At 31.6% G+C, this 72,089-nt stretch overlaps 4 protein-coding genes across 6 annotated transcripts; 1 reads left to right on the forward strand and 3 right to left on the reverse strand.

Annotated features, from left to right (window-relative positions):
* Positions 1-730: 730 nt before the first annotated feature.
* Positions 731-5,095, forward strand: LOC134690727 (uncharacterized). The gene is made up of 3 exons (XM_063550762.1): positions 731-992; positions 3,034-3,195; positions 4,701-5,095. The coding sequence occupies exons 1-3, from the start codon at positions 800-802 to the stop codon at positions 4,868-4,870; spliced, it is 525 nt and encodes a 174-aa protein (XP_063406832.1). The 5' UTR covers positions 731-799; the 3' UTR covers positions 4,871-5,095.
* Positions 5,096-24,291: 19,196 nt separating this feature from the next.
* LOC134690730 (epithelial membrane protein 3-like) lies at positions 24,292-29,283 on the reverse strand. 3 transcript variants are annotated; one of them, XM_063550764.1, is made up of 4 exons: positions 29,146-29,283; positions 28,526-28,748; positions 26,453-26,614; positions 24,292-25,223 (listed from the first exon to the last, which is right to left on the reverse strand). In XM_063550764.1, exons 2-4 carry the CDS (start codon positions 28,704-28,706, stop codon positions 25,054-25,056), a joined length of 513 nt encoding a protein of 170 aa, XP_063406834.1. In that variant the 5' UTR covers positions 28,707-28,748; positions 29,146-29,283; the 3' UTR covers positions 24,292-25,053. The 3 variants fall into 3 exon arrangements, with proteins under 3 accessions (XP_063406834.1, XP_063406835.1, XP_063406836.1); XM_063550765.1 differs by lacking the exon at positions 29,146-29,283 and adding an exon at positions 28,991-29,094; XM_063550766.1 differs by lacking the exon at positions 29,146-29,283 and having other exon boundaries at positions 24,292-25,763; positions 28,526-28,899.
* A 17,149-nt stretch (positions 29,284-46,432) lies between these two features.
* Positions 46,433-50,318, reverse strand: LOC134691703 (uncharacterized). Its single transcript, XM_063552262.1, has 3 exons — positions 49,987-50,318; positions 47,932-48,093; positions 46,433-46,651 (listed from the first exon to the last, which is right to left on the reverse strand). Exons 1-3 carry the CDS (start codon positions 50,165-50,167, stop codon positions 46,482-46,484), a joined length of 513 nt encoding a protein of 170 aa, XP_063408332.1. The 5' UTR covers positions 50,168-50,318; the 3' UTR covers positions 46,433-46,481.
* An 8,769-nt stretch (positions 50,319-59,087) lies between these two features.
* LOC134691704 (uncharacterized) lies at positions 59,088-65,653 on the reverse strand. Its single transcript, XM_063552264.1, has 3 exons — positions 65,299-65,653; positions 61,676-61,837; positions 59,088-60,094 (listed from the first exon to the last, which is right to left on the reverse strand). Exons 1-3 carry the CDS (start codon positions 65,498-65,500, stop codon positions 59,925-59,927), a joined length of 534 nt encoding a protein of 177 aa, XP_063408334.1. The 5' UTR covers positions 65,501-65,653; the 3' UTR covers positions 59,088-59,924.
* Positions 65,654-72,089: the final 6,436 nt, after the last annotated feature.

Below are 72,089 nucleotides of genomic sequence, written 5' to 3' on the forward strand. Positions count from 1 at the left end.
ACAAATACAAATACAAATATCAATTTCTTTCTTCTGCATCTACATATTTTTCATTAACTTTTATATCTCAATTTTGTTTTGCTAAAATTGCTATCTCGTTAAAAGCGGAAGTCCTGTTACACCTAAAACTTAACCCTTCCCATTTTTTACCCTATTCATTTCCACAAATGTTAAACAATTAGTTTCTTGTAAACATACAAAACCCACATTTCTTTTCTAACATCTTAACATCAATGCATTCCTTTTTGACATATCTCTGTTTACGTTTATTCAAAGTAAGATAATAGATATACTATATAAATAGATTTATGTATCAAAGTTGATTCAGGCAAAATTGCATTTTAGTAGACATACGCAGTTTGTGGTTTTCTTATACATAAGAAAGAAAGATCTAGAAAATTTAGACTTCGTTGAACATTTCTCAATTCGTAGTTCACCTTAACCTATGAAATTTACAAAAATCGGTTTTTCCACTAAGACTAATATATCCACAGTAAATACGTATTGAATAATAAAAAAAAACTTAAGTTTTAACTAAAAAATCGCAAAAACACAAAAACAAAATTTGACGTAATTTATAATTTTACAAAGCACTCAGTGCCTTTTTAGGAAGGTTTCACTTGTATCCGTGTGCGTATCCAAACCACTACTAGTCATACGTCAAATACTTACTATAAAAGAATAGATTTAAAATTAGAAAATTCATTTATACATTTGCGAACCGAATTCTATTAAACCACATACTACGTGTTAACTTTAGACATTATCGAGTTTAAGCACTACAGACGACTAGTATTTTATGATGGCGGATACCTTAGCTACTATTCCACCGATGATTATTGGGGGAAGTATTATTACCACTGTATCATTCATTTTGCATATAATAGGATTTTCAACAACATATTGGTATAAAATTGGAGATGTTGTTCATATGGGATTATGGAAATCATGTATTCAATTAAATGGAGTAGAAGTGTGTAAATACTTTACAGGTATTTCTTTATGTTCCTGACAGAATTCATCTTTCCCTAAATCACAGATACATAGACTTCAAAATTTCAATTTTGAATTCTTTGCTGAGAAAAAGCAAGTAAAAATGACAGTGTGATGAACATTATTATTTAATATTTAATTTCAATATTGTAGTAAACTATTCTTTTAGATAGACTTAACCTATACAAATATGCTCTTATGAACCTAAAACGCAGGGTTCAATAAACCGTTAAGTATGTTGTTGTTTTTTATAAAAAAAAGGTAATGTGCGGTTATACGTGATATCACAACAGGTAAATATGTCATGTATTATATGCATCTTATTGCACAATGATATTGTCAGTAATTTAAATCATTAATCATTCGCTTGATGACAAAGGGCACTTTCAAATAATGTATCGAACTAATTGTTCTCATTTTGCTTATCATAATCATTAATAACCTAGTGTTATCTTCATAAAAATTGAAAGCAAACCAGATGAATATTATTCAAGGCATATAAGGGGTATATTTTTAACGAATTATCGATTATTTCATAGATGAAATTTTTTTATTTGAAAGTTTGCCTGTTCCCGTATTAATCTTCCAACACCAATATCACATCCTGTTTTCTTCAGTGATATTGTTTAAAAATTCAGTAGATTTATATAGATCCCTGTAAACTTATTGTGTATGCAAAGCATTTTATTCTGAAGGTTATACATTGAACGCGGTAGTAAGATAATAAAATGTGATTTTCATTTGTAACAATGTCTTCATTTTATTCATTTAAGGAATGACATTTTATATTGAATGAAGAAATAACATCAAAAATTTGGTGCACACTGACGAAACCACGTAGTGCGTTATTTAAAAGAGCGCACTGCATTTTTGAGGTTGTTTCGAATAGACAGAAAAACATATTTCAGTCGTTCCTTATAATTTATTCTAAATTCCATTTTTTTAAGGAGCAGATCGTGAAAAAACATTACTGACGTCACAGTCACATGACAACATTATGTCTATGAGCTGAAAGACAAAAAAACAGAAGTCGTGTTTCGTCCAAAATTAAATTATTAAAATATAATGTATTGTCGAGGACCGTACAGTGCCTTATAGTTGTTTACAATGTCCTGCAGTCTCTAGTAGATGGTTGGCTCCATGGCAACATACCAATTATCTTTATTCTGGACTATCGGACTGATTTCAGTATTTACCGATAAAATGTACATTTCCCATTTGCGTACGCTTTATTATGTGGAGAAGGTGTGATGTTGGATCTTGAATTGGTATTTCATTGTTTTGAATGATTAACAGAATTGAAAATTGAATTCATGTGCTTCAATAAATCAATTCTAATTTAGTTTGAATAATTCATCGCGTATATATCAGCAGAGTGTCATCTATTTCTTTTAATGAAATAAAATGCTTAACGAGTTGATTGGCACAAAACGACACGTGTTATTTAATAACATAAAAATGACAAGCTTTGAAATTGTCAGTGAAGTAGATGTTTTTGAATATTAACACAGCTACAAATGTTTTAATAAATGTCGTCCTTTCAGTGACCGATATTTTATCAAACAAAATAAAATGCATTACATCATACGATCATGCTAACCTTATTATTGTAATTTAATGTAGTTGGGATGATGTAATCACTACAATAACATTAAGCGTGTTAATAGCCAAAACAGCCTTACTAGGTTCAGTGATGACATAAAATTGTTTGCCTTTATTTCGACGGATCATTGTATATTTGAGGTTGTTGAATATTAAGGAGAATAAGACTATCAGACGATTGGATTTTAGACAAGGATACAAGTAATGCTTGTGCATAGGGTTTATTTACCGTCCAACTTGTAAATGCCTCAGTATGCGTATTCAAGTTTAATTTGGCTCTTTCATGTAGAAAATTAACAAAATTGCAAATTATCGTCATATATAAAGGTACAAACGAAGTATACTAAGAAAAACTGTCTGCCTACATTCCCGTGTTTTTTATCGGAAGATATCCTAACACACATATTTTTTTACCTGATTTTTATAATATTATTGCAGATGCACCAGTACGGGACGCCCAACTCGCAGCTGCAGGAGTTCTGGAATGTTTTGCACTGGTAGCCTTTTTTGCAGCTTTGGTATGTGCTTTCCTAAAGATGTTTGTACTCAAGGAAAAAGGAATAATGTTTGTTGTTATTGGCTTACTTAATTTTATTGCAGGTAAATATTAATAACTTAATTGACAATAATATCAATGTGAAATTCATTATGAAAAAAGTTCAATAACAAAAGTATCAAAGGAAAATCAAAACAGAAAGTCCCTTGTCAAATGGCAAAATTAAAAACTCAAACACGTCAAACGAATGGAAAACAACTGCCTAATTTATGACTTGCTACAGGCATTTTCCTATGTAGAAAATGTTGGATTAAAAGAGGGACGAAAGATACCAAAGGGATAGTCAAACTCATAAATCTAAAACAAACTGACAACGCCGTGGCTAAAAATGAAAAAGACAAACAGAAAAACAACAGTACACATGACACAACATAGAAAACTAAAGAATAAACAACACAAACCCCACCAAAAACTGGGGGTGATCTCAGGTGCTCCGGAAGGGTAAGCAGATCCTGCTCCACATGTGGCACCCGTCGATTAAACCTGGTTTCCTGTGGCACCCGTGGATTAAACCTGGTTTTATAGCTAGCTTAACCGCTAAAATGTATGAGAATCGCATAGAATTTCATGATATTGACAATGATGTGAGAGCAAAACAAACAGACATGTTTAATCCCGCCACGTTCTGTGTGTGCCTGTCCCAAGTCGGGAGCCTCTGGTTCAGTGGTTGTCGTTGGTTGTTGTCCGTCATATTCATATAAATCTTAGATTTTTTTCTTATAAATTAAGCCGTTGGTTTTCTCAATTGAAAGTTTCATATTTTTCATGTCGGGGCTTTTTATAGCGGACTATGCGGTATGGGTTTTTCTCATGGTTGAAGGCCGTACGTTTGCCTATAATTGTATTCATCCAAGTTTTGTTAACTTTGGTATACCTACTTGTTTCGTACATACTATATACTTGTTTAACATACTCGAAACGACGTGCCAAAATTACAATTGAACTTCAAATTCTTTACGTTTGGATTAATGACAGAATGGTAAACAATGATGATTCGATTCTTGTTTTGAATTAAGTATTTGTTAATACATCTTGAGTGTAATATTATTGAAAATATTTATAATGGTTGAGGAATTAACGCTTGAATAATTGTCTTATACTGTTGATGTTAGTTGATAACCAGAAAAATAGAGAGTTTGTTATGCCGTGACACAATAAAGCTTAGGATATCGCATGCCTCTCACAATGTATGTTGTGAAATACTTCCAAAAAAGGACCGTGGTCGCCTGCAAGTTGCGATTATTATGAAGTAGATGTCTTTTTCGTAAGGTATTCCTGCTTTTTGAAAGCACTCACAAACCTCTAAATTTGACCCTGTAGCATGTGCTTCATATTAGTTTCTTTCAAATTAAATCAAAATTTATATGACTGACACTAATTGAGAAGTAAGCCATATATTGAAGTTGAGAACAACAGGAGGTCGCCCATTATATAAACATTTACAACTTGGTATTTGCATTTTCAGTCATAATAAATACAGCCTGAGGGTAATTATAACTTGGAAATCAGTGTAATTAGTCCGTTTAACAAATATGTTATTTTCATTCAGGAGGACTTGCCTTGATCGGAACAATAGTATTTGCAACAGAGTCTAATGGAAGCATAACGCTGGATTCTTCAAAGTTCCACTACTCATTTGGACTGTGTATTGTAGGTGGAATCGGAGGATTTTTTTCGGGCATTGTATTCATCCTAGCTTGGCGATGGGTGAGAAACTAATGGAAACGCTTAGATCAAAGATATATTTGTATAAACGTCATTTCTATGAAATAAGTCAACGAATGAAACTACATTTAGCCCGATTCTCTTTAGCAATACTAATGTATTCGAAGGATTTAAACAATGTCATGATATGCTATGTTTTGTAATGTAAAACTGTATGAACAATGACAAGAAATAACGTATCTCATGTTTTGTAAATAGAACAGCGTGATTGTTTTTTTTTCCCTTGTGTTGTAAAAGAGTTATATTCATCCGCCTTAAGCCTCAACCTTCAGGTTTATGTTAAATTAAAAAAAAGAAAAAAAGTAGAAATATAAAATTGCAAAGCTTGGTTAAGTCATATCCTGATATGAAAGTCGAGACAATTCCATATCACTGTATGAAAGGCGAGGTAATGTCATATCATTGTATGAAAGGCGAAATAATGCTATAAAAGGCGAGATAATTCCATATCATTGTATAAAAAGCTAGATAATGCCATACCATTGTATAAAAGGCGAGATAATGTCATATCATTGTATGAAAGGCGAGATAATGTCATCTCATTGTATAAAAGGCGAGATAATGTCATATCATTGTATAAAAGGCGAGATAATTCCATATCATTGTATAAAAGGCTAGATAATATCATAGCATTGTATAAAAAACTAGATAGTTCCATATCATTGTATAAAAGGCTAGATAATGTCATATCATTGTATAAAAGGCGAGGTAATGTCATATCATTGTATGAAAGGCGAGATAATGTCATCTCATTGTATAAAAGGCGAGATAATGTCATCTCATTGTATAAAAGGCAAGATAATGTCATAGCATTGTATAAAAGGCGAGATAATGCCATAGCATTGTATAAAAGGCTAGATAATATCATATCATTGTATAAAAAGCTAGATAATTCCATATCATTGTATAAAAGGCGAGATAATGTCATATTATGGTATAAAAGGAGAGATAATGTCATATCATTGTATAAAAGGCGAGATAATGTCATATCATTGTATAAAAGGCGAGATAATGTCATATCATTGTATAAAAGGCTAGATAATGTCATATCATTGTATAAAAGGCGAGATAATGTCATATTATTGTATAAAAGGCGAGATAATGTCATATCATTGTATAAAAGGCGAGATAATGTCATATTATTGTATAAAAGGCGAGGTAATGTCATATCATTGTATAAAAGGCTAGGTAATATCATATCATTGTATAAAAGGCGAGATAATGTCATATTATTGTATAAAAGGCGAGGTAATGTCATATCATTGTATAAAAGGCGAGGTAATGTCATATCATTGTATAAAAGGCGAGATAATGTCATATTATTGTATAAAAGGCTAGATAATGCCATATCATTGTATAAAAGGCGAGATTATACAAATATAGCCTTTGTGTGAGGTCGATACTATCAGATTATTACATGGCATTTTTCATATCGCATGTATTATCAGCCCTAGGTTCAATATCAGCACAATAGCCGCATGACTCGATATTGAACGAGGGCTGATAATACATGCGATATGAAAAATGACATGTTATGATCTTTTTATCATATGCTTCAACAATGGAGAAAAATAACTGATTCGTATATTGATCCTTTTACGTGGTTCTGTAATAGAAGTTCATTGATTGAAAAGTTCACGGACGTCGGACCCCACATTTAGTACATTCGATATGAAAATCATTTGCCTCAACAGAGAAGAAACACATTTTAATATGGACGAATCGACAAAAACAAACAAAAATTATCAATACATATAATGAAGACTGTTTGACAACTTTTTAAAGTAACTTTCTTAATTATGTTAAACTTTTAAACAATGCATTTATTTAATAATTTGTTTGGGTTTTTTTGGGGTTTTTTTTGGTGTTTTTTTTATATTATTTCACAAAATATACTTTCCAGTATCACAAATTATTGTTTTGTACACTGCTTTGTAATGGTTTTCACTGAAAACGTAGCATTGAGGTGTATTTTCCGGAATTTGCCGAGTATCACCGGAATGACATGTGATAACGTTACGGAAAGGCATGTGATAACAATCGAAGCATGTGATAAACTTTTCATATCAGCCCGCTAAGGACCAATTCGAAAAATATAGAATTTACGTTAATTTAATGGTATTATCATACAGTAAAAATTATATGTTATTTAGTCTAAGTATATGATAAAAGGATGAGGATTTATCATATACTTGTATAAAATATTACTAAAATTTTACAGTTCAATAACATGTGAAAATATCAAAAGGCTATGAAAGAATTACTAGGTTTATTAACCAGACTCCTAAGAATTTCCACAGCGGGCTGATAAAGGTACCTTTATTAACTACTTCCGGAATTTTATCACATGCCTTTCCGTTAATTTCCGTGACGTTTATCACATGCAACTTCGTGCAATTCCGGAAATTTGATTTAAAACGACAACAGAACGCGGAAAACGGCAAGTGATAAGACTTTTCCCAAAATAGTTGACAAACAAAAATGAATTAAGTTGAACCTGTTTTGAAAGACATATTAAAATGAGGTGACAATATTATTGAAAAACATGACAAAACAAATAAAATTCTTGATATATCAATAAAACAATTAAAGTAAAGAATTTGTTTTGGTTGTCTGTAAATATTTTATGAAAGTGCAAAGACAAACAAAAGTAAATTTTAATATATAGTTCTTGTCTGAATATCTTCTGCTGAAGTATATGATAAAAAGATAATTACATGTCATTTTTCATATCAGACCCTTTATCGGCCCTCGTTCATGATATCAGCCCTCGAGCCTGCGGCTCTTGGGCTGATATCACAACCTTGGGCCGATAAAGGGTTTGATATGAAAAATGCCATGTAATAATCTATACATATTGACCTGAAAGAAGTATATTGACTGAGGACGAAGTCCGAGGTCGATATACTTCTTTGGGTCGATATATCCTGTATTGACCTCATACAAAAGCTATATTTGTTATATTATTAATTTCCGACCATATTTGTATCCAAATCGTCATTTAGGTTTGTTGGAATTTTATAGATATTACATTGTCTCGTAGAAAATAAAAACTTATTAGTTGTTATTTCATTTACTTTTTTTTTTATGTATTTGAAGATTTATTTTTTCAAATATCGTGTGTTTCAAAACGTTTTAAAACAATATCCTGAAATTCATTACATGACGTCACAAAGTATATCGGTTTTAAGATATTCTAAAAATAACCGTGCGATATGCTTTTTGCCGGTCAATATGCTTTTTGCTATCCGCCGTTTTCTCTCTACCTTCGAAAATATAGTTTAACATGTGACTATCACTAAACGAATCAAATTTGTTAAAATATACGAATTAATAATATGATGTCATATTGTATGCACGGCGAGAGGATGTCATATCATTGTATGCAAGGCAATATAATGCAATTTTGAAAATTGTATGCAAGGCGATATATATAGATTATAACATGGCATTTTTTCTATCAGATCCCTTACCAACCCTAGTTCAGGATATCAGCCCGAGAACCAACAGGCACGAGGGATGATTTTGATTATTGGCTGATAACATGGATAAGGTGTCTGATATAAAAAAAAAAAAGTCATGTTATGTTGTTTTTTATCATATACTCCGGCAGGAGACATGCAGACAAAAAATATTTTTAAAACTTTGAAAAAAATGCATTTTTGGTAATATTTGTTTTACATTTTTTAATAATATATTTTTCTGCTTCCCAATATTTTTTTTATTCAACTTTGTTTTGTTTTACACAAAAACCATTGAGGTGTATTTTTCCGGAATTTACGGACTAACGTCAAAATGTCATACGTTACAGAAATGCATGCGACAATAACCGGAAGCATCTGATATAAAACGGAAGCAGTTGAAATAAACCGGAAGCAGTTGATAACAAAAGTCATATCACACGGCTAAAGCAATTCTTCAAATTTAATGAATAAACATATGTACAAATTAGTTGTATCAAGGGGTACACGTATACCACTATTTTCTATAAGTATATGATAAAACGTCATTTTATTGTATGCAAACTATGATTAAGTCCTAGAACGGCATATAAGTCTTGATATTGGAATTTTTAACGTGTGTAAGGTGTTAATATGCTGAGTTATTCATTATATGCTGTACATTTCGTTAATGATTTAGACATTTGTATTTTATTATTTATAATAAAGAATGTTGTTAAAGGTAAAACAGATATTAAAATGTGCGCATTTGTTATATGCATTCATTAATTATTTTACTTTATATCTCAAGATTTTTCATTATGGTGTGCATTTTTCGTATTAATGAATTCAAACTCAATAGTCGATAGTGAACAAACAAAGCCAAATGTGGCTTTAAAAAAGTCGAAACAAGAGTACAACGAACACAAAATAGAAAACCAATGACTGAGTAACACAAACCCCAATAAAACTTGGTAGTTATCTCAGGTGCTTCGGAAGGGTAAGCGAAATTTGTTCAACATGTGGCATCCGTCATATTGTTCATATTAGTACACCCCCCGTGATAAGTCTGATTGCGTAGGTCAAATTTGGAGAAAGGAAACGGGTTTTAGTGACGACAATTGTAACAGATCCGTTTTCATTTATGAAACGAATACCCAACACGGTGAACCAACTCGGAATGGCATTCGTAAAACATTCACACCTATCTTTAATAGGATGTAGGATTTTTATAAAATGTGCAAAAAAGTTGCGGCTACGTCGCTTGAAATTCCATGTCCATCCAATCTTTAAATATTTTATTAACATGTTTCTTTCGTATAGAACCGAATTATTACATTGGTATAGAAGTCATAATACTAAACTTAATAGACCAATGCAATAATATCCTTAGCAGTCCAGTATTTTGAATTACCAATACATTCGTTCTCAATTTTCAGGGAAAGATGATTTTATTTAACCCAAAAGAAACAACGTTTAAAAGAGGGACGAAAATACCAGAGTGACAGTCAAACTCATTTACAGAAAATAAACTGACAACGCCATGACTAAAAAAGACAAACAGACAAACAAAAGTACACATGACACAATATAGAAAACTAAAGAATAAGTAATACGAACCCCACCAAAAACTAAAAAAACAGGTCTCCGGAAGGGTAAGCAGATCCTGTTCCACATGTGGAACCCCCTCGTGTTATTCATGTTATAACAAATCTGGTAAATAGTCTAATTCGGTAGGTCACATTCATAAAAGGGAAGGGGGTTGTTGTTACGACGTAAGGAACATATCCGATATCATTTGTGAAACGGTTATTCCATAACGGTGAACCAAATTGTGAAGGCGTCCGTAAAATTTACGAAGGGATGATTTCAATTTCATCATTTGGAACTCTTTGTTTAATAGCTTCCTTGTGAGCAGCAACCCTCTATTAAGAAAATCATGATAAGAAATGCAAGCACGGGAATATCGTATCAATTGAGAGATGTTTACCCCGTATGCATGTGCTGCTAAAATGTTGCTACTAAGAAATGGAAAGTTCACAATTAGAAAGCTGAAATCATCTTTTTTGTCGAAAAGTTTTGTTTTCAAAACATAATGTTCATAATCTTTATAATTGTTAAGTATGACAAGTATTCAAGGTAAGATAAATGCAGATTCCTCTTCAAAAAACATTACGTGTCATACAAGATAATAATTGAAGACACATTTGAAAACTGGATGAACTCAATGGAGAATATAATAGAAATCATGTCGGAAGCTTAAATTGTAAAATAACAAAAGACCCGAACTCCGAGGAAATTTCAAAACAAAAAGTCTCAAAAGGCTCAAAACTTCACACGAATGAATAACAACTGTCACATTCCTGACTTGGTCCATGCATTTTTTCATGAGGAAATGGTGTATTAAACCTGGTTTTGTTGTTATGAATATAGTGAAAATATTTATCTTTATGTTTCTGGTATTAACGTCTTATGTTTATGACGTTATTGTGTACCTTTGTATTGGGCATGAGATATAGCATTGCGAATAAAGTAACACAACGCAAAGTATAGAGAATTATTATTTTTTTCAATACATTTGTAGCCAGTTAAACCTCCCACTCGCATAAAAATCGCATACAATTCCATTATGTTGACGACAATGTGCGAATAAATAAGAATACATAAAAGATAAAACTGTAAAAAAAAATTCGCGTGTTTCAATTACCAATAACAGTAGAATACCGATGTTAAAAACTCATAAATCCATGGACAAGAAACAAACTAAAACATAAATATAAGAGGAGAACAACGAAACAACACTAAAATGTAACACACACAAAAACGAACCAAGCATCAGGCAAAATCTCACGAGAATAACAAATATAACATCAAAACCAAATGCATGAATTTGGAATAGACAAGTACCGTGACACGACTTATCGCAATGTGAATTTACACTAAAACATAAGAGAAAACAAACGACGCAACGTTAAAATGTAACACACACAGAAGCGAACAACAGCATAAGAATATCCATATTCCTGACTTGGTACATGACATTTTGAAAGGAAACAAATGGTGGGTTGAACCTGGTGTTGTGGCATGCCAAACCTCGCATTTAAAGGCAATGTTAAATATAAAATTGAAATGACAACATTATATTACAGGACTACAAAACAAATAAAAAGAAAAATGTATTAGACAAGGAAAAACATGATTAATAGATAACAAAAAGCATCAGGTTTAAAATTCAATACGCCAAAAAACGCACCTCGACCACACAAGACTCACAAGTCAGATATAAAAGATCGACAGTGAAAAAAAGTGCAAAGTTGCACAGCACTGAAGATCAAAAGTTAAAAAAGGTTGTGTGAATACGGCTATGTTTAATGCTTGGGATAAGAACATCCTTATTATTAAGAACAATTAGTGCATTGTAAACAGTAAATTTATCAAATGAATATAAAGGATACACATAATGAAACTGAAGTGTCAACTAATTACAGAAAACAAAATTCCAATACATAATACAAAGACCAACACAGAATAGACACAACCGACTCATTCCAGGCCTCAACGCAATAAATCATAAAAATTACGTCACATACGAAGTGGTGAAAAGGCACAAAAATGACGTCACATTTGAATTTCTGAATTTTCTGAAACAGCACAAAAATGACGTCACATATGAAAAACTATATCTCAAAAGTAGGATAGAATTAGGATTGATTTAAGTTTATAATACTAAATAAACTAAATACTGATATTAAATGTAAACACAATGCATATTGCAATACTTATTAATAGCAGTTAACTATAATATATATGTCCAGTTTGTTATGAATCCAACTTCAAACGTACATTATCGTACAGATTACGTTGAACAAAATCAAAACTAATAAATGAAGGCGGTGATTATTTGTCCTTCCATAACACATAAATAAAATAGCAAAGACGTTAACACATTTGATAAAATTCGATGAGAATTACAAGATATAACAATAAACATTTAAACTATATACATGAATTTGGGATAGACAAGTACCGTAACACGTCTTATAGTAATGCGAATTCACACTCAGCAAAACAGTCACAATCGGGAATAAGTCACGTTTGCTAATTAAAAGATTAGTCGACATAATGACGGCATGTGGTAAATATTCCTTAGCTAGTTTGGTCAAAGACAGATCGTATGGATCCACCAACTCGTGATGGTATCCATAAAATTTACGGAGTTTCAATTTTAATCTGTCCTCCTCATAACTTTGTCGGATCAGTTTCTGCGTAAGAAGCACACTCCTGTATATGAAGTCCGTATAGTGTGAACAAGCACGTGAAAACACTCGTCAGTCCGCTCGTATAAAAAAAAGTAAAAAACGCCAAATAAAGTACAACATTGAAGAGCATTATATTATAACATCGGTTTTCCTCTGTCTGTATTTTTCAAAACTTGATCAGAACTTTTTGTTGCAATGTATAGTACATGTATCGGTTGTATATATATGTATTGGTGAAACTATTTCTGGAACTAAATACACATTCAGCTATATGCAGCTTATTTTAGCGTTTTACCAATTGCAATTTCATGTATTGCCTCATCCAAATCCAGAAATATACATGAGCTCTGATCATTGTGGTTTGAATTCTAGTTTCTCAGATCAACCTTCTGTAATAGACGAGAGTTTGGTTCCATCATCGACGTGTTGCTTAACGTCCATAGCAACTTGACCGTGCGAGTGCACCTTAGATATCGCGGCCTTTAGAGCTACCTTTGAATATGTAGTGCGATGTAAAACTGGTGATAATTTAATGAGGATGTTTTTATCGTAAGAATCAAAGTTCAAAGTACTCGAACCCGAAGTCTGAATTTTTCTTGAACTAAAAGTGAAATGATGTTTACGTTATCATTGTTTACATGACCATTTACACTATAATGAAAAACTGGTTGGTTTCAAAGACAATTAAAATAATCTTTTCGGGGCTTATTGATATCTTTGCGATGTTTTGATCAAATACTTTTTTCCATGTGGTCGAAGTATGTGACTCTCTGGAAAAAATACATGGTTGTTGCTTATGTACGCCCACCTATAATAATAATACTAATAACAACATCTGTATTTAGAGAGAGTAATTAATTTGGATTACACCAATTTGCAATAAGGCTCTCTTAATACAATTATAATTTAAAAAATAAACAATACAAATTAAATAATAATTAAAAACCAATTGTTCAGAGAACAATTGAAGGTCTTTCCGACCTATACAATATATTTTGATGTGAAAAATTATAAACTCGGTGAGAGATATAAGTATCAGTACCAAATGATTGTACGCTGAATTAAAAATACATGGTTACTCTTTGTTTGAAATGAGGAAGATAATTTGTTTCTTCGGGTTTTCTCATTTGATAATTTACTTGACACTGATTCCAAAAATTTAAGGTTATATGTACTTTTGCATTAAATAAGTACATAAAAGCTACTTCCGGTTTACCCTTTCAACTTCAATTTACCACATGCCGCAGCTAACAATTTTGTTAAAATGTTTAGTCGATATCATGTAAGAGATCTAAAAATAAGTGATAACAAGGCAAAATAAAAATTTAGAACATGACCTTGACCTTTGACATTGACCTGATTTTCCTTTTTTGGACCAATTACCTCAAATTAAAATACCCTAGGTCTCTTTCGCTTATGATTTATCAGTTATAAACGCATATCAATTCTATCAAATGCATAATGTGGATTAACTCTCATCCGGAGTGTCCGGAATGCTTCCGTCAAAATTAAACAAAACATCCAGAGGACATGACAGGCAATTAGGAAAAATAAATTTGTCGGTTATTATACAGTTGCAAAGTATTTGAAAAACTCGAAAACAGTGTTGGGTAATATAACTCTTCATTGGAGAAGTATTTCGATAACCGTTGTAAGTTTCAAAAGAGTAAAAACTGTTCGATATCATATAACAAAGCGACATCTTGCAAAAAAACAAAAAGGGCGGAAGAAACAAATTAGACGTAAGAAAAAAAATTTAATAAACAGAACAAAACCAAAAGGTATGCAATACAATTTAAATACTATAAACAATTATAGCTATATGACATTACAGAACAAATATCTTGGTAATGTTAAAAGTACACATATTTGTAGTTATGTTTACACTGTAATACTGTGTTTGATTATTTAATTGTATTGCTTTTTGTCTACTGTACAAGAAAGTAGACTTATACAGCTCTGTATTTGGTTTTGGAATTGTAAAATTATCTGAGGACGACAACCTCGTATTATATTTTTGGTTTGCAGAAGCTGATAAAATAAGACTGGAAATATATTCTGGATCTAAGCCAAGTTTAGCCTATACATTAGTAATGTTCAATTAGTAATGATTTATGATTATATATTCTTTGTGTAATCAGTACAATGATACATTTGAGAAATATATCGCTCGAAGGTAAGGTGTAATCATGTTCGTCTCAAATTATTCGTGCTGCCCTCTTTGTGATTTTAGTATTTTTTTATCCTTTTTATTAAGGCTAAGAAAGAGTTTACTTTTTTTTATTATATAAGTCAATATAAGAAGACCAAGATAGAGATAAATCAACAAAAATACCTAGAATGTTTTCACATGTACCTTCTTAATTTGTTGTCAATTTATGGCAAAACTAATGTTTTCATTTGATGTAACTGAAAGGTTCTGTTTAGAGCCAATTACATATAGCTTTCGTTTTAGATACTTTTACAGCCATTTTATTATCATCACACCAGCGAAAAATATCTTGCCAAACCGTATAAAGTTTTCGGCAGATGCATACCTCAATTCTATGTGGCTATTTGTTGTTGTCGTTTCGTGTGTGTTTTTTAAGAAAGACATACCGTCCTATAAAACAATGTAAAATGTTCTATTTAATACTCATTCTCTGTAACCACTTAAACTTTTTCGGCACACATAGTCACCGATCTTTCTGAAAATTGGCTGATATGTAGATCCCATTGGACTAGTCAGAAAAATAATGCCAACCGATATATATTTTGGTTGGTTACCATGGTAACGGCAGAGAAAGTTGAGATTTTTGAGAAAAGTGCAATATTTGGTGTAGTGTTGTAAAATTATGCAGCTACATCTACTACAATGAAACACAAAAGTAATTAAATTCAGTCTTGTTTTACTCAAAAATCGAAAAAAAGTTATGGGTATTCTACCTAGAAACATGCAAAATTAATTTCTAAAAAGTGATCATTGATCAATATTCCTCATAATACGAATTATCTCCCTTTGATTGGTGACGCTAATGACCGGACTAAAATTAAAACGCTAATAACTTTTTTTATTTCTCAAAGGGTGTTTGTCAAATTTAAATTGTTATAAATTTAGACCATTCAATCAGGAACTTTGATACTAACTTAGTATAATAGTCCCAGATTCAAAGCATAAATATAAGAAACAAATATAGAAAACTGTTTTAAACCTGAACAAATGAAAGAACTTATAACTTTTTTAATTTATAAACGGATTTATTTTAAATTTGAAATATAATAAAATTTGATCATTTAATATATAAATTATAAATTATAATGAAAAAAAAGAGAAAAAATATTAAAAAATTCAGAACAAATCAGAAAACGTGACCTTTTCTAACGTTGTCAATGATCTGACCGATGAAATTTATAAATATAGGAAAAAATTTGTTTTGGGGTAAAAACTTGACCTGACCAAAATTGACTGTGTCTTGGTAGTTGTACTACCAAAAGTCCATTAGTATTGGACTTCTGGTACTATCTAAATACTTATTTATATCTTAAAGGATTTGCTTAAAATCTATAAGAACATTTTTTTTTTATAATTCCATTTTTAAACAGTTTAGAGTAATTTGACGAGCACTGGATTATTAAAATTTTGTATGGTATTGAGTAGTATATTGTATTTAACTGTGTTGTAACTTATGTTGTATATAACCGGTTATAATTTGACACGTTTGATCACAAATATAAAGTAACAGACAAAAGGTGTGATTGAAGTAGGCCAAAAAATACATGCAAGTTGTAGTCCCCGAGGGTATCACCAGCCCAGTAGCTGGTACTTCGGTACTGGCATGAAAATACAGATTTTTTGTGTTATTAAAATTTGCTGTTACAAAATATTAGAAATTATTATAAATTAAAGAATGTTTCTCCCTCATACATTAAGCTCTGATTCCTTTCACGGATTTGACTATACTTTTTGGACCTTTTGGATTATAGCTCTTAATCTTTTGTTAAAGCTTTGGATTTCAAATATTTTGGCCACGAGCATCACTGAAGAGACATGTATTGTCGAAATGCGCTTCTGGTGCAAGAAAATTGGTACCGTTAATTTTATTGCATATAGTTTGTTTTTTAACATTTTCTTACAGTAAATAACGTTTTCCACGTACATATACTTAAGGCATGGCCGAGCCTTGTGCAGGAAATCTTTGTAGTTTTGTGGACCACTTGAGGTATACCCGAGCCCTTGCATGCATGATATTTTATCAGTTTAATAAAAAAAATCATAGAATATCAGTAAACATATTCGCGGACTTTACTTAAGGGTTGACAGAAACTTGTCTTAGTTTTAAATGTTCCCGAATGTCAATCATTTGTCATTTATCATTTGCAAATATGTTTGTCAGGAATTTAATTTTTCTTATTTTATAAAATTAATGGTCCAATCTAAGCGTTTCCATAAATTTGATGCAAAGCCTAATACATATAAATAGGTATAAAGTCCTTTTCCCTGGTCATGATAATGGTCAGTATGTAGGACAGAAAGTCACAGACAAAAAGTCGCTGACAAAAAGTATCATGTATTTTATGTCATTAACATTGACTCCTGTTTCAAAGTAAAATCCTTTTTTTTTTTTACAAAAAGACAAAAAACATTTTTTTGAGGAATATCCCCCTGTAATAGGCTTTTAGTGAAAATCAAAGTATATGTACAAGTATATAAAATTCTTTTCAAGTTACTCTGTGTAAAGAGTTATCAAATAGTCAATATTTTTTTTATTTTGCTGTTAAAAATCAATGAAGATAATTGTTATTTTCTCAAATTTCAATAATTCAATGCCTATTTCTAATGTTATTATAGTGCTATCATAGGCGGATCCAGGGAGCCCCGAGGGCCCGCCTCCTCCTTTCATTGGAAACATTTGGTTGATTACATATGGAATCACTAAGCATGAATGTAGCAGGCCATCTCTTAAGGCAGTCAGTGGGACCCCGTATATGAAAATTGTATAGATTGTATATATTCCCCCTGTTGCCCGTTGTAAGACCCGCAGATTTTCAACAGTTGGGAAATGGAACTTTTTGGAAACGAAAAATTCTCCCCTACCAAAAAGAAATGTGTCAGATGTACATGTGACCATAGCCGCCCTTGCATGTTACGCCCTTTGTTTGCTAAAAAACCATTTTATAAATTCTTTTATGGGTTGGTTCTATTATTTATTGTGTTGAATTGTATCAAATTATTGACTTTAATTATTTTTTGGTCAGTAGACTATGTTTGACACTGGACATAAGGCAAACCGCAACTAATCGATCTTTTTAATTTTACAAAATCTTACTCACCCCCACCCCAACGGTATTGCATATTTCATTTGTATTTATTTCTGTGTCTCACACAAACAATTTTAAGCTTGGCCTTTCTTGAACTGTAGATTTCTGATTACATCTTCTGAATATTATGTATAATTAGAGCTATAGCTAGTAGTTATAATTCCAAACTGTCAACACCAAGTGACACTATGATCTTTAATCTTCACTACAGCATTTGAAAAACAGTTGATGGAACGACTTGTAAAACCCATCATTCTTTGACACAGAATTAAATTGAAAATTTACAGAAGAGCTTTTTTGTATGAACATTTAGTCTATTTCTAAGCATTTAATCATATGAATGGAAGTTCATTAAACGAATTTGTAAAAATTAGCACTGATCAGTATTTTTGCAAATGGACAGCTTGTTTCAATGGCACTACATTAAATGGCAAATATTGCAGAATTGAACATATAATTTTTTAAATGATTTTCTTTTTTCTTTCTATTTTTTTGTGTATATTTTTCATGATCCTTTTATCCAGATCAGCAAAATTGTATTTGTTTCCCTCAAGTGTTAACACCATTATTGATATGCTATACAAGCAAAATTATGTATATATACACATGTGTGTATACAGTGAAACTTAATAAGTGTTTTAGTTTTCCTACTTTTGTGCAAATTTAAGAAACTAACTGAAACTTTTTCATAATTGCTTTAAACTTGTGTATCATTATAAAATTGTTTCCATAGCAACACAGTTAAAACTTTACTACCATTATATATGATTATGTTTAAAATTTTAATGATTACAATAATTTCTACAAATTTTTCATCTATTTATTATTTCTGAATGCAGAAAAAGGTTTTGAAACATTATTTTTCAAAAATTAAAAAAAAAAAAAAAATCTGAAAAATGAAAACTAGGCATTTTGTATCCATGGTAACAAAAAAATGAGACATACTTCCCCATGACTTTTTCGCATAATTGATAAAATAAGACTATGATTTTTATGAATTCATTGATTTTAACTCAGGTGTCCGCAAAAAATTATTATGAGCATTCAAAAATGACCTCAAAAGGGTATTTTTTACCAAATGCAAACCACATAAAAAAGGGGGGTGTATGTGATTATAATCGAAAATGAATTTGAAAATATCAGTTATTAAATTACATTAATAAAATGCATATATTTAATAAAATCATAAAAAAATATTCTTTCTCTTAGTCATTTTTTATGAAAAATTATGTTGAAAATAGCCCTTTTAAGCTTAAATTCATAGATATCCAGAACAGGTAAAACTTGGTATCGGTTGCTATGGCAACAGATGTGCTTAGCAACCAAAATTTAGCATTTTTTTGTTTGTTTCACCAAGACTAGTAAATATGTAAAGTTTAAAGAAAATCCATGACCATGCGTGCCACACTCCCTATGTAAGAGTTTAAATAGTTACAGAGAACCAGTATTAATTCTATATTAAATTTTGTCCCGACTCTAGTATACTTGCCTCATCTGTAAATGCTGAAATAATTACCAGGTCTTTATTTCTGCGAATAATGCGACTTGGTGAGAATTGCAGTTATAAGAACCCACATTCTGATATTTGAAAAATATATCTGTATGCCTCTTTTCCCGAAAGCAGAATATAAATCTCCGATATTCGATCATTTTTTTTTCTTAAAAAATTGCAATAATCATGATAATAATAAGTCACATTCTGATATTTGAAATATATATCTGTATGTGGCAAAGTCTAAAATAAAATTGAGAATGGAAACAGGGAATGTCTCAACCCGATAATAGAGCAGAAAACAGCCGAAGACTGCCAATTGGTTTTCAATGGGTAGTTAATGTAGCGACAACTCCCGCACCCGTAGACGGCCTTCAGCTGGCCCCTTTATCTAAATCAACACACATTTCTAAAGAATATTTGGTCCCCCTGTACCCACGAAATCCACAAAACATTGGTATCCAACGAATATTAATAAATCATCAGATTAATCTAGACAGCTATAACTTTAAACAAATGTACGAGGAAAGGGAAGGTCAGATTGTACTCAAGTCCAACCAAAACATTCAAAATTAAACCCATAACCAGCAAACTAAACTAATGTATGCTTATGCTACCATGTATGATCAGGAACAATTGTATTTAAGTGACGATTTGAAAACATTCTTAGCATTGTCTCTTAATTATACTGGTTTAATTGCTCAACCGTACAAGCTAGCTACAAGAATAAACTTTTAGATGCTTCTCATATTTGTGGGTCGAACTTGGTTTTATGGCTAGCCAAAGATCCCGCCTATACCGTTAAAATGACAACAATATGTGACAGGAATACAACACAAATAAACGCAAACACTCACAACAGAGAGCTACATGCATATGTAATATAAAAGTACATTACAACATGTTAACCATAGAATAGTAAAAAAAAGTACCTTCCATTAATTTGCAATCTGGATTACGGACAAGTAGAACGTGGAATCTGACTTTTCAAAAAACTTGTCAACACCCAATGAAAATAATCGTTACAATCGAATTGCATTTGATTTAACACTTCCGTTTAAACAGATTAATGAGACACAAAATCAGAATATATGTTCTTCTTACTGCGATTCCTGTCTACATATTTCATTATTATGATTAATGATCTATTTCTTGTATCGTATTTTTATCCTGCCGCTTTCTATGGTTTAAGTAAAGGCTCTTAAATCTTCTAGTAATTGCCTTTAAAAGGTCCAATACACCGTAGTCTACGAATATAGTCCCTAATATGGACATTGTATTACATTTTTTTCATACATCTGTCAATTTATTTCTTTATATTTAAGCATTATTTAGTAAAATGGAGTTGAAATTACATGTATAAACAGTTTATATTATTTTTACGTGTAGGTGAAGGTGTAAGTCCGGTAAGGGACGATATTGGCCTCAAATTTCAGGTTCATCTAACGAAAGATTTTGGACACTTTTTAAACACTTAAGTGTCTATTCCATTTGATTCCATTAGTGTATTTGAAATATTTTAAAAGATTTAGTCATTAAAAACGCTCCGATTCAAGCCTAAACATTAAATAATCTATCACATATTATGCAAAATAACGTCACTTTTCATATGGTTTTTGTCAAAAATGAAAGTGGCCGCATCCGTGTACATCCTCAACCTTTATATATGGTATGTATTATCATCAAATACAACTTACATTTCATTATAATGATGAACACGAATGCGGCCACTTTCATTTAAGCCTAAAACCGTCTAAAATTTAACTAAAATGCTAAAATTTTGAATATTTCAGTAATTTAGCATGACTTAGTTATGCTAGTACCCGATCTACGGCATTGTATTGTCAAACACAGCCCAATTTGCAAATAGCAGAAGCATTCTACTTTCCAACAAATAGATAAAGGATTACATTTTCACTATTTTGTGAAACTGCTATATTTTGGGGCCTAAAAGGGGTCTTACTAACTCCTTTGTGATATGGTCCAGTTTGAAAAGGTAAAAAACTAGCATATCTAGATCTGAATGTTTAAGACTATATATCCTTAAAAAATGTATTTGAATGACAGTTCCTTTTTTTTTCTAAATATACATGTAATGTGTCTACAAAATAATATACTACACTGTATACATGTTGGATGGAAAGAGCAGGTGCTAACCTTTGTTAAAATATTTTTGTTTTTTTCTGTTTAAGATAAAATCACTCGGCATAACTTCAGACCAATGTTTGTTATGTCTGTTGTGTTTTTCTGGCGTCATTTTGTCGGGATGTTCAATGTAGTTTTTTTCAAATTATTGGACTGTTTTATAAATTGTTTATGTATTCCTTTATTGAAACTCTTATCAAACTTTTGGCCTCACTTAATCTTCTCATTACCCGTTAATTAATCATGAATGTACGAAATCGATAGAAAACAGTATACACCAATCCTTCAAGGTTATTCATGAGGTCACGAAAGCTCATTTCAAATATTAATTAAACCACCGTCTATTGAAATTCCCAATCGAAACTTACCACTTTTTATATTTATATCAAAGGTGGCAATGCTGCTGCGGCCAAAATTATTCAATAAATGAAAACGTGTATCAACAAATATTTCCGTGTAATGTCAGAAAAAGAAAAAAACCTGATTTAGATTATCTTCTTTTAATACTGTAAAGTCAACAGTGAAGGGGAGAGATTAACTTTCTTTTTCTAGTGACATTACATGCAAATCCCAAAGCCTCATATATCTGGTTACGCCATGAACAAGACCAAATTGTAGTATACTTTGCGTATGACAAACAGGACAAGTTTTTTTTTTAAACGAACACAGGCACATCTATACCGCGTCCGAAAACCTAAGAAATTCAAAAGTATAAGTGAGCATCAATCAGGTAAACACATCACATTATTAAATTCATAATATTTCAACCGCTTGAAACGATCCAGAAACAACATAGGAAATCGAATAAACAATTTGAAGAATTTTATTTTGGAAAAAAAGACTCAAATATCGATCTACATCTAAGATAGATTGGAAACAGCGTCGTTAGGTCACTAAAGAGGTTCTTTTCCCGTTTTGTAAAAAAAAATGGTGTAAACGAAGAAAAATCTGATAAAGAATCTCTTGATTCTTATCTAAATAAATGTATAAATGTATAAATATTGTAGGTAATAGCTATAGAATATCACATTTTGAATACTTTTAATTCATAAGTAAATGATAGAGAATAAAATACGCCTTTTTCCAGAATAAGAAATAAATTTCAAGAACTTTTAAAGCGGTTTGAGTGTGTACCGGCTGATAAAGCAGCCATCAATGTGATGGTGGTATGACGTTAATACTACACGGACGTTTTAACAAATGAAATTTTAAATTCATCTACGTTCTAGTCATTGTGCTCCCAAGAGATTCATATAATGAATATACATATCATAACAACATCACAGCTTTAGGCTTCTTCTGAACAGTTGGAGGTCCTTTTATGTATTGGTAACCTTAACTATACATAAATAGTAAAATATCGTTTCATCTCGGTCTCTGTTAGGTGTTCTACAACTTATTTTTCCGTGCTTTTAATATGTCCCTGAATTTCTAATAAAGAGCTTATCGTAAACTATTGTTATAAAACATATGAAAATAGTGGCATTTTTGGAGTGTGAACAATTCTTTGGATATTTTAGATGAATAACGTGAATTTTTAGGTCCTGTTGATGTGGTTTTTACAGTTTTTACTTTTCTTTTCTTTACACTACACTTCCACTTGACTGTTCCTTTGGTATCTTTCGTCCCTCTTCCACACAATATAATGAAAAAAAAGTTTCCCCATTTAATTAACTGGTCCTTTAGTAAATCTAATTTCAAATATATTTGCTGCAACTCATTTAAAGCTTTTTTCTCTAATGAGAAAGATAAATATGATAGGTACACTTACTGGAGGTGTGGTGAGATGATTAAAGGTGTTAAATTTCTCATTGATAACTTGTATGTACGTTTCGAAAACAAATTTTAAGCTTTTAATTTTGGCGTTTGATTAGGTACTTTTTGTTATGTAATTTCCTCTGAGTTCGGTTTATTTGTTTTTTTTACAATTTAAGCTTCTGGCATGATCTTTATTACATACTCGATTGAGTGCAACCTGATTTCAAATGTATTTCTTTAATTATTTTCTTGAATAACACATATGGTTTTTAAGAAGGAATCTGCATTTCTCTTGGCTTGAATACTTGTCACCACAAACAATAATAAAGATTGTGAAAACTATGTTAAACGGTGTTTTTGAGGTTGAATTTTATCATCGTTTCCTGAAAATGGAGAACGAATGTGTGGGTAATTTTAAGTACTTGACTGCTAAGGATATCTTTAAATTGGTCTATTAAGTTTCCTATAATGACTTATATACCTATATTATACATTGGTTCTGTAAGAGAGAAAAGAGTTAACACTTGGATGAACATAAATATCATAACCACCGAAAATACGGAAACAATTGATGAAAGAGAATTTCATAGAGATTTTTCCGCCTCCTCATGACATGTTTGACACATTTAGTTAACTACCTATGTTCTATTAAACAAAGGTGTTCATGTTTTATGAATGTCTTGGTACATCGTTATGGGTATCTGTTTCATCAATGACAACGGATATGCTCGTCACTAAAACCCGTCTATTTTTCCTAATTTGACCCACAGAATCAGACTTCTTATTTGGGGTATACTAACATGAACAACAGAGGTCATCCACAATCTGGGTGGGGTTCATGTTACTTAATCATTGGTTTTTTATTTTGTGTTCATTAAACTTTTGTTTGTTGGGGTTTTTTTTACTCATGTCGTTGTCTGTTTGTTTTTGAACTATGAGTTCGAATTCATTTAAATGAACAATTGCCTATCTTGATTAATTGTTAATGAATACATTTAACAAATGCACACATATAAATATATATTTAAACTTTCACAAAAATTCTTTATTAAGAATAATAAGATACAAAATATCAAAGGCATTACAGATATGTACGGCCCAAAATGAATGAGTCAGCATTTAAACAGCTTCCACATTTTGATATTCCAATATCAAGACTGATTTGCCGTTCCTTGAATTTATCACGCCAAGTATATCACGATAAGACATAATTTCACCTTGCGTAGAATGATACGTCACTATATATCCTTGATAACTAGATACATTGTTGATGCGTTAAAACCTTATCATATGTACAGTTGTATTCACTCATTTTGCAGGCAAATACTGTTGGGTTTAGGTGTTATAAGGTCAACGATAGCATATTGGAAAGTGCATACCACATCATGTTACTAAAATACATTCTAGAAATCCAAAACATTGTGGTTTTAAAAAAACATTCCGAAAATACAAAATTTATATTGTTTGTGCACTTGTTGCTGATTTATAACATATCAGTTTAACAAATAACAATCATGCGGCTCTATTAATCAAACCTGACGTTTGTTAAATAACACAACTCGTTATTGTTTGTACGATTTTACACCACGGAACATAGAATAGCAATATGTATCGTTAAAATCCGTCGAATACAATAATATTGATGAAGATAAGCGTTCAAAGAAATACGATTTATACAGATAGCTCATAGTTTAAGCTGCTTCCTATAAAACAATGCCAGAGACTACTCCGCCTAATCTTTCACATATTGCCATGCTAGAATTAACACAATGACAGATGTCGTCGTTAGTTCTTCCACCATCGCCATGCTACGAGGAACACAATCCCTGAAAAAATCCCTCCTATTCCACCTACAATACATAGCCCAAAGGAATAGTGGAACTTTGAAGAATCCATAGTTATGCTTCCATAAGACTCTGTTGCAAATACTATTGTTCCTATCAAGGCAAATTCACCTTTAAAGAAAAAGGCATATATTTTAACTGACTAGTTACTGATTTCCAAGTCAATATAACCTTTTTTATAGGATGTTGTTTGGTGTAAGCCAATGACCAGTGTTGTTGACCACACTTTGACCTATAATGGTTATTTTTTATAATTGTGACTTGGTTGAGAGATTTGTCTCTTTGGCACTCGTTTCACATCTTCTTATATATATTGTATCTACTATGACGGAAAATGAAAATTCTAAGTTGTAAGGTTTTATGATGGACGACCTTCTGTTATTTTCAGCGTCAGTAAACGATTACCTTCTCAATAACTGGAAGTGATATCAATTTGGATTTGATTTGAATTATTCCAATATGAAGGAAATCCCGAACCGTCAAATGTAGAGGCTTGTCAGTGCTTTAACCTTAACCGTAACACACTCGCCTCTTTCAGGCAACAAATGTCATTTTTAACAAGTCGTTTACAACATAGTGTATAATGCATGGTCTGTCTAAACGTTTTTTTGCGTCCACAATTTAATCTATATAGCGTTCCATCTTTGTCAACTATAATCAACAAGTTTGTTTATTATATATCGAAAAATGTAATGGTCAATTACTCAACCATAAAATATATTTTTTCATATTTAACAAATATTACAGTCAAGATAAATAATCTAACTTATAATTCGAACGACGAAATAAATCTTAATACTTGATAATTCTCTGACTACATGGCGTATACGTGGCTATTAGTATAAATAACCAGGTTAAATCCATCATCTACTACTTAGAAAAATGCCTTCACTAAATCAGGACTATGACAGTTGTTATCCATTTGATTGGTGTATTTTAGGTTTTGATCTTTCCATTTGATTATAAACTTTCCGTTCTGAATTTCTCTTGGCGTTCAGTATTATGTGATTTTATTTTGATACAATGTAGCCAAAAATTTCACTTATTAAATTTCTTAGCGTTTGGTTGTTGTTTCATGTGCTTATTTGTTTGTTTTTACATACTTTGCAGAATTGGTTTTAAAAATATGCCTTTTCAAATTGACTTAGACTTTTCAAAGACATGAAATGGTATTAACATGCATATCGTGATAGAAGAAAGATTTGATTGAAATTTTGCATCATGCTAATAATGTAATTATAATTATTGAATTTATGTTACAAAAAATAAGATTTGTTGTTTTGTTATATTAAATTTCATTTTGACATCATATGCAATTAAATCATATCATTAATATTTACCTGCAATTAAGTTAAATACACCTGTGATAGCAAACATATTTCCCTTTTCCTTGAGTACAAACATCTTAAGGAAAGCACATATCACAGCTACAACAAATGCTACCAGTGCCAAACTTTCAAGAACTGCGGCAGCTATCAGATGGGCATCACTTACTGGTAATTCTGCAATATTGTATTATAAAAATCAGGCGAAACAAATATATATGTTGTAATTCGTTTCGGGGTGTATTTATTACCGTTTGTTTTTCTTGCACATTAGTTACTGTTGTTTCGTTGTTTTCCTCATATGTTATATGTGATCTGTTTCTCTCAGTTTTACTTTGTTACCCGGATTTAGTTTCCCTCATTCTATTTATGACTTTCGAACAGCGGTATATTACTGTTGCCTTTATTTAGCATATCTATTGATGAAAACGCTGAAATTTTTTTTCTCATTTTTTCTCAGGTTTTCTCATTATGTCCGACTCTCTTTTGTATTTTAGTATTTTCAATTTTGTCAATTTTCTACCAGAGAGGGCCTGATAAAACGAAAGCATAATATATATTAAGCTTACTGAATTCTAGGTCATTTTTGTTTTTGTTTTGTTTTATTGCTGTAAAATTTTAGAATTAAATATCATACATAATGCGGCATTGAAAAGTAGAACGACAAATAAACCCTATACACAAATATTTATTGTATCTATGTCTAAATTGTCTTATTCGTCTTTTACATCAACAAACTCAAATAATTTAAATTCATTTATTTTCGTGAATTAAGGAAAACTTGCATATTCGTGGATAATCAATGTCTTGGTCATGTCAAAGTCTGGATATATTCCTTTAGAGAATTAAGTGCTATCATTATAGTATCGAATGGAGTCAGTGAAAGATTATTGGCGGGAACAGTCAAACTTTCAAATAAAATGTTTACCTCTATGAAATATCGAAACATCAGTAAAAATCTAAAAGTAATATGCATAATATTATCGTAATTTCCATAATAACATAAGGTATGTAATGATTTAGAGAAGAAACATGAGAACAATTATTTCTATACATAACATTGAAGTTACCTTTGTCATCAAGTGTATGATTAATGATGAGAATACCTTACTATATAATTATGTAGTAAGAAACATAATACATGATGTACATGTGTGTATTCTTGTTTACGATATCACGCATAACCGCACATTACATTTTGTCTAAAACAACCGCATTCTTTACAGTTTATTGAACTCAGTTTATATATATGAGTGCGTATACGTATTTGTTTAGGTTAAGTTTCGCTAAAAGAATATTTGACTTCCATTATTGTTAAATATTCAATTTTAAGTTGCCATCATACGGTAACAGTGACTTGATTTTTTGAAGATTATCAGGTTGTCTGCAAAATGATATTGTAACACCATGTCGACACATTATAATGCTTTTTGATCTCGTTTGCTGCACTAACCTGACAAAAAAGCTTCATATTGTAAATCGCAGCAAATATTTGACGGTATCAATATGCAGATCACCTGATAATTGATTTATCGGGCTGTATTTTGCGTCTTTTGTGAATGTTTTTCTTTTGATTTCATCAGCAACCGGAAATTGACTTGATGAGTTCGGGTCAATTTTATCAATGTCGGTACAAACTAATGACCTCGCTCATATGTCCGGGTCAAAGTTATTAAGGCCGGTTCAAAGTATTTGACGTCACACTGCCGTGATATGGAATAATATTAAGATTTGACCAGAGTGATATAGACAGTGGGACGAGCGATAATTATAGGTTATTGTTGGTTATCTCAACGAGATTGATTTGATCGCTTGAGTCGGTCACGGCAAAAGCGAGAAAAGCATTCGAGTTAAGATGACCAACGCTAATCTGTTTAGTGCTATTTTACCTATGACGACGTTGTCAATTTCATTAGAATCGCCACGTGACTCCTTGGTTTCTAGCGATTATTTTCCATCTCAAGCGAGTAGCATGCATGATATGAAAATTATCCAAAATGAAAATCAAAGGAAAAATGCTAAAAAAAGCGATAATGCAAAATATCATTAGAAGTCTATATAAAATATGTAAGGCCAATAAAGACATACCTGTATAATAAGAACACGCTTCTACACCTTTTGATTGGTAACATGATTTCCATAATCCCATATGAATAACATCTCCAAATGTATACCAATATGTTGTTGAGAATGCTATTATATGCAGCAGGAATGATAAAGAGGTAATAACAACTCCCCCAATAACCATCGGTGGAAAGGTAGACATCATGAAATATCAGTGTGTGTAGTGTTCAAACTTTCAAATTTCAAACTGCAACACATATAATGTGGTTTTATAAAATTATGTTCGCAATGGTATTTATAAGTGATATTTCAAATTTTCTATCCGTCGTTTTATAGTAAGTAAATGCACGATGACGTATAATGTACTTAGTTAGAAGACGCAAACGGATATAGGAGTTTTATTCCTAGAAAGGCAGGGAGTGCTTTTATAAAATTATAGTTTACGTCGTATTTATTTTTGTATGTGTATGGTATTTTATTAATACTTACTGTTTCTATGCTATTTATAGTAACACGATTCACACTATCAGTTAACGGTGAACAAAACAAGAAACTTTTCATTCTGAACCTTACATCACTGATGAAATACCTACAAATCAATAAAATATATACAAGTAATACGATAGAGAAAAATAACTACTTACATGTAGAGTACGTATATAGTCCGGTAGTATGCACTTATATTTGTCCACAACAATTTACTTTTCAATCCGATAAAAAATGGACAAAATATATATCAAGTGCACATGTATACAAAAAAGCACCGAACCATTTCCATTGTATTGAAATAATTACATTAGATGTAAGTTTCATTATAATACGTTATTCTGATTGGCTAACATGTTATTCCGTAAACAATTGCATCAGACAATAACATTTATCATTCATAATGACACGAGGTCCCACAAAAAAGTGCACAGGTGAATTAAATATAACTGGATAAAAATCGTGTTTTCATGATTTTAGCTCAAAAAATGTAATTATAAGTATTGATTACTTCTTTTTGAAAATTTATAGGGTTGTAAAAGCGTTGACCGTGCGTACATTTTTAGAATGAAGCGCTTCCGCGCTTCATACAAAATGTACTTCGGTCAACGCTTTTACCACCCAATAAATTTACAAAAAGAAGCATTCAATTCTTAATTAAAAAACATTGCAAGTAGCGTAAATCCTACGATTGTGAATATTTCGAAACATGTTATATGCTGTGTTTCTGGTTCTACACTTTATAATCGTAAAAACATGAACGGCATTAAATTGTCCACCTTTCAATCGTGTCAAGTTCATGCTGTTAATTTGATACATATTTACATGATAGTATTTTCCTTTCAAACACAGACATCGAATTCTAAATTATTTAATTACGTTTACCATGCGGTAATTCCTACACTATCAAACTATCCAAATTTATTTACAATGCGTTTTAAAATACACATTACTTTCACGAGGTTTAATAGCGGAACAATTGACTTAAGGTCACACCAGGTGAAAGGTAATTATTTTGTAGGTTGTATAGACATGATAGATATGTGTAACAACTATGCATTATTGACTGAAATAATGAATATGTATTTTAATTGTGTTCCGATTGATGTAACTGTATTAAATATTTCTGAGTGTTATAAAATTGTAACTGTTGTAAATTTGTATAGTATGTTGAAACTTAAGTATAATTTATATACTATTAACTATGACATTTACAAATACAGTAAATATATGTAGTCTCAACGTAAACGGAATTAATTCAAGAGAAAAAAGAAATAGAGTAATAGAATGGGTTACCGCTCAAAAAAGTGTCATAAGTTTTTTGCAAGAAACACATTTTGATGAAATTATCGAAAGGGATATAAATAATAAAACAGCATATGATGCGTTTTGTAGTCATGGTACTACGTCTAGTAGGGGTGTAGCTATATTAATTAAAAAATCATTAAGCTACGAACTAATTAATAAATTTATTGATAGGGACGGAAGATTGGTGCTTATCAATGTGCAAATGAATAACTCAATTTTTACATTTATTAATGTATATGCACCTAACTGTAAAACATCACGAAACTCTTTCTTTAAAAAAGTCAGCGATAATTTAAAGGAACACGGTCTAGGAATAGCAATACTTGGGGGCGATTTTAACGAGACAATAAAACCAATTGATAGAAAATCTATACGTCCATGTAAATTTACTCAACCTGTACATGGTTTAAAAAACTTAATTAAATCTAACAAACTAACAGATATATGGAGAAACTTACATGAAAATAAACAGCAATTCACATGGAGAAGAAGAGATAAGTCACAAGCTAGTCGAATTGACATGATTTTTATTGGGTCAGATTTTTTACCACTGGTAGAATTTTGTAAAATCAAACTAGCTGTTATTCGGTCTACTGACCACCAAAGCGTATTTCTAAAATTTAAGCCAGGGGTATCAGAAAGGGGCAATGGGTATTGGAAAATTAACAATTCAATTTTGCAAGATAAAGATTACCAAGAACTGATTAATACTTTGATTGATAAATATAATTTTTTAAAGGAAACATTAGATTGTAGGCTATTATGGGATGGGTTTAAAATCGCGGTAAGGGAAGTAACCACAAACTATTGTAAAAATAAAGCAAAGTTAACCAAGGGACGGAGATATACTCTGGAAAAAGAATTAGAAGAAAAAATAAAATTAAGAGATGAGACAAATATAGATGACGATAAGATAGAAAAAGAAATTAATGGTATTGAAGAAGAGCTAAATAAGATATATGAAGAAAAAACGAAGGGAGCTCAAGTAAGATCTAGGGAAAAATGGGTAGAGTTTGGTGAAAAAAATAATTCTTACTTCCTTGGGTTAGATAAAAAAAGACAAGTTAAAAAATCTATAAGTAAGCTAATGGGAGATAATGGGGAAATAATTTCGGATCAAGAGAAACTTTTAAACAAAATAAAAGATTATTATGAAAACGTGTATAGCAAAAAAGGTTTAAATAAAGATTTAACAGAAAAATATATCACCGATACAAAATTAAAATGTACCGTTGATGAAAATGACAAACAAATATGCGATGGGAAGATAACAGTAGAGGAATGCACATATGGTATCTTTAAAATGAAGTTAAATAAATCTCCAGGTCTTGATGGACTTACGGTAGAATTTTATAGATGTTTTTGGAATAAACTTAAATCACTATTGGTAAATGTATTAAATACAGGATACGACAGAAACAGTCTTTCATATTCACAACGTACTAGTATATTAACTTTGATATTTAAAAAGGGGGATCCATTACTTTTAGAAAACTATCGTCCAATGTCACTTCTTAATATAGATTTTAAAATTTTGTCATATGTTCTTGCGCAACGTTTAAAAAAGGTACTTCCAAAAATAATAAATGAGGATCAAACCGGTTATGTTAAAAATAGATTCATTGGGTTTAATCTGAGGCAAATCCAAGATGTAATAGACTACTCAGAAACATACAAAATAGAGGGAGCACTTGTTTTTGTGGATTTTACAAAAGCATTTGATTCTTTAGAATGGGATTTTATGCTTGGAACTTTAAAACATTTTGGGTTTAATGAATCATTCATTAAGTGGGTTAAAACTATGTATACAGATGTTCAAACATGTGTTATGAACAATGGGTGGGCATCAGAAATTTTCAAAAATTCACGGGGAATCCGACAAGGCTGTCCTTTATCAGCATTATTGTTTGTTTTGGCTGTTGAAATTATGGCTCTTAAGGAGGCTCGAGGGTATAAAAATTTCAGAAAAAAATTAAACATTTGTTTTTCATAACAAATTTTATTTGTTACCTTTTGTAGTAGTTACTTTATCATATGGTACAAAAATCATCCAAAACAATCAATTCGTGTTGGCCCCGGATGACTTTTAAAACTTAAACATCATCGAAAAAGTTCCAAATTATCTCCCTTTGGTGGAAAAATGCCCTTTTTTGGCTTTAAAATTGAAATATCTTTTTCAACTCATCGGTGACCTATATTTTTTAATATAATTTCCATATAAGCTGTACTCAAACTAAATTACTATAAAATTTGAGCGATTTCTGTAATAAATTTCTTTTTTTATTTCGATATTAACTTTATTTTTCCTATTACTGTAACAGAAAAAAAAAACTTTTACAAAAATGTATGCTTCTTTCGAAGGCAGATTGTTGGCCCAACTGAACGGTGACCCCACTTTTTTATTTTATTTTTCCATTAACTATAAGATAAAGTTCATTTGTAGAAAAATATAGAGGAATCCTATATAAATGATTTAGACCCGCGAACCCCCTTAAGTTAAGGAACAGCAACGAAGTAAAAGGAATCACTATTAAGTTAGATGGGAAAAGTCACAGCATTAAAATCTCACAGCTAGCAGATGACACAACATTATTTTGTAAAGATAAAAACGATGTCATATCTGCAATGAACATAATCGAAATTTTTGGCTCATTTTCAGGACTATTGGTAAATAGAAATAAAACAGAAGGATTGTGGATCGGGAAATTGAAATCATGTAAAGATAAAATTGCGGGGATTAATTGGGGAGATAAACCCATTAAAGCATTAGGGGTGTTTTTTGGACATGATAGAGATGAATGCGAAAAATTAAATTGGAATTGTAAAATACAGAAAATGATGAAATTATTCAAGACATGGGAAAAAAGGAATCTTTCAATTTTAGGGAAAATACTTATTATTAAAGCATTAATTTTGCCGTTATTTACGTTTTTTGGGAAGTGTCTGCTTAACATCTGAAAACTATCTTAGAAACAAGAAGCTTTAAATATATTTGGGATGGGAAGCCAGACAAAGTAAAAAGAAACCTGATAACACTTCCTTATGAAAAAGGAGGCCTACAAATGGTCGATTTTAAAATTTATTTTTTAGCGCTTAAAGCATCATGGGTATATAGACTAGTTAATGGTAAATTTGCCAACTGGAAGTTAATACCTTTTAAATATTTAAAAGTGTCTAATAATATTTTAGTTTTATTTAATATGAATTTAAATGATATAAAACATTTAGACTATTTTAAACATGTTCCAGAATTTTATAGAGAAGTAATAAAGTCCTGGATTTTGACTGGGGGTGGGCAAACAAAACAAGAAGTGACATATGCTGATATAAGAAAACAAACAATTTGGGGAAATAAATTTATTGCATTTCATAAGAAACCAATTATATTTGAAAACTGGATTAAAAGTGATATAATATACTTGAATGACATTCTAGATGACACTATATCAGAAAATTATATTTTGAACAAATTAAAGTGTAAAGTAAACTGGATTGCTGAATTTCATAAATTGAAACAATCCATTCCACAAAATTGGATTGACATAGTTAAACAAGAAAATTCTGTCCAAAGTAAAGTAAATATCCAGAGAAATAAGATCACATGGAAAGATCGTTATTTTGAGACTACATTTTTTTCAAATAAAATGTTATATGACTCTCTAGTGAATAGTAAAAAAGAAACGTCAATAGGGATAAACAGATGGCTTAATATTTTACCATTGCAAGAAGAATCAAATATGAATTCATTATATAACTTTATTTTCAAATACTTAACTGAAAATAAATTAAAAATATACAGATGGAAACTACTACAGTTTATTGTACCAACCAAAAAGCATTTATTACAATGGAAAATAACTAATAACAGTCTTTGAAATTTTTGTAACTTAGAAGAAGACTATGCTCATTATTTTTTCAATTGCTCTTATTTAACAAGATTTTGGCAACGATTTAACGAACTTTTAAAAAAGAGTAATTTACATTAAAATTTTTCAATAAAATTACAACACATGATATTTGGATACAAAATTACCGACAGCAAGTATTACCCGATAAATTTTTTTTATTACAATTATTAGTTTTTCAATATACAAGTCGTACTATGTATCTGAACAGAAAACAAAAAACATAGACGTATTCAGAATTTTTATTAACGAATACACAAAGAGAGTAGATACCAATCTTAATGGACATAAGGTAATAAGTCCAATGTTACTTTCAATAAAAAGACACATAGTCAATGAATAATATTTTTAAATTGTTAATATAGAGATTTGTAAAAAATGTATGTCAATTAATTTAATCAGCTGACTATTCCCTGGGTAGTCAGTGGATTGTAACAGGGTACGTCAAGAGAAGCTTGGAATCTCGATGGTTTATGTAACAAGCAATTTTTGATGAATAAAATTATTATGTAGTTAAAAAAAAAAACTTACTGTTTCTAATAAACTCTACACTTTTACTTTCGATAAATTAGGATTTTTGGGAAACTAATTTTGGAAAATGATAACTTGTTTTCTTGAAAATGACATGTGTACAGGTGAACTTCCAATTAAAATGTTCAAGATATCTGACTTTTTTAAGGTAATGAAACTTCGACAAAACGACGCACTAACAAATATGAGTATATGTAAAAATCCTGTGTGCTTTGCTAACTAGCAATTCGACCATTTTGCCTTAACATGTAGGCAGCTATTTCAATAGGATTATTATTTCCCCTTAAATAAAACTGGAAATGACGCAACGTTAGATATTGCAACTACCACGAAAAATAGTGTTAAGTAAATATTTGACGGGAAAATTTTTATTGAAGTGCTGAAATAAATATTTCAAATCATACATGAAAATAAAGATTGATTCTTGAATTTTCACATTATGATAGAGAAAGAAACAAAGTATAATATTCATAATCTTAGAAAGACTAAGAGTGTAAGCTCACAAAATTCGAATTGAAAAATAATTTGAGCCACATAGCAATAGATTTGCAATGTCTTGCTGAAATGTCCGAGTTAAACTTTCATGCCTTCACAAAACTTTTACGGGCCAAAAAAACAAAGATTTGATTTCGCGGAGATTATTTTTCAGCTTTGATAACTATACCAATAAAAAGTACTTTTAAAGTTGAAGTTGGTACACCAAATAGCCTTAAGATTACATGGTTATCTATAAAAATACGAATTAATGAAAGTGTCTTGCAATTTTGTCCGTTATCATAATTTGATGTCGCCACAACTAGTCAAGCGTAATATGCTAGGCACGGCATGATCTGTATTCGTGTGTTCCTTCCTCAACTAAATGTAAATGTGCTGCTTTCAACAAAACAAAATAAAACACACATTACAAACAAGAACTATCTTTAAAAAAGATATCCAACGTATTTAAATTTGAGTATATGTTTAAAACTATCATTTTGATCACATTCAGAAGCACACTGACTCATTGATGCAGGACCACTTTAATGAAATCTCAATCTGAATGTTACTACCAGAAATTCTTTTCGAAGTCTGGTTATATTAAGGCAATTATATATAAGAATATTGTTATGACACCTACAATTTTTATTTGTCAAAAAATCTAGTGCAAATAAAAAGAAACAAATATACATATACTACTATTATCATCAGACTTAATTCATGGTTAACAAAGCTAGAAACTATTAGTAGTATAAGTAGTATCTTTCTGTTTACATTCACCAAAACCCCGCGGAAATCTCAAATGCGTAGGTGCGTCCTAAAAGTCATGTACCAGATGTACGTTCGTACAACAAAGTTAAAAATTATATAATGGTCCCGAATAAACAGCTGTCATGGATGCAAAGAACTATTGGAGAAACAATTATTTTAATAAAAATATAAGTCTTTGTAAGATCTAGTTCAAATATTTATAGTTTTTCACTTGCTTTCCATCACGATATAATTTTCGAGACGTTTTTTCAAACACAACCAAATCACCCACCATGACAGCATTTTGTCCAATCACAGAAAGGATTTTCGGGCATGCGTAGCCTGTTGTAATAGTGAAGCGTCCTTAAGTTCAAAGTGCACAAACCGAAACTATACCGACTACGTCGGAAAAAAAACACATCTATAAGACGATAAAAAAAGTTAGAAAACCTCAGTATCATAACTATGAGCTATTGTATGTCACTGCTTGAATAAAATCATACTCGGGTTGAATAAATAATGCAGCAAAATTCCTCCAAAAACACGTAATTACTAGCAGTAAAATTGAATAGCCTATATCATATGTAAATTATAAAATCATATTGGATTGGATTCTCACGGCATTTATACTTGTTTGTTATACTTTGCATTTACCCAAAAAGGAAAGCAGGAAGAAATAGATAGTGCGTTTTCCAATTTAACGTCATTTTTCTGTTACACTAAATGGTATCAATATCTGACGTTGCGTCAATATGGTAATTTGTTTATTCGAATTAACATTTTTTTGGCTTTTGCTCGTGTAGAAATGAACATTGTTTTTCTTTTCAATTGAAAAAAACGGAAACTTAACCGTACACGGAATGACAGATGAGTAAACATTAAAGTAATGAATTGTTTCAAATGAATTAGAAAAGAAATTTTGGTTTAATATGTTTGCAATTAACCGTACAAAATCGCTAATTAATGGATGGAATAAAGGATAAGAAGGGTGACTACTGGTGCAACAGGACTATCGATTCTAAAAACATGTTTAAAGTAAAACCAAGGTAAGATATGAACGTTAAAGGGGTACTAGCTTCGAGATATATAAAATTATACATATATATGATATATGATTATTTCTGTTCAATCATTAATGAACCTGAAATAGTGAACTAAATCGTTTTTAGCATGCAGCCAGTATAAATTTTTTGTTTTAAATAAGCTCAGAAACATGATGAATTATTCATTAGCAATTGAAAAATTCGACCACACTGAATCCGTTTCAATGTCTTCAATCTAACCTCGTTTGCTAGACATGGATAATGAAAGCACATATCAAAGTTGAAACAAATGGATCTGAGTACGAATACTTTATTTCTCATAAAACAACAATTACATAGTTATAAAGAACATTCATAAATATAAATATAAGGTACAATTTTTACTACCAGTGCAAGACTTTACAGATTTCAGACAGCTGTCAATTGGGCGCTCCTTTCAAGTGATATATTGTATTATAAAAATCAGGCGAAAATATATGTGTTATGATACCTAATGAAAAAACAACCGCTGGAATTAATGCACACTTATTTTTCGTTATTCTTCCTCAGTTTTAAAATTTTGTCAATTATCTTCCAGAGAGGACCAAATAAAACTAGAGCATATGCATAATGAGGCATTGAAAAGTATGATAAATAAACATTGTTTGTGTATATGGCTTTATCTTTCTTTGGCTTTCTTTACAACTTTGACCTGAGCGTCACTGTTCAGTCTTATGTAGACAAAACACGCGGTTGAATTTTAAGCTTGGTAAATTTAATAACTATTAGCAGGTTATTATGTTATATTGTATTGTTAATAAGTGTGTGTTCTAAATGTTCTTCCATTTATTTGTATTGTAGTCCTGTATTGTTATATTGTCATGTTTGTGTTATATTAAACTTCGCCATAACAGCTGGAGGCTTGGCTAGCCACCAAGCCAGGCTTAACTCACTTTTTTTCTTAAAATGTCCTGTACCAAGTCAAGAAAATTGCAATTGTTATCTTATAGATCGTTTCTGTGTGTGTTGCATTGTCTTTCGGTTTTATTGCTGCACTTAAATTTTTCTGTTGTTTCGTTGTTTTTCTTTTATATTTGATGTGTTTCCCTCTGTCATAATTTGTAATCAGGATTTGTTTTCACTCAATCGATTTATGACTCTCGAACAGTGGTATACTACTGCATGTTGCCTTTATCCTAATTCCAGTTTTCGGATAGTCAATCATCAAGCGTATAATTAATGATTTGAATTACTGACAATGTCATTGTGCAATAAGATATAAAAAAAAAGATATGGTATGATTGATAATGAGACAACTGTCCACAAGAGATCAAATGAAACAGAAGTTAACAACTATAGATCAACGTGCGGCAGTCAACAATGAGCAAAATACAAACCGCGTAGTCAGCTTTAAAAGGCTCAAAAATGACATTGTAAGCAATTCAAACGAGAAAATTAGCGGTCTAATTTATGTTAAAAAAATGAAAGAAAACAAATACGTAATACATAAACAAACGACAACCACTGAATTACATATGTATTTAATACATGACAAATTTACTTGTTGTGATAACTAGCATAATGTCAAACTCTTAAATGTCAAACGGCAACACGATGTATGTAGTTTTTAAATTATGTTCATATTTGTATAAGTGATATTTTTAATTTGCAATCCATTATTTCATTGTTAGTATGTGTATTGGACATGGTTGTAAAACGTACACGGATACAGGTGTGAAATTCGTAGAAAAGCAAGAGTGTAAAATTAGAAATTACGTCAGATTTGTTTTTGTGGTACTGAACTATCATGATGATTATTTAGATTATAATTACAAACTAACGTTGGATATATATAGGTATTCTTGCAAAAAAAAATGAAAAAACGATAACTGAAGTTTTCGTAAATTTCATGTGTAAAGAATACAGGTGTAGCATTCATAGAAAGACAGTGAGTGCTTTGTAAAATTACGTTAGATTTAGTTTTTGTGTGATTCTTTAGGTTAAAACCGATCTTTGTTTCATTATTCAATATATTTTACTGTTGATATATAAGTCTTCGTTGAAAACCAATGTTTATAAAGGTGAACTACGACATGTACGAATTGAAGGAAGTCCTTAAAATTAGTAAACCACGAACTGCATATATTCACAGAAAATACAATTTTCCCTGAAACAACATCAATATATAAATGCCTATTATCTTATTTTGACAAACGATATCGGAGATATAAATTGAAAAATGGACTACATTATTTCAAAAAAAAGAAGGATTTTCTATGTTTGCAAAAATCTTATTGATTAACATTGGTGGAAATTTGGATATGTGACGTTTGAAGTGTTACGGGACTTCTATCTTTAAAGCGATAGCATTTTTTGGGAAATTAATTACGGTATTAACATTATATGACTATGATGGAGTGACAACATAAACAATAACTACGAACCAGAAAGAGGTCAAAAAAGTATTATGAAAATAAAAATAAAAACAAACTAGAATCTATAAAATGCATGTGCCACACATCTTGTATATGTGCAAAAGAAAACAAAAGATACAAATGGATTCATGAAAAAATTGTGTTTTGGTCTTGGTGATGTGTTTGTAGATCTTACTTTAGGGAGCATTCTTTCAATTGGCAATTATCTCTATCTGTAACGAACTTTGCCAAGTAGTATCAGACGAAAATATTTCGTAATAGTTTAGGAAAATTGTACAAAATTAACTTTAAAGAGCAATAACTCTTGAAGGGGTTAATTGACCACTTTGGTCATGCTGACTTATTTGTAGATCTTACTGTGCTGTACATAATTGCTGTTTAAAGTTTATCTCTATCTAAAATAGTATTGAAGATGATAGCCAAAAACTGCATAATTTTCGTAAATTAACACATTCAGGAAACGGTTTACCTAGTTTTTTTCTGAAAATTTCAGGGTAGATAGATCTGTATCTAAGGAATAATTTCAACCACTTCATATTGCTCTTCATGCTTTAGTTTCAAAGAAATGATAGAAAAACTGCATCTTACCCCCCCCCCCCCCCCTATGTACTATTTTTATCCAGGTCGGCCATCTTGGTTAGTGGTGGTGTCATCGGACACATGTTTTTAACTAGATACTCTAATGACAATTATGGCCAAGTTTGGTTATTTGTTTCTCTGTAGTTTTAGTTACAAAAGATTACTAAAATATACGAAAAATTGTAAAAACATATCTATAAGGGCACTAACTCCTGAAGGGGTCAACTGACAATTTTCGGCATATTGACTTTTTGTAGATCTTACTGTGCTGAACATTACTGCTGTTTACAGTTTATCTCCATATATAATAATATTAAAGATAATAACCACAAGCTGCAAAATTTCATCAAAGTAACCCATTTAGGGGCAGCAACCCAACAACAGGTTGTCTGATACATCTGTAATTCTGTGCAGATAGATTCTACCTAATGAATAATTTTAATCTTTTTTTTTTTGCCATTTTGGTAGCGGGTGAGTTCATCGGACATATTTTAAAAACGTGATACCCTAGGCATGAGTGTGGCCAAGTTTGGTTCGACTTTGCCAAGAAGTTTCAAAGGAGAGGATTTTTATAAAAGTGAACGGACGACGATGGACGACGACGGACGATGGATGCAAACAACGATTTAAGACGGGCGTCGGGCTGAGAGTGGGCAAGGTGAGCTAAAAATGTGAAGATATATTCAAAACACTACTCTGATATTCTCTGAAATATAACAGAGGGACGAAAAATACCAAAGGAACAGTCAAACTCATAAATCGAAAAAAAACTGACAAAGCTATGGCTAAAAATGAAAAGACAAACAGACAAACAATAGTACGCATGACACAACATAGAAAACTAAAGAATAAACAACATGAACCCCACCAAAAACTAGGGTGATCCCATGTTCTCCAGAAGGGTAAGCAGATCCTGCTTAACATAGGGCACCCGTCGTGTTGCTTACACAAATTTAAAGACAAACAGGAGTAATGTTACCAATATTCTTTGGAAAATCTCAAAATGTAAGTATCTATCTCGTGTTTTTGAAAGTAAAATTTGGTACTTGTTTGGCTTTATAACTATGTCGAGCATCACTAATTAGTCAAGTATAGACGAAATCCGCGTCTAGCGTACTAAATTTGAATACTGGTACCTTCGATTAATTTGAGTAACATAGTACATTCCTGCTGTCAGCTGTCTCAATTCATTACGATTGTTGGTTTATTGAAATCTTTCGGTCAATGAAATGAGACGTCACAGGTTGCGTCTTTGTGTTATGCCAGAATGTTATCAATGAATTAACAAACGCTTAACTGGACTGCAGATCAGTGTAAGTATGGATGTTGATTGAAAACAAAATTACAAAAAAAAAATTATTTTAAAATTCAATTATTGGTTTCAGATTTGTCTTAAGAGATTCATGCGACTTCAATAATCCGTTATGTTAAATAACCTCAGGTAAGTTCAATACTGGGTTTTTCTGAACAAAAAAAGTATCTAGAAAAAGTTCGCCAGTATATAAAAACGGAAACCAATAGTTATCAAAGGTTTCAGGATCATAAGTTAGTACGCCAGACGCGCGTTTCGTCTACAAAAGACTCACCAGTGACGCTCATATCAAAATACTTATCAAGCCAAGCAAGTACAAAGTAGGATTCAAAATTCCCAAACGTTTTGCCAAAAACGGCTACGGTAATCTTTGCCTGGGATTGTTATGATATTGTAATTATTATGTTTATTTATGTTGGCCTAATTTGTGTTGTATGGCCTGATAGTTGTTTACCAAATAATCTTATAACTGTGCAGTTTAGGAATCACTGGAACAATCACAGAATGATTGGAACTTTCTAGAATGATCCTTATAAAAGATGCGTAATTTAAACTTCTATGTTATTCCAGAAACTTCCGTTGTAACTTTCCAGGATTTTCCACAATGTTCCATGATAGAGTGTTCTAGAATTTTCCATGACAACACTATATATACAGACACTAAAGTTAAACTCTTATAGTTAAACTTGGACATAGACATTGATAGACATTAGTATTCACAGCATTTGGATTGACACTTTTATTCTACAAACAACATCATACTGTCTACATATTCCATTATTATGATTAATGATCTATTTCTTGTATCGTATTTTTATCCTGCCGCTTTCTATGGTTTTAGTAAGAGCTCTTAAATCTTCTAATAATTGCCTTTAAGAGGTCCGGTACACCGTAGTCTACGAATATAGTCCCTAATATGGACATTGTATTACATTTTTTCATACATCTATCAATTTTGTTTCTTTTTATTTATGCATTATTTAGTAATATAGAAGTGAAATTACATGTATAAACAGTTTATATTATTTTTACGTGTAGGTAAAGGTGTAAGTCCGGTAAGGGTCGATATTGGCCTCAAACTTCAGGTTCATCTAACGAAAGATTTGGGACACTCTTTAAACACTTAAGTGTCTATTTAATTTGATTCAATTAGTGTATTTAAAAGATTTTAACTAATTTAGTCATTAAAAACGCTCCGATTCAAGCCTAAACATGAAAAATCTATCACATATGCCAAATAACGTCATTTTTCATACGGTTTTTGTCAAAAATGAAAGTGGCCACATCCGTGTTCTTCCTCAACCTTTATATATGGTATGTATTATCATCAAATACAAATTACATTTCAATATAATGATGAACACGAATGCAGCCACTTTCATTTAAGCCTGAAACTGTCTAAAATTTAACTAAAATGCTAAAATTTTGAATATTTCAGTAATTTAGCATGATTTGATTATGCTAGTACCCGATATATGTGCATTGTATTGTCAAACACAGCCCAGTTTTTAAATAGCAGAAGCATTCTACTTTCCAACAAATAGATAAAAGATTACATGTTCACTATTTTGTGAAACTGCTATATTTTGGGGCCAAAAAGGGGTCTTACTGACCTGCTCCTTTGTGATATGGTCCAGTTTGAAAAGGTAAAACACTAGCATATCTAGATCTGAATGTTTAAGACTATATATCCTTAAAAAGTTTTATTTGAGTGACAGTTCCTTTTTTTTCTAAATATACATGTAATGTGTCTAAAATATAATATACTACACTGTATACATGTTGGATGGAAAGAGCAGGTGCCAACCTTTGTTAAAATATTTTTGTTGTTTTCTGTTTAAGATAAAATCACTCGGCATAACTTCAGACCAATGTTTGTTATGTCTGTTGTGTTTTTCTGGCGTCATTTTGTCGGGATGTTCAATGTAGTTTTTTTCAAATTATTGGACTGTTTTATAAATTGTTTATGTATTCCTTTATTGAAACTCTTATAAAACTTTTGGCCTCACTTAATCTTCTCATTACCCGTTAATTAATCATGAATTTACGAAATCGAAAGAAAACACTATACACCAATCGATCAAGGTTACTCATGAGCTCACTAAAGCTCATTTCAAATATTGATTAAATCACCGTCAATTGAAATTCCAAATCGAAACTTAGCACTTAGACAAATTATTCAATAAATGCACAAGGATATCAACAAATATTTCCGTGTTATGTCAGAAAAAGAAAAAACCTGATCTAGATTATCTTCTGTTAATACTGTAAAGTGAACAGTGAAGGGGAGAGTTTAACTTTCTTTTTCTAGTGGCATTACATGCAAATCCCAAAGCCTCATACATCTGGTTACGCCATGAACAAAACCAAATGGTAGTATACTTTGCGTAGGGCAAACAGGACATGAGTTTTTTAAACGAACACAGGCACATCTATACCGCTTCCGAAAACCTAAGAAATTCAAAAGTATAAGTTAGCAACAATTAGCTTAACACATCACATTATTAAATTCATAATATTTCAACCGCTTGAAACGATCCAGAAACAACATAGGCAATCGCATAAACAATTTGAAGAATTTTATTTTGGATAAATGACTTAAATATCGTCCTACATTTAAAATAGATTGGAAACAGTGTCGTCAAGTCACTAAAGATGTTCTTTTCTCGTTTTGTAAAACAAATGGTGTAAACGAAGAAAAATCTGATAAAGAATCTCTTGATTCTTATCTAAATAAATGTATGAATATTGTAGATGAAAGCTACAGAATATCACATTTTGAAAATAATTTATAAGTAAATAATACAGAATAAAATACGCCTTTTTCCAGAATAAGAAATAAATTTCAAAAACTTTTAAAGCGGTTTGAGTTTGTACCGGCTGATGAAACAGCCATCAATGTGGTGTTGGTATACCGTAAATACTACACGGACGTTTTAACGAATGAAATTTTAAATTCATCTACATCCAAGTCCTTTTGCTCCCAAGAGAGTCATATAGTAAACATACATATCATAACAACATCACAGCTTTAGGCTTCTTCTGAACAGTTGAAGGTCCTTAATATGTATTGGTAACCTTAACTATACAAAAACAGTAAAATATCGTTTCATCTCGGCCTCTAGTAAGTGGATATTTTAGATGAATAACGTGAATTTTAAGGTCCTTTTGATGTTGTTTTTACAGATTTTACTTTTCTTTTCTTTACACTACACTTCCACACAATCTAATCAAACAAAAGTTTCCCTATTTAATTAAATGGTCCTTTGGTAAATCTAAATTCAAATATATTTGCTGCAACTCATCTAAAGCTTTTTTTTCTAATTAGAAAGGTAAATATGATAGGTACACCTACTGGAGGTGTGGTGAGATGATAAAAGCTGTTAAATTTCTCATTGATAACTTGTATGTACGTTTCGACAACAAAGTTTAAGTTCTTAATTTTGCCGTTTGATTAGGTACTTTCTGTTATGTAATTTCCTCTGAGGTCGGTTTATTTGTTTTTTACAATTTAAGCTTCTGACATGATCTTTATTACATACTCGATTGAGTTCAACCAGATTTCAAATGTGTTTCTTTAATTATTTTTTTGAATAACACATATGGTTTTTGAGAAGGAATCTGCATTTCTCTTGGCTTGAATACTTGTCACACCAAACAATTATAATGATTATGAAAACTATGTTAAACGTTGTTTTTGAAGTTAAATTTAATCATCGTTTCCTGAAAATGGTAATTTTAAGTACTTGACTGCTAAGGATATCTTTGCATTGGTCTATAAAGTTTTCTATAATGACTTCTATACCGATATTATACCTCGGTTCTATAAGAGAGAAAAGAGTTAACACTTGGATGAACATAAATATCATGACCACCAAAAATACGGAAACAATTGATGAAAAGAGATAAATCGAATTTCATAGCGATTTTCCGCCTCATTATGACATGTATGACACATTCAGTTAACTACCTATGTTCTATTAAACACAGGTGTGAATATTTTACGAATGTGTTGGTTCACCGCTATGGGTATCTGTTTCATCAATGACAACGGATATGTTGCAATGGTCGTCACAAAAACCCGACTATTTTCCCTAATTTGACCTACAGATTCAGACTTTTTTATTGGGTGTATACTAACATGAACAACAGAGGTCATCCATAATCTGGATTGGGGTTCGTGTTATTTAATCATTGGTTTTCTATTTTGTGTTCAGTGAACTTTTGTTTGTCGTTTTTTTTTACTCATGGCGTTGTCTGTTTGTTTTCGACTTATGAGTTTGAATTCATTAAAACGAAAAACGCATATCTTGATTAAAAATCTTGCGACATTAAGAAAATGATTAATGAATACATGTAACAAATGCACACATATAAATATATGTTTAAACTTCAACAAAATTCTTTATTATAAATACAATGTAATAAGATAAAAAATATCAAAGGCATTACAGAAATGTACGGCTCAAAATGAATGAGTCAGCGTTTAAACAGCTTATTCCAATATTAAGACTGATTTGCTTGCTGTTCTTCGAATTGATCACACTTTGCATAATATCAAAAAACATTATCACGCCAAGTATATCACGATAAGACATAATTTCACCTTGCATAGAATGATACGGCACTATCTATCCTTGATAACTAGATAAATTGTGGATGCGTTAAAACCTAATCACATGTACAGTTGTATTCACTCATTTTGCAGGCAAATACTGTTCGGTTTAGCTGTAATAAGGTCAACGATAGCATATTGGAAAGTGCATACTACATCATGTTATTAAAAATATTCTAGAAATCCAAAACATCGTATTTTAAAAAAAAACATTCCGGAAATACAAAATTTATATTGTTTGTGCACTTGTTGCTGATTTTTCACATATCAGTTTAACAAATAACAATCACGCGACTCTATTAATAAAACCTTACGTACGTAAAAATAACACAACTCGTTATTGTTGTACGATTTTACACCACGGAACATAGAATAGCAAGATGTATCGTTAAAATCCGTCGAATACAATAATATTGACGAAGATAAGTGTTCAAAGAAATACGATTTATGCAAATAGCTCATAGTTAAAGCTGCTTCCTTTAAAAACAATGCCAGAGACTACTCCGCCTAATCTTTCACATATTGTCATGCTAGGATGAACACAATGACAGCTGTCGTCGTTAGTTCCTCATCCATCGCCATGCTAAGATGAAAACAATGCCTGCAAAAATCCCTCCTATTCCACCTACAATACATAGCCCAAAGGAATAGTGGAACTTTGAAGAATCCAACGTTATGTTTCCATAAGAGTATGTTGCAAATACTATTGTTCCGATCAAGGCAAATCCACCTAAAAGAAAATGGCATATATTTTAACTGACTAGTTACTGATTTCCAAGTCAATATAACTTTTTTATAGGATGTTGTTTGGTGTGAGCCAATTCTCAGTGTTGAAGACCATACTTTGACCTATAATGGTTATTTTTTACAAATTGTGACTTGGATGAGAGATTTGTCTCTTTGGCACTCGTACCACATCTTCTTATATATATTGTATCTACTATGACGGACAGTGCAAATTCTAAGTTGTAAGTGTTTTAAGATGGACGACCTTCTGTTATTTTAAGCGTCAGTAGACGATTACCTTTTCAATAACTGGAAGTGATATCAATTTGGATTAGATTTGAATTAGTCCAATATGAAGGAAATCCCGAACTGTCAAATGTAGAGACTTGTCAGTGCTTAAACCTCAACCGTAACACACTCGCCTCTTTCAGGCAACAAATGTCATTTTTAACAAGTCGTTCACAACATATAGTGTATAATGTATGGGCTGTCCAAAGCTTTTAATGTGTCAACAATTTAATCTATATAATGTTCCCCCTTTTTCTATTTATCAACAATTTAATCTATATAATGTTCCCCCTTTTTCTATTTATCAACCATAATCAACAAGTTTGTTTATTATATATCGAAAAATGTAATGGTCATTTTTAAATCGTTAATTACTTAACCATAATATAGTTTTTCAAATTTTAAAAAGTATTACATTCAAGATTAATAATCTAACTTATATAAATCTTAATACTTGACATCTCTCTGAACCCATGGCGTATACGTGGCTTTGAATATAGTCAACCAGGTTCAATCCATCATTTGCTACTTAGAAAAATTCCTGCACTAAGTCAGGAGTATGACAGTTGTTATCCATTCGATTGATGTGTTTTAGGTTTTGATCTTGTCATTTGATTATCAACTTTCCGTTTTGAATTTTCCTTGGCGTTGATCAGTTCTTTGTGATTTTATTTTGTACATTGTACGTCACTAATTGCTGTTATTAAATTTATTAGCGTTTGGTTGTTGTTTTATGTGCTTATTTGTTTGTTTTTACATTCTTTGCAGAACTGGTTTTAAAAATATACCTTTTCTAATTGACTTAGACTTTTCAAAGACATGAAATGGTTTTAACATATCGTGATAGAAGAAAGATTTGATTGAAATTTTGCATCATGCTAATAATGTAATTTTATAATTATTGAATTTATGTCACAAAAAATAAGATTTGTTGTTTTGTTATATTAAATTTCATTTTGACATCATATGCAATTAAATCATATCATTAATATTTACCTGCAATTAAGTTAAATACACCTGTGATAGCAAACATATTTCCCTTTTCCTTGAGTACAAAAATCTTAAGGAAAGCACATGTCACAGCTACAACAAATGCTACCAGTGCCAGACTTTCAAGAACTTCGGCAGCTATCATATGGGCATCACTTACTGGTAATTCTGCAATATTGTATTATAAAAATCAGGCGAAAAAAATATATATGTTGTAATTCGTTTCGGGGTGTATTTATTACCGTTTGTTTTTCTTGCACATTAGTTATTGTTTTCCTCATATGTTATATGTGATGTGTTTCTCTCAGTTTTACTTTGTTACCCGGATTTATTTTCCCTCAATCTATTTATGACTTTCGAGCGGCGGTTTATTACTGTTTATTTAGGATATCTATTGATGAAAACGCTGAAATTTAGACAGGTTTTCTCATTATGTCCGACTCTCTTTTGTATTTTAGTATTTTCAATTTTGTCAATTTTCTACCAGAGAGGGCCTGATAAAACGAAAGCATAATATATATTAAGCTTACTGAATCCCAGGTCATTTTGTTTTTTTTGTTTTATTGCTGTAAAATTTAAGAATTAAATATCATACATAATGCGGCATTGAAAAGTAGAACGACAAACAAACCCTATACACAAATATTTCTTGTGTCTATGTCTAAAATTCAGTCGTCTTATTGTCTTATTTGTCTTTTACAACAATAAACTTAAATAATTTGAATTCATTTATTTTCGTGAATTAAGGAAAACTTGCATATTCGTGGATATTCAATTTCTTGGTCATGTCAAAGTCTGTTTATATTCCTTTAGAGAATTAAGTGCTATCATTATAGTATCGAATGGAGTCAGTGAAAGATTATTGGCGGGAACAGTCAAACTTTCAAATAAAATGTTTACCTCTATGAAATATCGAAAAATCAGTAAAAATCTAAAAGTAATATGCATAATATTATCGTAATTTCCATAATAACATAAGGTATTTAATGATTTAGAGAAGAAACATGAGAACAATTATTTCTATACATTTCATTGAAGTTACCTTTGTCATCCAGTGTATGATTAATGATGTGAATAACTTACTATATAATTGTGTAGTAAGAAACATAATACATGATGTACATGTGTTTATTCTTGTTTTCGATATCACGAATAACCGCACATTACATTTTGTCTAAAACAACCGCATACTTTACAGTTTATTGAACTCAGTTTAAATATATAAGTGCGTATACGTATTTGTTTATGTTAAGTTTCGCTAAAAGAATAGTTGACTTCCATTATTGTTAAATATTCAATTTTAAGTTGCCATCATACGGTAACAGTGACTTGATTTTTTGAAGATTATCAGGTTGTCTGCAAAATGATATTGTAACACCATGTCGACACATTATAATGCTTTTTGATCTCGTTTGCTGCACTAACTTGACAAAAAAGCTTCATATTGTAAATCGCCGCAAATAGTTGACAGTATCAATATGCAAATCACCTGGTAATTGATTTATCGGGCTGTATCTTGCGTCTTTTGTGAATGTTTTTCTTTTGATTTCATCAGCAACCGGAAATTGACTTGATGAGTTCGGGTCAATTTTATCAACGTCGGCACATACTAATGACCTCGCTCATATGTCCGGGTCAAAGTTATTAATGCCGGTTCAAAGTATTTGACGTCACGATGCCGTGATATGGAATAATATTAAGATTTGACCAGAGTGATATCGACAGTGGGACGAGCGATAATTATAGGTTATCGTTGGTTATCTCAACGAGATTGATTTTATCGCTCGAGTCGGTCACGGCAAAAGCGAGAAAAGCATTCGAGTTAAGATGAACAATGCTAATCTGTTTAGTGCTATTTTACCTATGACGACGTTGTCAATTTCATTAGCATCGCCACGTGGCTCCTTGGTTTCCTAGCGATTATTTTCCATCTCAAGCGAGTAGCATGCATGATATGAAAATTATCCCAAATGAAAATCAAAGGAAAAATGATAAAAAAAGCGATAATGCAAAATATCATTAGAAGTCTATATAAAATATTTAAGGCCAATAAAGACATACCTGTATAATAAGAACACGCTTCTACACCTTTTGATTGGTAACATGATTTCCATAATCCCATATGAATAACATCTCCAAATGTATACCAATATGTTGTTGAGAATGCTATTATATGCAGCAGGAATGATAAAGTGGTAATAGCAACTCCCCCAATAACCATCGGTGGAAAGGTAGACATCATGAAATATCAGTGTGTGTAGTGTTCAAACTTTCAAATTTCAAACGGCAACACATATAATGTGGTTTTATAAAATTATGTTCGCAATGGTATTTATAAGTGATATTTCAAATTTTCTATCCGTCGTTTTATAGTAAGTAAATGCACGATGACGTATAATGTACTTAGTTAGAAGACGCAAACGGATATAGGAGTTTTATTACCAGAAAGGCAGGGAGTGCTTTTATAAAATTATAGTTTACGTCGTTTTTATTTTTGTATGTGTATGGTATTTTAAAATACTTACTGTTTCTAATAAACTCTACACTTTTACTTTCGATAAATTAGGATTTTTGGGAAACTAATTTTGGAAAATGATAACTTGTTTTCTTCAAAATGACATGTGTACAGGTGAACTTCCAATTAAAATGTTCAAGATATCTGACTTTTGTAAGGTCCTGGTAATGAAACTTCGACAAAACGACGCACTAACAAATATGAGTATATGTAAAAATCCTGTGTGCTTTGCTAACTAGCAATTCGACCATTTTGCCTAAACATGTAGACAGCTATTTCAATAGGATTATTATCTCCCCTTAAATAAAACTGGAAATGACGCAACGTTAGATATTGCAACTACCACGAAAAATAGCACTAAAGAAATATTTGACGGGAAAATTTTTATTGAAATGCTGTAATAAATATTTCAAATCATACATGAAAATAAAGATTGATTCTTGAATTTTCACATTATAATAGAGAAAGAAACAAAGTATAATATTCATAATCTTAGAAAGACTAAGAGTGTAAGCTCACAAAATTCGAATTGAAAAATAATTTGAGCCACATAGCAATAGATTTGCAATGTCTTGCTGAAATGTCCGAGTTAAACTTTCCATACCCAACTATATCAGTCCTATTCAGGACCGATAACTCTGTCGATAGATATTATCGGGTTTACAATATTGTTAAAATCAGACCAATCATATTATACGTCTCTGTTGGAATGTATGTAATAACTTTTTTTTTACACAATTTAAACTTTATATCGATGCATTGCCTGGATTCAGCTTTAAATATTGAATTAAAAAAAATATAACAATTAAATCATTTTCAATGATCGAAATTCATTTAAATTAAAATTTGAATTAGCATATTTCTTTAAAATAATTATAGAAACATATAAATATTTGAATGCCTTTTAAGCAAAAAATGTTTTTTTTAAAGAAATTTTCATAATATTCATATTTTCCTAAAGTTTATTATGAAACAAACTTCTTCTGATTTGACACGGGAAGAAGAAGATATTTATTTGTACATTTATGAAAACTTTTGTATATTACAAAATTTAAACTCTGGTAATACATGTATACACACTGACAGGATGTTGAATGTCACCTGGTTGCTTTTGGTTTGCACGTCTACCTGACAATATATTATGATGTAACATTATAACCCAAGTTAGATTTCACCTGTTCGGTCAAGGAATGAAATTTTGAAGGTATAGAATATTTATCTATTATATTTGGTCATTATTTTTTTTTCTCTTAGGATGAAAACTTTTTTTTTTAGTTTTAAAAGGAATGTATAAATATATTTCTAAAGAAAGATAAAATATACAGAAAACTTGAAAAACACCATTAAAAAACGAAGGGAATTGTTTTTATTATAGATATTGTAAACTATTTTCTGGTAACATTATCTCCTAGATCTGTCAAAATAAATGTTCCCGTGTCACATTTTTTGTTTATTAAGAAATTTTGAAATCAATGATATCGAAATATCACTAAAGTAAAATAACAGAAACATCAGAGATTCTTAATAAAAAAATTAAAATAATCTAGGAAAGTCTTAATATAGAAATCATTGATTTGATGCAACATTTCCAAATGATACATCAGCCGCCATTTTGAAAAATCTCGGAAAATTCCCTTTTTTTAATCGATGTTTGATCGAATTTGCCCTGAAATTAAACTGTTTTAAGTACTATTTTTCGCCAGCTATATGTTTGAATATACTTAATCGATTTGCAAAGTTTGTGTTTTATTTACAGAATTTCTTTATTTGTTGTAAAAGTAGACATGGGTATCGGTAATTTAGCATTGAGTCAACGGAGAAATGACGAGAAAAAGTGCATGTTTTACCATTCCAATTTGACCGAATTTAATCAAAAATTAAACGGTTAGGACCAACATTGTTTGATAGAAATATGTTTGAATATCAAGGATTGATTTGCAAAAGTAAGAAAACGGATCAGGTTTATGAGAAAATAAAGCTTTATTGAAGCATATATGCATTTTATATGGGGAAATATAATACAAAATGGCGGCTATTATACGTCACAAAAGTCACGTGATGTCTAACTTAGTTGGATATGATGCCTTCACAAAACTTTTAGGGGCAAAAAAACAGAGATTTGATTTCGTGGAGATTATTTTTAAGCTTTGATAACTATACCAATAAAAAGTACTTTTAAAGTTGAAGTTGGTACACCAAATAGCCTTAAGATTACATGGTTATCTATAAAAATACGAATTAATGAAAGTGTCTTGCAATTTTGTCCGTTATCATAATTTGATGTCGCCACAACTAATCAAGCGTAATATGCTAGGTACGGCATGATCTGTATTCTTGTGTTCCTTCCTCAACTAAATGTAAATGCCCTGCTTTCAACAAAACAAAATGATACACACATTAAAAACAAAAACTATCTTTAAAAAAGATATCCAACGTATTTAAATTTGAGTATATGTTTAAAACTATCATTTTGATAACATTCGTAAGCACACTGACTTAATGATGCAGGACCACTTTAATGAAATCTCAATCTGAATGTTACTACAAGAAATTCTTTTCTAAGTCTGGTTATATTAAGGCAATTATATATAAGAATATTGTTATGACACCTACAATTTTTATTTGTCAAAAAATCTAGTGCAAATAAAAAGAAACAAATATACATTTACTACTATTATCATCAGACTTAATTCATGGTTAACAAAGCTAGAAACTATTAGAAGTATAAGTAGTATCTTTCTGTTTACATTCACCAAAACCCCGCGGAAATCTCACATGCGTAGGTGCGTCCTAAAAGTCATGTACCAGATGTACGTTCGTACAACAAAGTTAATATTAAAAATTATATAATGGTCCCGAATAAACAGCTGTCATGGATGCAAAGAACTATAGGAGAAACAATTATTTTAATAAAAATATAAGTCTTTGTAAGATCTAGTTCAAATATTTATAGTTTTTCACTTGCTTTCCATCACGATATAATTTTCGAGACGTTTTTTTCAAACACAACCAAATCACCCACCATGACAGGATTTTGTCCAATCACAGAAAGGATTTTCGGGCATGCGTAGCCTGTTGTCATAGTGAAGCGTCCTTAAGTTCAAAGTGCCCAAACCGAAACTATACCGACTACGTCGGAAAAAAAGTAAGAAAACCTCAGTATCATAACTATGAGCTATTGTATGTCTCTGCTTGAATAAAATCATACTCGGGTTAAATAAATAATGCAGCAAAATTCCTCCAAAAACACATTACTACTAGCAGTAAAATTGAATAGCCTATATTATATGTAAATTATAAAATCATATTGGATTGGATTCTCACGGCATTTATACTTGTTTATTATACTTTGCATTTACCCAAAAAGGAAAGCAGGAAGAAATAGATAGTGTGTTTTCCAATTTAACGTCATTTTTCTGTTACACTAAAGGGTATCAATATCTGACGTTGCGTCAATATGGTAATTTTTTTATTCGAATTAACATTTTTTTGGCTTTTGCTCGTGTAGAAATGAACATTGTTTTTCTTTTTAATTGAAAAAAACGGAAACTTTACCGTACACGGTATGACAGATGAGTAAACATTAAAGTAATGAAATGATTCAAATGAGTTAGAAAAGAAATTTTGGTTTAATATGTTTGCAATTAACCGTACAAAATCGCTAATTAATGGATGGAATAAAGGATAAGAAGGGTGACTACTGGTGCAACAGGACTATCGATTCTAAAAACATGTTTAAAGTAAAACCAAGGTAAGATATGAACATTAAAGGGGTACTAGCTTCGAGATATATAAAATTATACATATATATGATATATGATTATTTCTGTCCAATCATTAATGAACATGAAATAGTGAACTTAATCGTTTTTAGCATGCAGCCAGTATAGATTGTTTTGTTTTAAATAAGCTTAAAAACATGATGAATTATTCATTAGCAATTGAAAAATTCGACAACACTGAATCCGTTTTAATGTCTTCAATCTAACCTCGTTTGCTAGACATAGATAATGAAAGCACATATCAAAGTTGCAACAAATGGATCTGAGTACGAATACTTTATTTCTCATAAAACAACAATTACATAGTTATAAAGAACATACATAAATATAAATATAAGGTACAATTTTTACTACCAGTGCAAGACTTTACAGATTTCAGACAGCTGTATTGGGCGTCCCTTTCAAGTGATATATTGTATTATAAAAATCAGGCGAAAATATATGTGTTATGATACCTAATGAAAAAACAACCGCTGGAATTTATGCACACTTATTTTTCGTTATTCTTCCTCAGTTTTTAAATTTTGTCAATTTTCTTCCAGAGAGGACCAAATAAAACTAGAGCATATGCATAATGAGGCATTGAAAAGTATGATAAATAAACATTGGTTGTGTATATGGCTTTATCTTTCTTTGGCTTTCTTTACTACTTTGACCTGAGCGTCACTGTTCAGTCTTTTGTAGACAAAACACGCGGTTGAATTTTAAGCTTGGTAAATTTAATAACTATAAGCAGGTTGTTATGTTCTATTGTATTGTTAATAGTGTGTGTTCTAAATGTTCTTCCATTTATTTGTATTGTAGTCCTGTATTGTTATATTGTCATTTTTGAGTTATATTAAACTTCGCCATAACAGCTGGAGGCTTGGCTAGCCACCAAGCCAGGCTTAACTCACTTTTTTTCTAAAAATGTCCTGTACCAAGTCAAGAAAATTGCAGTTGTTATCTTATAGATCGTTTCTGTGTGTGTTGCATTGTCTTTCGGTTTTATTACTGCACTGAAATTTTTCTGTTGTTTCGTTGTTTTTCTTTTATATTTGATGTGTTTCCCTCTGTCATAATTTGTAATCAGGATTTGTTTTCACTCAATCGATTTATGACTCTCGAACAGTGGTATACTACTGCATGTTGCCTTTATCCTAATTCCAGTTTTCGGATAGTCAATCATCAAGCGTATAATTAATGATTTGAATTACTGACAATGTCATTGTGCAATAAGATATCAAAAAATGAAGATATGGTATGATTGATAATGAGACAACTGTCCACAAGAGAACAAATGAAACAGAGGTTAACAACTATAGATCAACGTGCGGCAGTCAACAATGAGCCAAATACAAACCGCGTAGTCAGCTTTAAAAGGCTCAAAAATGACAATGTAAGCAATTTAAACGAGAAAATTAGCGGTCTAATTTATGTTAAAAAAATGAAAGAAAACAAATACGTAATACATAAAGAAACGACAACCACTGAATAACATATGTATTTAATACATGACAAATTTACTTGTTGTGATAACTAGCATAATGTCAAACTCTTAAATGTCAAACGGCAACACGATGTATGTAGTTTTTAAATTATGTTCATATTTGTACAAGTGATATTTTTAATTTGCAATCCATTATTTCATTGAAAGTATGTGTATTGGACATGGTTGTAAAACGTACACGGATACAGGTGTCCAATTCGTAGAAAAGCAAGAGTGTAAAATTAGAAATTACGTCAGATTTGTTTTTGTGGTACTGAACTATCATGATGTTTATTTAGATTATAATTTCAAACTAACGTTGGATATATATAGGTATACATTTGTACTTGCAAAAAAATTTGAAAAAACGATAACTGAAGTTTTCGTAAATTTCATGTGTAAAGAATACAGGTGTAGCATTCATAGAAAGACAGTGAGTGCTTTGTAAAATTACGTTAGATTTAGTTTTTGTGTGATTCTTTAGGTTAAAACCGATCTTTGTTTCATTATTCAATATATTTTACTGTTGATATATAAGTCTTCGTTGAAAACCAATGTTTATAAAGGTGAACTACGACATGTACGAATTGAAGGAAGTCCTTAAAATTAGTAAACCATGAACTGCATATATTCACAGAAAATACAATTTTCCCTGAAACAACATCAATATATGAATGCCTATTATCTTATTTTGACAAACGATATCGGAGATATAAATGGAAAAATGGACTACATTATTTAAAAAAAAGAAGGATTTTCTATGTTTGCAAAAATCTTATTGTTTAACATTGGTGGAAATTTGGATAGGTGACGTTTGAAGTGTTACGGGACTTCTATCTTTAAAGAGATAGCATTTTTTGGGAAATTAATTACGGTATTAACATTATATGACTATGATGGAGTGACAACATAAACAATAACTACGAACCAGAAAGAGGTCAAAAAAGTATTATGAAAATAAAAATAAAAACAAACTAGAATCTATAAAATGCATGTGCCACACAACTTGTATATGTGCAAAAGAAAACAAAAGACACAAATGGATTCATGAAAAAAAAATTGTGTTTTGGTCTTGATGATGTGTTTGTAGATCTTACTTTAGGGAACATTCTTTCAATTGGCAATTATCTCTATCTGTAACGAATTTTGCCAAGTAGTATCAGACGAAAATATTTCGTAATAGTTTAGGAAAATTGTACAAAATTAACTTTAAAGAGCAATAACTCTTGAAGGGGTTAATTGACCATTTTGGTCATGCTGACTTATTTGTAGATCTTACTGTGCTGTACATAATTGCTGTTTAAAGTTTATCTCTATCTAAAATAGTATTGAAGATGATAGCCAAAAACTGCATAATTTTCGTAAATTAACACATTCAGGAAACGGTTGACCTAGTTTTTTCTGAAAATTTCAGGGTAGATAGATCTGTATCTAAGGAATAATTTCAACCACTTCATATTGCTCTTCATGCTTTAGTTTCAAAGAAATGATAAAAAAAAACTGCATCTGAGAGTGGGCCAGGTGAGCTAAAAATGTGAAGATATATTCAAAACACTACTCTGATATTCTCTGAAATAGAACAGAGGGACGAAAAATACCAAAGGAACAGTCAAACTCATAAATCGAAAAAAAAATGACAACGCTATGGCTAAAAATGAAAAGACAAACCGACAAATAATAGTACGCATGGCACAACATAGAAATCTAAAGAATAAACAACATGAACCCAACCAAAAACTAGGGTGATCCCATGTGCTCCAGAAGGGTAAGCAGATCCTGCTTAACATAGGGCACCCGTCGTGTTGCTTACACAAATTTAAAGACAAACAGGAGTAATGTTACCAATATTCTTTGGAAAATCTCAAAATGTAAGTATCTATCTCGTGTTTTTGTAAGTAAAATTTGGTACTTGTTTGGCTTTATAACTATGTCGAGCATCACTAATGAGTCAAGTATAGACGAAATCCGCGTCTAGCGTACTAAATTTGAATACTGGTACCTTCGATTAATTTTAGTAACATAGTACATTCCTGCTTAAAACTGTCTCAATTCATTACGATTGTTGGTGTATTGAAATCTTTCGGTCAATGAAATGAGACGTCACAGGTTGCGCCTTTGTGTTATGCCAGAATGTTATCAATGACTTAACAAACGCTTAACTGGACTGCAAATCAGTGTAAGTATGGATGTTGATTGAAAAAAAATTACAAAAAAAATTATTTTAAAATTCAATTATTGGTTTCAGATTTGTCTTAAGAGATTCATGCGACTTCAATTATCCGTTATGTTAAATAACCTCAGGTAAGTTCAATACTGGGTTTTTCTAAACAAAAAAAAGTATCTAGAAAAAGTTCGCCAGTATATAAAAACGGAAACCAATAGTTATCAAAGGTTTCAGGATCATAAGTTAGTTCGCCAGACGCGCGTTTCGTCTACAAAAGACTCACCAGTGACGCTCATATCAAAATACTTATCAAGCCAAGCAAGTACAAAGTAGGATTCAAAATTCCCAAAAGTTTTGCCAAAAACGGCTACGGTAATCTTTGCCTGGGATAAAAAAAAATCCTTAGTTTTTCGAAAAATTCAAAGTTTGGTAAACAGGAAATTTATAAAAATTACCACATTATTGATAATCATGTCAAACCCGAAGTGTTAACTTCTGGGCTGGTGATACCCCCGGGGACGAAACGACCACTAGCAGTGGCATCCACCCCATACATAACTGGTTTACGTTTTCTGACATTACATTTTTTGGCGTTGGTTATAATCAGGCATTGTATTTGACGGTAACACTCATGGGTAAGGAGAAAACCAGGGTTGTGACCTGTTAACTATTAGCATTAACAAAGTGGCATTTTCCTGTAAGTTCTAAATATGCGGCATTTCAAATAGTGTTTGTGTACAAAGATACGAAGATTAAATACTCAAATACAAAGATCCGGAACCAAAATACAAAGATCCGAAACTGAAAAAATATTAGGAATAAACAATATTCAATTAACCAGAAATACTAGTAACCTTAAACATATACAATAGATACGTTTCAGAAATCTATGTTTTGTTTACAAAAAATTCTTCCTTTTATTTAAATATATATCTGATTTGATTTTGTCGATAACATCTTTATATATATATACGTCTGAGTCAGTGACAATTCTACAACAGATTTATCCATCGGATCGCCAGCAATGATGGATGTGTACATTATGTATATACAACTCGTCTTAACATCAACCCAACAATGTTAGATCTGTAAATTTGCTTTTGCAATTTTTTGTTCTTCCCTCGTCGGGGTTCGAACCCATGCTACTGAGATATCGTGACACCAAATCGGCTGTACTGTAGCCGTCCCGCTTGACCACACGACAACCTGGGCTTCACAATAGTAAAGCTCTCGTTGGCCTTGTGTTACCTTTCCTCATCAGTTTTAGTCAAGCGTCGTACTACAGTACAAAATGACAAACTGTTACATATTTCTAAGCTTTGATGTAAACATTATGTAATATTTTTTTTAATTTCTGAACGTGTGTCCAACAATGGTCGGATTATTTCATCACCTATAAATAAATCAGTTATGTGTTTGGGTTTTTTTTATTTATAAGAGGAGAGAAAGAAGAACTGATCGGTTTATCATTGATTTGATTTAGTGAGGAAAAACTGAACCCAGTTCTGCCAAGAACAGCTGGATACATTGGTATCAAGATTAAACGCAACCATTATAAAGGTTTATAAAGGGTTAATGGTTTTACAATGCCGCGCAAACAGTTGGGTAAACAAAATATGAATATACAGGTTAACAAAGAAAGAGTCAAGTATTGGCATTATGATGCTGTCCATAAGGGGTCAGTTAAAATCTAAATCGAAAACAGATACTGGTGTATTTGAGAACAACGGAATCTGATGCTGCAGAGAACTATAGAGTCTACTACTGTCAAAATGTTTTTCATATCTTTCGGATGTCTTTTTTCTAAGTTTTACCATTGTTTTAATCATATCTCTTATGTTGATAAGACAATTTTCTATTCGTTATTCGAATAAAGATATCATTAAAACATCCGATCTGCTTTGTCACAATGACAGGCGTACACACCTAAGACTGAAAAAATTGAAAATAGTAATATATTATAAAAATTATAAAACGCAACATCAAACGGTTAAAGTTAGAATATTCTCTTTCGATGATTTTCATAAAGATGACATGTGAACAGAAAGTTCTTCAATCTTGTTGTCTTCCTCAGTTTCTCACCCATCTCCAAGCTAGTAGGAATACCATACCAGAGAACACTCCTCCTATCCCACCAACAATACATAACCCGAAGGAGTAGTGCAAGTTAGACGAATCCATTGCAAAACCCCCACTTGACGTTGTGGCGAAGACAATGACTCCAATCAAGGCAAATACTCCTGTAAGAACACAAATAAGTTTGGTTTTTATTTATTTGACTCTTTTAAGTTTCATAAAATTTTGACAAAGTATTTACGTTGACACTTTGACAAAATTATAAAAATTTCAAAAACTTTGAACCAACGGTTTTATCAGGAAAATTACACTGATTATATAGCAGTTTGAAAAACACTTATTTTGATAATTTAGAGGCTTAATATTCCCTTAACATCACAACATAATTAAAACGTTTAGCTGATTTTACAGAGTTATCTCCCTGTAAAGATAGGTAACACCTTAAAGGTGACAATTACCGAAAAAATTTCCGATCGGCATCGATGAAACTTTCTGACATGTGATATCTGTCCCACTGCTTGTTACAATTATCATTAAAGAACAACATGATATGGTTCTCCTTCCGGAGCACTTCGGATTGCCTCGAGTTCTTTTGAGGTTTATAATATCCAGTCTTTAGTATTATATGTTGTGTTGTATAAACTATTGTTTGTCTTTTAATACATTTGCTGTTTTTTCCATGTAAAGTTTATTCGTTTCCGTCTTATGAGTTTGGTTACTCCTTTGTTAACTTTCACCTTTGTGTCTTTTGAGATTATGATAGTCTCTTGTAGCTAATTTTTCAAATCTGATCTATTTTTGTGTTGTCTCAGATTAAGGAAGTGTTAATCGCTGTAAAGTAAGGTTAAATCTGACACATTCTTTATGTGAAATTGAGAATGGACATTGGGAATGTGTCAAAGAGACAATAACCCGACCAAAGAAAAAAACAACAGCAGAAGGTCACCAACAGCTCTTCAATGTAGCGAGAAATTCCCGCACCCGGAGGCGTCCTTCAGCTGGCCCCTTAACAAAAATATACTAGTTCAGTGATAATGAACGATTTATGTGCCAACTCAAAACCAGGTGCCTTCAATACAATGATTGCCGTTGGTGTGCCGATCCAACCCATGGGTCTGCAATACAGTGGTTGCCGTTCGTTCATGTTTGTCAAATCTTTATTTCGATAATTAATTTTTGTTATATGTATTATAAAGGCCGTTAGTTTTCTCCTTTGAAATGTTTTAACTTGTTCATGTCGGGGCTTTTTATAGCCGTCTGGTATGGTTTTTTTCCATTATGAAAGGTGGCCTATAATTGCTTTCTACCCTTACATTTTACTCTTGTGGATTTTTGTCTCATTATAAATCATAACGCATCTCATTTTTAAGGTTTTCAGCTTTCTTTTTATTTAATTTAGAGAGTGACTGAATGTATGCACAAGAAGATGTGGTATGATTTCAAAAGAGACAACTCTCCACAAGAAACCACAAGAAACCATTATGACACAGAAATTAACAACAATAGGTCAAAGTACGGCCATCAACAATGAGCAAAACCCATACCGCATAGTCAGCTGCAAAATGCCCCGAAATGACAATGTAAAACAATTCAAACGACAAAACTAACGGCCTAATTTACGTTCAAAAAATGAGCGAAAAACAAATACAAAAAACACTAAATTATTTGCATATTTGTTGTCGTTTGTATTTCCGAAGTTACATAAACCAAAAAATAATTAAATACAATTGCATATATAGTTATACCTGCCATCAAGTTGAGCAATCCTGTAAGAACAAACAACATGCCTTGTTCCGTCAATATAAACATCTTGAGGAAAGCACATGCCATAGCTGCGAGGAAGGCTCCAAGGGCAAGACATTCCAGAACTTCTGTGGCTATGATGTGAGAGTTATGTACTGTGGCATCTGCAATTATACATTATAATGATAAATTCTAGACATTTGATCCGTCTTGTCATCTTTATACTCACAGAGTATATGTAAGGGAACAGCCATTTACCTCAAAAGTTTTGTTGGATTTTCTTTTCGCGCGAAGTCGGATTATTTCTCTTAAGAGACATTCAAATCACAACATACTCAGTTTTCTTAATTGGTAATGTTTTATAAAGAGTTTAACTATATGCCGGTTGCAATGTAGTGACAGTCAATTATATTTCAGTTATGATTTCAGTTCAGATCTTACAGTGTGTTCAAGAGAACTATTGCAATGTATTGAAAAGGGTCGTACAACGCACGGTGGATCCAAGATAGTTGCCGCTTTTTTTTAAGAAACTTGTCTTCTATATTCAGGACACAGAACTTTGCGATTTGTCACATTGTAAAATAAACATGAACACTGCATTAAACAGAGTTGTTGGCTTTTTGCTTCGATCACATGCCATCTGGGTATAAATACTGATCACAAAAAGATTCTGATTGGTTGTTTTATGATGTTTCTGAGTTACAGCAACAGCTATTGGCTTAAATAAGATAAAGAATAACAAGTAAAGTGAACTTATTTTAAAAGCATTGTATAACGCAATCTTAAAGTGAATCAATATCTATATAACATTTCCAATACTAAACCAACAACCACATACATACACGTTACCTTAAATTAGGCTAGAGGGAGGCAGTCCTCAGCTTTTTAGAAAGCTCAAACTTGAAACTGTTATAAAGAGAGTTGTTCAGCATTTTAAGAAAGTTGGTTAAATGCATTCACGAGACTTGTTGCAATGTACAATGTAAACAAGATAATTCGTGTAGTGTATTCAAGAGATTTAGGATTGTACTCAAAACATAGCAATGATAATCCATGTCAACACAGAAGTGCTGACTACTGAGGGGGGTAGGCGGGGTACTGATGCCGAAATACCGGACTTTAAAACATAAAATCCCGAGGTCCCGAATTTAATTATATCTAAATCCCGACATCCCAAAATTCGAAAAAATAATTCCCGGATCCTGACAGAGTCAATCCCGAAATCCCAAGCTTAAAAACACCCGATCCCGGAGTCCCGATAAAGGTCCTATTTACCTCAACTACGGGGCTGGTGGTACACTCGGGGAATGAATTAAATCTCCACTAGCATTGGCATCGACCTAGCGGTTGTAAATAAACTTGTCCAACTTCTTAAAGTTAAGCAGATCGTACATGTACGCGTACAGTCCGACCGTATGAGTATATTTTGAAAAAAGTACGCATACAGTTTATACCGTACGTGTACGGTCCGAATACTTATATGGTCTGGAACGTAACACCCTACCATCCCTTTTATCTCCTCGGGGTTTAAGGTAAGAATTTAAAAACGTTCAATTAATAACTAGACGCGTAAACACAGTGCTTTCACCACTATACATATATAGCTAGGCCAACTTTTATAGATACAAGAGTTTGAATTTAGTTTTTATCATATAAAGGAGAAAAAAATCCCCCCTTGTCCGCCTTTAAACCTATTCCAGTTCATTTAACAAGGATAAAAATAAATCTTATTTTTAGTTTAAGTGCACTATCCGTTATACGTTTTATTAAAGTCGGCCACAAGTCACATTCTTCAATGACATTGAAATACAAGGTTTTTAAATATGTTAAACAATTATAGCTGTCAATCTGTAATTACGTGATCTTATAAGATTGCAAATTGTGTAACTATTCCAAAAGAAAAAGATCAATAAAACCTCTAACATCTGTCCCATCTGAGATGTGTGGAAACATTTTTTCTAAATGTATCGCATTTGCAAAACTCAATATTGTGTTTATCATACTCGACAAGAAAAGAGAGACAAATACGGTGGCAGAATGCGGCCATGAAAGAAAAATAATTTATGTCGTTCCCTCAAGGTACTATGTCGTTCCCTCAAGATGCTATGTCGTTCTCACAAGATAGCTATCTCGTTCCCTCAAGATGCTATGTCGTTCCCTCCAGATACTATGTCGTTCCCACAAGATAATTATCTCGTTCCCTCAAGATACTATGTCGTTCCCACAAGATGGTTATCTCGTTCCCTCCAGATACTATGTCGTTCCCACAAGATGATTATCTCGTTCCCTCAAGATAGTTATCTCGTTCCCTCAAGATGATATGTCTTTCACTCAAGATGTTATGTTGTTCCCTCAAGATGATATGTCGTTCCCACAAGATACTATGTCGTTCCCACAAGATAGTTATCTCGTTCCCTCAAGATAGTTATCTCGTTCCCTCAAGATAGTTATCTCGTTCCCTCAAGATAGTTATCTCGTTCCCTCAAGATAGTTATCTCGTTCCCTCAAGATGTTATGTTGTTCCCTCAAGATGATATGTCGTTCCCCCAAGATACTATGTTGTTCCCTCAAGATGTTATGTCGTTCCCTCAAGATACTTTGTGGTTCCCTCAACATAGTTTTAAAATTGTATTGATATTGCTATGTTGAGGGAACGAGATAACTATCTTGAGGGAACAACATAGCATCTTGAGGGAACGACATATCATCTTGAGAGGAAAACATAGTATCTTGAGGGAACGACATAATATCTTGAGGGAACGACATGATATCTTGAGGAAACGACATATCATCTTGAGGGAACGAGATAGCTATCTTGTGGGAACGACATAGTATCTTGAGGGAACAACATTCCATCTTGGGGGAACGACATAGTATTTTGAGGGAACGACATATCATCTTTGTATTGAAATTGCTATGTTGAGGGAACGAGATAACTTTCTTGTGGGAACGACATAGTATCTTGAGGGAACAAGATAGCTATCTTGTGGGAACGACATAGCATCTTGAGGGAACGACATAGTACCTTGAGGGAACGACATAAATTATTTTTCTTTCATGGCCGCATTCTGCCACCGTAGACAAATAACAATGTCACTTGTTGAAAAAAATAATAGAGAACAACATTGTCTAATGTTGAAACCTTAAAAAGGAAAGTCGAATTTGCCTCTATTTAAAATGTGTTGAATTATAATACTTATTTGTATATTACCAGCCGCAGAACAAGGGGATTGGGTCATTGGGGTTGGCCCCCGCCCCTTGTTTTTGAACGATCAATGCATTTAAATGGAAACATGTGGTTGGACCCCCTTTTTTTAAATGGGTTGATTTGCCCCTGTATTACTGTTGAAAAATATAATTAAAGTTATGTTTTTATCATTTTTGTCCTAGAATATAAGAGGGTTTGGATGGGGTTATAAAGTGATTAAAGAAAAATGCCCTTAAAAAATGAAGATTAGAGAATACCGGTAAAAAAAACGAAGATTAGAGAATACTGGTAAAAAAATGAAGATTAGAGAAAAAAGGGGAATCTGGACCCTCATATAACGTAAACTTCATCTGGTCAAAATTTGATTCAACTACTGACTAGAAAAGTTGATTTTTTAAAAATATAAAAATGAAGTACCTGCGATGTCAAAGCATTTTTCCACTCCTAATATTGGACCACACGATTTCCATAGTCCTAAATGTACAACGCCAACTCCCGGAGTCAGTTCTTTATACCAATATGTGGTTGAAAATCCTATGATATGAAAAATCAACGATACAGCACTTATAATGCTACCTCCAATTACCATAGGTGGAATTCCTGCTAAAGATTCCGGCATTATTTATTTTTTTCAATTTTTAACGTCGATATTATTTCTAGTTGTGTCTAAAACTCACAAACTTGTACACTGAGAATGTCTTTAAAATGTTCCAGTGATTTTCCGAAAATATGGCGATCTTCACCTTTAAAAGAGGTGTCCATACAGGGGATATTTAACAGATCTTAACAGTCCGGTTCTTGTTATAACGTGTGAACAATTTTTATATTCGTTAATTCAGTGCATGTTATTAACATTTTATAGAATATAAAACAGAGAGTGACCAAGTACTTATTTCATACAACATTAATTTTATACTAGCTTACTTTATTCATAGTTTCGAAATTGAAAGTAGAATATGCACCTGTTAGTCCAAAATGTGATCTCAAGTGTCTTTGACAATCACGTGATTTTTTAAAATAGTTAATACCGATTCTAACTGTATCGAAAAGGAAAATTCAGTGTAGAGTATTAAAAAAAAAGGTTAAAAGGTGTGGAATTAAACTGATTCGTATATGTCTGTTGAAAAAATAAAATAAAGATATATACATTTGTTCATTACATTTTCAGACCAATCTATTAAAAAGGGTTATCATTATTTTGAGATATTTCGTAATGATAGTAAATTTGTTCTTCTTTAATTTTGGAAACAAAATAAAATTTTAAGTACAAATAAAATAAAACATACATAATTATCAGATCTGTACTTAGTGTGTTTTTGTTGTTGCCATGGGATATACAAATACCCGGCCACGTCCACTCTGTGTAGTATTTCTGTTTGTATCCATTTGATATGTCCGATTTGATGTGGCGGATTTAAATGGAGTAGTGACTACTTCAAAAATAAGTTCGGATTTTTAGCAGTGTCAATTTCTCATTATTATAAGTAAAAGCATAACTATATGTTTGGTATGTGCTTACCTGGCATGGATTAGAAAAGAAGCACTCTGGGTTGTTTTAATTATTCGCCAGTTGCTTTAGATATCCGTATTAAAAACAAATACCCTCTTCAACATGATAGTCAAACAACCATTGAACTGAAATTATTCCAGATGTTCATGTTATAATATAGGACCACACAATCATTCAAGACCGAGATAAAAAAAACAACTTTGAAAATGGACCAAAATATCGACATCCAAAAGTTATGACAAATGATTGTCGATATACAAGTATCATTCAATAGAAAAAAATGAGACGGAAATGGTATGATTTCCAACTATCATCCAAAGTTATTTACTTTGACTCTTTAACAAAAATATAAAAATTTCAAAAATTTGATCCAACCGTTTTTGCCAAAAAAAAATTATACTGGTTATATAGCAATTTGACAAACACCAATTTTGATCATTTAGAAGCTTAATATTCCTTTAACAACACAATGTAATTAAAACGTTTAGCTGACTTTACAGAGTTATCTCCCTGTAGTGTTAGGTACCACCTTCGGATACTAGGTTTTGAGCGTAAATCCAGAATAGCGCTTTTGACGCGCATGACATGTATAACGAGTTTTTTTTTATATATTTCTTTTAAGAGATGATGATTGACTTTAAAGACATAATGTTAATCAAACGTGCCGAAATAACTACCTTGGGTGCCGATTTGTCTAGATGTCAATTTAACCAGGTGCTGATTAAACCAGGTGCCGAAGTGACATGAATCTAGTATAAAGTTATAAGGAGTTTGCTAGTCCAATCAGTGAGCTCCGTCTACAACGGCATGCTTTTTGTTTCAATCTAAGGTCTATAACTTCATTTCAAATAACCATCAGTAGACACATTTTGTTATGAATATCAAATGAATTTTAACCATTTTAAAGATTGAGAGCATTCCTACCCTTATCCCTTGACGCACCCGGTCTCGCTCCGGTTTGAGATCATGCAAACGACTGTGGATGGTTTGTTCCAATAATAAGTTTCCTTTAAATAAATTTAGGATATCTGAACGTCCGTAAAGGGCTGTTGTCAAGGTTTTTCCTGTTGTGTTGATAAAAGGCACCTAGAGGCTTGGTAATTTTCAAACATCATCACAAATAATGCATAGTGAATTAAAAAAATCTAGAAATATTACCAAATTTGTTTAATGAACATTTAAAACAAATGAGTACATATCAAGATATGTTTTATACTACAAAAGACGTCTCAATTATAATAACATCACAGTGTTGAAGGCTTAATAAAAATGTATGGCACGCAATAAATGATGCGGCGTAACAAAAATGATATGGCAACAAAATGACTGACATTCAGTTTTATATAATTTCAGTCGGTTGATTTTATGAATTAGAATGAAATTATTTTCTTCTGAATTGTCTGCCCATGTAGGTGGCGTTTAGGTTAAGTGGTTTGTGTGATTTGGCGGTTAAATCATTCGGCACGACAGGGTCTACTCGATAGGTCACGTTAATTTTTACATCCATGCTATTTGATATTTTGTATCATGCATTAAGAGATCGATTGTTTACAAATGTTTGTGTGTATTGAAATACTAGTACATATAATATATATATATATATATATATATATATATACGAGTCTAAATTGAAAACTACGTTCAAACCTATGATTGCGTTGGATAAAAACCGCAATTTTTATACGTGTGCATGTTAAACAAATTTCGTTGTAGAAGGGTCTAAAAACAGCACAAACAACATTTTCCAAAAGACCAAAAAAGTGAAAAAGTGTATTTAAACAAAACGCATTTGACTAACAGGTCGAACAACTGATGTTCTTTAACCCTGCTGACTGCCATTGGCGATTGCCAAATAAAATTGATCACAAGATGTAACAAAATGGATCTAAATAAATTTAATACTAAACAGAAAAACTTTTTAAACTTGTGGCCGCGATGTTATGCCACAAACATACGGTGTCAATATATTTTAGTACACCAGATCCGGATTTCGACAATAGATGTCTCTTCAGTGATGTTAGGGATCGAAACGGTATTTGGAAGGCCATATAAAGAGTATCCTCATTTTTAGAAAAAGTACCCTCATTTTTTAGATAAACTCTTGAATTTAAAGAGTCAATATAGGATGAACGGATCATATAAACCGGAGGGGAAATATGATACAAAGCCCAAACAAAAAATATAAACGAGTCTAAATTGAAAACTACGTTCAAACCTATGATTGCGTTGGATAAAAACCGCAATTTTTATACGTGTGCATGTTAAACAAATTTCGTTGTAGAAGGGTCTAAAAACAGCACAAACAACATTTTCCAAAAGACCAAAAAAGTGAAAAAGTGTATTTAAACAAAACGCATTTGACTAACAGGTCGAACAACTGATGTTCTTTAACCCTGCTGACTGCCATTGGCGATTGCCAAATAAAATTGATCACAAGATGTAACAAAATGGATCTAAATAAATTTAATACTAAACAGAAAAACTTTTTAAACTTGTGGCCGCGATGTTATGCCACAAACATACGGTGTCAATATATTTTAGTACACCAGATCCGGATTTCGACAATAGATGTCTCTTCAGTGATGTTAGGGATCGAAACGGTATTTGGAAGGCCATATAAAGAGTATCCTCATTTTTAGAAAAAGTACCCTCATTTTTTAGATAAACTCTTGAATTTAAAGAGTCAATATAGGATGAACGGATCATATAAACCGGAGGGGAAATATGATACAAAGCCCAAACAAAAAATATAAACGAGTCTAAATTGAAAACTACGTTCAAACCTATGATTGCGTTGGATAAAAACCGCAATTTTTATACGTGTGCATGTTAAACAAATTTCGTTGTAGAAGGGTCTAAAAACAGCACAAACAACATTTTCCAAAAGACCAAAAAAGTGAAAAAGTGTATTTAAACAAAACGCATTTGACTAACAGGTCGAACAACTGATGTTCTTTAACCCTGCTGACTGCCATTGGCGATTGCCAAATAAAATTGATCACAAGATGTAACAAAATGGATCTAAATAAATTTAATACTAAACAGAAAAACTTTTTAAACTTGTGGCCGCGATGTTATGCCACAAACATACGGTGTCAATATATTTTAGTACACCAGATCCGGATTTCGACAATAGATGTCTCTTCAGTGATGTTAGGGATCGAAACGGTATTTGGAAGGCCATATAAAGAGTATCCTCATTTTTAGAAAAAGTACCCTCATTTTTTAGATAAACTCTTGAATTTAAAGAGTCAATATAGGATGAACGGATCATATAAACCGGAGGGGAAATATGATACAAAGCCCAAACAAAAAATATAAACGAGTCTAAATTGAAAACTACGTTCAAACCTATGATTGCGTTGGATAAAAACCGCAATTTTTATACGTGTGCATGTTAAACAAATTTCGTTGTAGAAGGGTCTAAAAACAGCACAAACAACATTTTCCAAAAGACCAAAAAAGTGAAAAAGTGTATTTAAACAAAACGCATTTGACTAACAGGTCGAACAACTGATGTTCTTTAACCCTGCTGACTGCCATTGGCGATTGCCAAATAAAATTGATCACAAGATGTAACAAAATGGATCTAAATAAATTTAATACTAAACAGAAAAACTTTTTAAACTTGTGGCCGCGATGTTATGCCACACACATACGGTGTCAATATATTTTAGTACACCAGATCCGGATTTCGACAATAGATGTCTCTTCAGTGATGTTAGGGATCGAAACGGTATTTGGAAGGCCATATAAAGAGTATCCTCATTTTTAGAAAAAGTACCCTCATTTTTTAGATAAACTCTTGAATTTAAAGAGTCAATATAGGATGAACGGATCATATAAACCGGAGGGGAAATATGATACAAAGCCCAAACAAAAAATATAAACGAGTCTAAATTGAAAACTACGTTCAAACCTATGATTGCGTTGGATAAAAACCGCAATTTTTATACGTGTGCATGTTAAACAAATTTCGTTGTAGAAGGGTCTAAAAACAGCACAAACAACATTTTCCAAAAGACCAAAAAAGTGAAAAAGTGTATTTAAACAAAACGCATTTGACTAACAGGTCGAACAACTGATGTTCTTTAACCCTGCTGACTGCCATTGGCGATTGCCAAATAAAATTGATCACAAGATGTAACAAAATGGATCTAAATAAATTTAATACTAAACAGAAAAACTTTTTAAACTTGTGGCCGCGATGTTATGCCACAAACATACGGTGTCAATATATTTTAGTACACCAGATCCGGATTTCGACAATAGAGGTCTCTTCAGTGATGTTAGGGATCGAAACGGTATTTGGAAGGCCATATAAAGAGTATCCTCATTTTTAGAAAAAGTACCCTCATTTTTTAGATAAACTCTTGAATTTAAAGAGTCAATATAGGATGAACGGATCATATAAACCGGAGGGGAAATATGATACAAAGCCCAAACAAAAAATATAAACGAGTCTAAATTGAAAACTACGTTCAAACCTATGATTGCGTTGGATAAAAACCGCAATTTTTATACGTGTGCATGTTAAACAAATTTCGTTGTAGAAGGGTCTAAAAACAGCACAAACAACATTTTCCAAAAGACCAAAAAAGTGAAAAAGTGTATTTAAACAAAACGCATTTGACTAACAGGTCGAACAACTGATGTTCTTTAACCCTGCTGACTGCCATTGGCGATTGCCAAATAAAATTGATCACAAGATGTAACAAAATGGATCTAAATAAATTTAATACTAAACAGAAAAACTTTTTAAACTTGTGGCCGCGATGTTATGCCACAAACATACGGTGTCAATATATTTTAGTACACCAGATCCGGATTTCGACAATAGATGTCTCTTCAGTGATGTTAGGGATCGAAACGGTATTTGGAAGGCCATATAAAGAGTATCCTCATTTTTAGAAAAAGTACCCTCATTTTTTAGATAAACTCTTGAATTTAAAGAGTCAATATAGGATGAACGGATCATATAAACCGGAGGGGAAATATGATACAAAGCCCAAACAAAAAATATAAACGAGTCTAAATTGAAAACTACGTTCAAACCTATGATTGCGTTGGATAAAAACCGCAATTTTTATACGTGTGCATGTTAAACAAATTTCGTTGTAGAAGGGTCTAAAAACAGCACAAACAACATTTTCCAAAAGACCAAAAAAGTGAAAAAGTGTATTTAAACAAAACGCATTTGACTAACAGGTCGAACAACTGATGTTCTTTAACCCTGCTGACTGCCATTGGCGATTGCCAAATAAAATTGATCACAAGATGTAACAAAATGGATCTAAATAAATTTAATACTAAACAGAAAAACTTTTTAAACTTGTGGCCGCGATGTTATGCCACAAACATACGGTGTCAATATATTTTAGTACACCAGATCCGGATTTCGACAATAGATGTCTCTTCAGTGATGTTAGGGATCGAAACGGTATTTGGAAGGCCATATAAAGAGTATCCTCATTTTTAGAAAAAGTACCCTCATTTTTTAGATAAACTCTTGAATTTAAAGAGTCAATATAGGATGAACGGATCATATAAACCGGAGGGGAAATATGATACAAAGCCCAAACAAAAAATATAAACGAGTCTAAATTGAAAACTACGTTCAAACCTATGATTGCGTTGGATAAAAACCGCAATTTTTATACGTGTGCATGTTAAACAAATTTCGTTGTAGAAGGGTCTA

Source organism: Mytilus trossulus, chromosome 11 (genome assembly GCF_036588685.1).
Source record: "Mytilus trossulus isolate FHL-02 chromosome 11, PNRI_Mtr1.1.1.hap1, whole genome shotgun sequence".
Classification (NCBI taxonomy): domain Eukaryota; kingdom Metazoa; phylum Mollusca; class Bivalvia; order Mytilida; family Mytilidae; genus Mytilus; species Mytilus trossulus.

What these genes read in the sequence shown, in the direction of transcription:
- LOC134691704 (XM_063552264.1), bottom strand. Translation starts at nt 65,500, where the DNA reads ATGCCGGAATCTTTAGCAGGAATTCCACCTATGGTAATTGGAGGTAGC. An exon ending in AAAATGCTTTGACATCGCAG is followed by an intron (nt 61,838 to 65,298) that starts GTACTTCATTTT and finishes GTATAATTGCAG; the next exon opens with ATGCCACAGTACATAACTCT. An exon ending in ATTGCTCAACTTGATGGCAG is followed by an intron (nt 60,095 to 61,675) that starts GTATAACTATAT and finishes GTGTTCTTACAG; the next exon opens with GAGTATTTGCCTTGATTGGA.
- LOC134690730 (XM_063550764.1), bottom strand. Translation starts at nt 28,706, where the DNA reads ATGATGTCTACCTTTCCACCGATGGTTATTGGGGGAGTTGTTATTACC. An exon ending in AGCGTGTTCTTATTATACAG is followed by an intron (nt 26,615 to 28,525) that starts GTATGTCTTTAT and finishes ACAATATTGCAG; the next exon opens with AATTACCAGTAAGTGATGCC. An exon ending in TGTATTTAACTTAATTGCAG is followed by an intron (nt 25,224 to 26,452) that starts GTAAATATTAAT and finishes TTTTCTTTAAAG; the next exon opens with GTGAATTTGCCTTGATAGGA.
- LOC134691703 (XM_063552262.1), bottom strand. Translation starts at nt 50,167, where the DNA reads ATGATGTCTACCTTTCCACCGATGGTTATTGGGGGAGTTGCTATTACC. An exon ending in AGCGTGTTCTTATTATACAG is followed by an intron (nt 48,094 to 49,986) that starts GTATGTCTTTAT and finishes ACAATATTGCAG; the next exon opens with AATTACCAGTAAGTGATGCC. An exon ending in TGTATTTAACTTAATTGCAG is followed by an intron (nt 46,652 to 47,931) that starts GTAAATATTAAT and finishes ATTTTCTTTTAG; the next exon opens with GTGGATTTGCCTTGATCGGA.
- LOC134690727 (XM_063550762.1), top strand. Translation starts at nt 800, where the DNA reads ATGATGGCGGATACCTTAGCTACTATTCCACCGATGATTATTGGGGGA. An exon ending in AGTGTGTAAATACTTTACAG is followed by an intron (nt 993 to 3,033) that starts GTATTTCTTTAT and finishes ATATTATTGCAG; the next exon opens with ATGCACCAGTACGGGACGCC. An exon ending in CTTACTTAATTTTATTGCAG is followed by an intron (nt 3,196 to 4,700) that starts GTAAATATTAAT and finishes ATTTTCATTCAG; the next exon opens with GAGGACTTGCCTTGATCGGA.